We start from the raw sequence: 72,089 nt of genomic DNA, 5'->3' as shown, positions 1-72,089 counted from the left end.
CCAGGAAACCAGGAGGGAGCAGAGATAATGAAGTCCAGAAAGAGTATCATGTGTTCCCAGGAATGCAGTCTCCTTGAAAAATATGAGCATAAAAGACATTCCCCGCCAAATAAAAAAATACTTTTTGATTTTATGTCACTTGGGTTCTATGCCAGTGTTCCCATTCATTTAATAACAATAATCAAGAACATTCTCAGTAATAAGACTCTTGTTTAGTAACAACACTACTGAATTATTTCAAGCATTCTTGAAATTTAATAATTATGTCATAGAAAGAAGACAACTTTCAGGGAACATTTTCAGAGCTTCCACTCTGAAAACACACTGTAGCCAGAGTGTCAACACCGCTCCCTAATGAGATGTTTACCTTCTTTCTGCCACTGTTGCTGCCATCACCACCTCATTCTTGGTTCACTGGAGAGTTTACTCACAGCACCTACGAGAATTTTCAGGTGTTTGCATGGATGTCTTACCAGATAAGGTCTTACTTCATGGGGAAACCAAATCTTATAAAATTGCATCTGTCCTTTCTTAGGCTTAAAGTTATATTCACACAGACTTGCATGGGCAATAAAACTGCCCGAATGGTGCATTTATATTTAGTTATGGGAATAATCTAAGTGGAAGGAGGGAGACAGTATTGAAACTGATATGTATAGTCTTAACCTTATCTCTGCAAACATCTCTGATTTGCTCTTTTAAAATACCTGTCACCACACCACTTGGAAAGTGCTCACAAATATTAACTGAAAACTTATAATTGGTGCTTTCATATTTTTTTGTGGAATAACACAACTTGGTCCCATATCTCTTCTAACCTTTGTGGAGGAATGAAGACAGGTCAGTGTGAACACAGGCAATTCTGGTGCCTATTACTCATTGGTTTGGCCAAAAAAAACTCAAGTAAGTGCCCACTACAATCTTAGGGACCAGGGATCTATGGGAATCCAGAGAAATCCTGCTAGTGCTTTCATAGAGCTTACGTACTAATGGAGGGAGACAGGGCATAGGCTGTGTAACAGGACGTCGAATGCTGCTAAGTGCCTTGAAGCCGATAAACAGAGTGGCAGTCTGTGGGCTATATTAAAATTATTTAATTTAGATTTAATTTAGAGGTGTGGCTGAATGATGACACCGAGAGGCAATGCCATTGAAAGAATATTTTTGTTACCTATTTTTCTCGAGAGGAAGGGGCATGTCACGACACACAGGGCCACATAGACTCAGGATTGGTTGGTTTCCATATAAAAGATGTGCTCCCAGCAGAGCCCTTTGCTGTCTCTAAGAATTGGCTACCCTGGGCCAGCAAGATTTTTAAGATGTCAAAAATCATAAAAGACAGAAAATAAAAAGCATGATTAATATAGGGGCTGAGAGGCTCCTTTAGATGGGGTTGTCATTGCAGAGTTTTCAGAGGGATCAACGTTTGAGCTGAGGCCCAAATGGACGAGAAGAAGCCAATCACGAGAAGTTCCGTGGCAGCTAGTGCAAAGACTTAGGGCTGGAAGGAAAAACGTTGGCACATTCCAGAAACACATGGTCAGTATGGCTGGAGCAGAGGGAGAAAAGAGGAAGAAAGTTCAAATGAGGCCATGGAGGAAGCTGGACTCTACTCAAAGTTCAGTGGGAAGCCATGAGAGGTTCAGACCAGAGTGCTGTGAATCTGGAAAAGTCACTCTGGTTGCTGTGTAGAGACCTGATTGTAGGAAGGCAGGAGCGGAAGCAGGGAGGCCCTTGCAGGAACCTACAGGAGAGATGGTGGAGGGGTGGCCTGGCTGTGAAGACTCCTACTCACTCTTCTGTGGGAAGTCCTTCCAGAACACCCCCTCCATAGCACCTCGGTCCATAGCCTCACTCTATGTGATAATTGCCTATTTCCCATCTATCTCGTGATTTGGCCAACTGTGAGCTCTTGATACCAGGGGCTATTTCTATCATCTCTGAATCCATATCACCTAGCCCAGGACCAGACTCAGAGCTGAATGAACAAATGATGTGACTCAGGCTTCTACCAAAACAATTCGAAGCTGCACCTAAGGCCTAAAAGGAATTTAAATAGTCATTGAAACTTCTAAGTGCCAAAATAAACCTGGATCACTCCACACTGTCCCATACTTAGTATAATAAACATCCAAAAGGCATCTATTAAAATGAGTACAAGAGAACCAGATCATCAATTTGGGGGAGAAATTACACAACAGTTTTCCTGAGATAATTTAGGCAAAAATTTCACCCATAATCTGTACTTTAACAAGAAACCATTCTATAGTAATGTGGCCAAACCGCAAAGAATGATGAGTGTCCTGGTCGTGTCATAAAGCGGTGATCCTCAACTCTGTTCAGCGTGTGTCCCCTTTGGGATCCACATGAAAGCAGCAGGCCAGCCCCACCAGAAGTCCCGAGATGCACGCCCTTCCCCACTCCCAGCTGAGAATTATTATGACGAAAGGTTGCCTGTAAAGCTTTTGGCAGGTTTTGCCCTGCATAGGGTCCCCAGCCCACACTCACTCCCCAAGCTTAGTGTCCAAGAGAGAGGCATCTTTTTCTAATTTGTACAAAGTTACAGGACGGGTATAGCAGTGCTGGTCTATGTAATTAAAATACCAAAATATTTCACAAGACTGATAAGTAGCCACTGCCCAGAGGCCCCCGACTGCCCTCAACTGTGGTCCGAGGCCTTCCTCCATGCCCCCCTCCCCACCACCCAGTAACTAAACACGTGAGGGCCTCCAGGACCCCACTCCAGACTTGCCAGCTGCTGGTGCTTGTTCTGATTCATCAGTGCCCACGCCACATGATTATTAAATATTTTGACTATCATACTTGGTTTTATCCATTTTCCTTTGTTTTTTCTTTTTGTGTTTTCTTGCCCACATCCTTAGAAAACCCTTAAGGAACCATTTATAGGCTCTGGAATGGTCTGGTGTAGCACTATATTCCACAATTCCAGATGGTCAGTTTCCAGGGCACGAGAAAGTGACCAGAGCAGAAACCTTGTGACAATTCTGACTGGGTCCTAGCCTCAGCTGACAGGTCAGGGCACTAGGGTTAAAACCTTCTCTTCTAATTTATCTCATTAATAAATCAAACTAGGAGAGAAAAACATATTCTCTAACTTACTTGTTAGAGAAGGCAGCATAGAGGAGTGGTTAAGAGATCTGGCCCTAAACTGCCTGAATTCAAAATAATTTCTACTTCTTTCTAGCTGTGTGTTCTTGGGCAAGTTATCTAACTGTTCTGTCCCTCAATTTCTTTACCTGTACAATGGGATAACAATGATAATACCTACTTCATAAGGTTGTTGTGAGGATTAAATATCCAATCTAGGTACTTTGAAAAGTGCCTGGTTCATAGTAAGCCCTCAATAAATATAGCTAGTATGATGAAGAAATAAAAATGTAAAAATTAAGTCCATGGTATCAGAAAACTTTAAAGACATAGGAGGGCTTAGAGATCATTGAGTCCATGCCAAGTTTCCCCATGGGGGACTGAGGCCCCAGGGGGATGAAGTTGTTAATTCAGAGCCATCCCTGCTACTGAGAAGGAGAGATAAAATCTTATCAATCCTTTTAAAGATGAATAATAATGCTTTATTCCTGCTTTACCATAAGGCTCAGGCAAAGAACTGAATAAATCAGCCAACCAAAACAAAAGCATTCAGGAGGAAAAAATGACCTAATTCTAATGAATGTGTTGCCAAAATGGCAAGTCTACAAACAAAACAGAGAGCACAGCTCCTGATCCTGTCCTTTGTGATGTTTAGCCTGCAGGAATGCGGTGCCCAGGGTGGCCAAGATGTTCCTTCAGGCAGGAGGTAGGACCCGGCAAGGTGCTTAACATGCTTGAACTAAGTGTCTAAGGCAGGAAGTAGCTGAAAGCTTTCAGGAAAGGGAAGAGGAACATGACTGTCTTGGTTCAGCAGGGTCTTCTACCTACTGGTGTAAAAAGGGGGTATATTTATACACAGTACTGAAAGAACATGGCTATAATTTTTTAATTATCTAGGGGATTTTGTAACTCTGAAATATAACTGAAAGTATATAGGTGTCAGTGAAGTCTTCTTAACATTTATACACTAATTTAATTTTTCTATTTCTTCCAGCCTCACCTATAAAACTATATACAGAACCTCCAGTGACTAGCCTTTTCCACCCTAATTTAATGCTCTGCACCAGGCCACTGATACTCTCAAGTCTCACAATGCTACGACTTGGAAGTTGTCGTCTGAAAGTGAGAAAGGAAACACCCCTCCCTCTCTTCTCTGGGGTCTGTTCTGTAGAGGTGTGTTGGGGGGCCCTAAGGCCATCCTCAGGTTTGATGATTTGCCAGGACTCACAGAATTCAGAAAAGCTGTTATACTCACGGCTATGGTTTATTACAGTGAATGATACAGATTAAAATCAGCAAAGGCAAAGGGTGCATAAGACCGAGCACAGGAGAGACCAGGCATAGACTTCCGGTCCTTTTGCAATGGGATCATACAAAATAGCACCTATTTCTCCCAGAAATGATGTGTGACAACACTTATGTATTACTGTCAACAAGGGAAGCTCACCCTAACCTTGGTGTCCAGGGTTTTCATTGGAGGTCAGTGATGTAGGCATGGAGCGTCCATGTGACTCACCTTAGTTACTCAGTCTCCAGCCCCTTCAGGGGCCAAACTGATACAGTGTAGCCCAAGGACCTCCCCCCCCCCCTTAAATCACACTGTTAGCATAAACTACCTGCATCAACAAAGACACTCTTATCAGGCAGGATAGTCCAAGGCCTAGGAGTTATCTCCCAGGAGCCAGGTTAAGGGCCAGACTTTTCTTCAGAAAGTGCAGGGTCTACACATCCCACCCCTGCTGAGTTAACCCTTCACTGCACAAGGGATCTCACAGCAGGGCCCTGAGATGGTACAGAGTTCCGCTTCAGCACATTTGTCCTCTACAACTCCCACCCTTGAACTGCCAGGATGGATGCGCGCTCCACGCTCAAGACCTCCACACCCCTTGGATGTCAAGGCTCTGTAGTCAAGTGTCGCTCATGGTGGAGTCCATCTTCCTTTAAAGTGGGCTCTCTCTTAGAGTCCTTCTTTAATATTTAGCATCTGTAAGGTGCCTGCATATCTGTGTAATGCATGTATCCAAAACCTAATCATGGAGGAGACTCAAGATCCTTTCACAGGAGGCCCCTCAGCCCCTACATAAAACAGAAGATAAAAACAATTACCCCTGGGCGTACCTATTCTCCACTCAGGATCAGAGAGATTTAACAGTGTCTGGAAGCTTTCACTATATAGGAGGGATAGATTTGTGTGCCCGTGAAGAATAACTGAATGAAGACAAGCTCAGGAAAAATTTACATTCCTTGAAACCGTTTTCCAGGTAATCAAAGCAAAAGTGGGAAATTCAACCAATACAAATAGACGTGTTTCAGACATACCAAAAACAGTATTTTTTAACCTATTGCTGCAATTAAGCTTCCAGGTCTGGAAATGCAAGAAGAAAGAAACACAAATAGGTTCTCCCTTAAGTCTGACGTAAAAATTCATCTTCCAGACATAAAACTCACTCCTCACTTCCTCCGCACCTTCCATATGGATTTTTCTTTAAGACTGGAGACAGAACTCAAGAAAACAAATGCTGGCATCACAATTAATTGAATGTGATTATACTTTATGTTTATAGATCACTTTAGAATTTTGATATACAGATACATAACAAAATTTGATCTTCACAAACCCTAGAAGATAAGAAGTATGATGACCATTTCCAGATCAGCATCCAGACCCAGAGATGTGACCTGTCTTGTCCTCAGTCTCTAAGCAATTAAGTGTCAGGACAGGACCCAGACTCAGGTCTCCCAATCGCCAGTCCAGTGACCTTCCCACCCAACACACTACCCCAGGAATTTGGCAAGGATTTCAAAAAACTCGATCCCTTCAAACTCGCTCCACAAAAAGTGATTTTATATAAAATGTTTTTAAAACATGAGAAGACATAGAAACTAATGATATAAACTTCTTTTCTTCAACATGGCCCTAAAATGTTTAATTTTATGCCACTGATCAATGCCAAACGAACAGAAAGTAAATCATATTCACTTCAATAAGGAGAATTCACTAAAACAAAGACTGAACGCTTCTAGGTCAACGAAACAAGTGTGATTGTCAGAGGGTCATAGGAAAATTGGTAGATTTCATGGGAAGTTTTGCTTAATTGTAACTTTCACCAAATTTGTTTCACATGGAGCATCTGAAAGCAAAGTTGGTGGAATTAAGGTAAATGATTAGAAAATATTACTCATTAAAAAAGATTAAAATTTTAATTCTAAGAAACTGTTTTACCACACCTATCTCTCTCTCTCTCTCTCTCTCTCACACACACACACACACACACACACACACACAAAGCTTCTTTCTTTCCCAAATAAACAAAATATTACAAAATATAAAATATCCAATGATAATTTTTAAACTTCTCCAAAGGGACAGAATTTAAGAGGGAAATACTGAATTTCGTGTGTAAGGGATCCTAAAAACTAGAAGATTCATGTTCTTTACTCATAAATTTCACCTCTTCAGGTGTGACACCTTTCAGCCTAGGACCTCTTCAAGGTAAATGGGTGGTCAGGGCACCTTCTCGGAGACTCAGTGAGGGTGACAACCGTGAAGAGAGTGTGTGAGCAGTGAACTTTGATGTCATGAAATGAGTCTTGGGCGGAGTCAAGAGATCCAGGTTCTGACCCTTGTTCTTGCACAATGAGCTGTATTACATAAAGGAAAACATAACTTTTGAGCTTCAGTTTCCTTCTCTGTAAAATTTCCTGACTGCCTCTCACAACTTTAATAGTTATTTAATTATGCCGATATGTACAGTGTGGTTGAAAACCGCAAAAGTGACATTGAAATGCAAGCATGAGTAGCAGAGGAGATTAGACAAGAAAATGATGGAGCAAAAAGTCTTGATTCTGATGAATCATTAGAACAAACTTTTGAAAAATGACACGATGCAAATTAGGGATAGTGGTGTAGGTGTAAGTATAGGTTTCCATGGTGATAAACACTCCTACAGTTAAAGCAGTGTCATGACGTAAAGACTGGGATCTACAACTGTGGGCTTTTCCCAAGAGAAAAGCATACCATCCGGCACCTCTTTTACCAGGATACAGTATAAACAAGCTGCTGATTTTAAAATCAAAATCAAAAAGAGATTTGGTCCAGCCAGAGATTATAGCAAATATTATCCAGTAGTTGAAGAATTGGAGTCAAGCAGGAAACTACACTCCTCAATCTCCTTCTTATAGGTAATAGTTTTGTGGGGTTTTTAAAATAGAAAATAATGTATTGCAACATATACATAGTCTTGCTTTCTATTTTTTAGGTGACTACTGCTAGTGATTAGAATCCCAGAACTATTTTTAAATAGACAAGGATGTAATGGTTATTCATTACATCAATTTGTCGTTAAAAACAAAAGCAGTCTTCAGTTCAAAAGGGGGTTGTGTTCCAAGAGTTGTTTATAAATTTTTCTACTTAACTAACACATTTCACATTTGCTGTATGCCAAGTATTGTTCCTGGTCCTTCACAAACACAACTTTAATCCTCATGATAACCCTCTGAAGTAGGAACTAGAGTTGTCATTTGACAGACGAAGAAACCAAGGTACAGAGACGTTAGGCAACTTTCTCAACATCACTCAGCTGGTAAATAGCCAGATAGTAAGTGCAGAACTGGAAATGCAAAAATGTGGCTCCAGGATTCTTTAGGCACCATATCATGCTGACCTTTTGGAACTGGAATATATTTTCCTACAGAAACAATGTGATAAATAGTTATAAAGTTCCACAATCACCTATTTAACCACATGTAGCTGGCTGAGATTTTATAGATCTATCGACATGCTATCCCTGGTTCCCAGCACAGTATCTGTCACAAAGTAAGTGTTCAATAAATGTTTGTGGAATTGAATATAGAACGGACACCCACTTATGACATTGGCACTCTAGAATGACCTGGAGCATCCAACAACAGGAACGTAGATGTTCTCCTCTCCAGCACCTCCTACCTTGGTCCCAACAGCTTGGTGGTGGAAAGGAATTGGGGCGATTGGGCCTTACACAGGTGGCACAAGTCTTTGGCAGCAGATGATAGATGGGGTCTTGGTTTTGGCAGCACGGCAGCAGCACAAAACTTCAGCAGCAAAACTGGGGAGAGAATCTGAGTTTCTGTTGCTAGGTAGTAGGATACGGTTGCAAGTCTGTGACAGAAGGTGTGTGAAGTACATAGTGGGATGGCAAGGTGAGCTTCTAGGACCAACCTACATGGAAACTGGGTCTCTAACTAGGGCAGCTGTTTGTAAGCAAAGGGAGATGATAAATCAGCCATCTGCAACCCCGAGTTTACATCTAGGTCAACCATTGGGACGGCAAATGATCTCTCTCTATGGTTTCTCGGTAGGAAAACAACGTAAGTTATTTTTCTGACACTTTCTTCATAGTGTGAGAAGTACATAAGAGAAGACTTGCTATGATCATATAAAATACCACATAAATTATACACTAAGTTCTCTAAGATCAGGGACTGTGACTTGTCAATTTTATTCCCAAGATCTAGCAGAAAGTTTTTCACAAGATGTTCAATTAATTATTGATAAAAGTTGAGTGATTACTGGTATGTAAAATATAAACGAAATAAGTAACCAAATAATAAGATAAATAATATGATGATAAATTACATAATCACAAATAGAAAATAAGTAATAGAATAAATAAATAGAATAGTTGATAAATGAATATAATAATAAATTGAATAATAAAAAATAGAATGAAAAGTGAATGGAATCATAAGTAACCAGAGTAATAGGTGCATGGTAAATGAATGAAGCAATAATACCAACTATTAACTACTATATTCATCATAAACAGCATAATTAATTTGAAATAATCATATTATTTTGTTATGCAATGTGTAATGCAACAATAAAGAAAATTGACATTAAATCTATCCTTTCCCAAAATAAATTACTCTGAGGCTATCAAAATTCCCATCTCTAATTTTGAAAATCTTATGAAATTGCAGGAAGATGTGATTCCAGTTTATTCAAACAGATATTTTGATCCAACTTCCTCTTTGGACACAACACCAAAATCTATAAAGCAATGTAAGCGAGAATATTCTTTATCTGGTCAGTAAGTAAAGCAATAAAAATACAGGTGTCTTATAATCATCAAACTTGCTAAGAGACTAGATCTTAATTATTCCCACCACAAAAAAGAAATAATAATTATGTGACGTGACAGAGGTGCTATTGCTACAATGGCAATCATATGATACTATATTTACACAATATTATATGTCAAATATACTTCAATAAAAAATAAAATAAACAAAAAGAAAAAAATACAGGCATCTTGGGTCTTAATTCAAGCAACACCATTAACTAATTTGAGAGGTTTTTCTTTTTTTTTCTTTTAAAAAAATTTTTTTTTATTGAGGTAACATTGGTTCATAATGTTATATAAATTTCACGTGTACATCATTATATTTTGACTTCTGTATAGACTGCATCGTGTTCACCACCAAAAGTCTAGTTGCCATCTGTCACCGTACACATGTGCCCCGTTACCCCTTTAACCTTTCCCCCAACCCCCTTCCCCTCTGGTAACCACCAATCTGTTCTCCTTATCTATGTGTGTGTGTGTTTGTTTATCTTCCACATATGAGTGAAATCATATGGTAATTGGCTTTTTTTGTGTGACTTATTTCGCTTAGCATAATACCCTCAAGGTCTATCCATGATGTCACAAATGGCAAGATTTCATCTTTTTTATGGCTGAGTAGTATTCTATTGTGTATATATACCACATCTTCTTTATCCCTTCATCTGTTGATGGACACTTAGGTTGCTTCCATGTTTTGGCTATTGAGATCTTAAAGAAATTATCACTCTGGGTCTTAAATTTTTAATTTTAAAAGAAACAAATCAGTTTAAATTATTGTACATTCTTAATTCCTTTCTAAGTGGTAGACAATTTACCTCGATAGATTTATTCAACATTTGCCTGAAGATTTTGGACTAGATAGCAGAAAAAATACATATAATTTCATAGAAAATATTATGCAAATATTCTTATTTGCACTAATTTTTAACTACTTTCCAAAAGTTCTGGTATCAAAACAGGGTTTATCTGCAATATGAAACAGAGATCAACTGCACAGTTGATACCTTGAAAACTTTGACAACTGTTGAAAACGAAAACCAAATTGATGAAAGCAACATCCCAAAAAAGAATCATGCCTCAATGCTTTTCTACTTTGCCTCAAAAATAATCATTTTCTTCAGGTTCCACTTTAACAAAAAGAATTAGAGAATATAGAAGCATAGGTTTTTCTGTTTTAATTTAGTTTAATTATTTTCTGTTTCTTTTAATTAGGCAATGAGATGGAGGAATATTCTAGCAGTAGCGTCATTACTGGAGGGAATGTTGCCCCAGCTGCAGACCTGTCTCAACATTCGAATGTTGATACACATAAAAGTATCGTCAAGTAAAACTATAAGGAAGATAAAGAATGCTTCAATTAATACAATGGCTTGTCAAAAAATATATATTAGTAAATAAGAGTCTATTTCGGAGCTCTGTTCCACCATGATGCTACAGACCAGAGTGAGTCATGGCCAGCTCAATTCACTGAAGCAGCTGACCAAGCCAGAGATGAGATCATGAAACTAAACACATTCTTCACAATCATGACATTGAACTACAATTCTTAATAGCTAAGGTTTGTGAGAGCACCTAATTGTAGCCTTAAACTTAAATCCAAAAGAATCCATCGATAAGGTCATCGTAAGTCTTTGTAAATAATTGTAAACAAAACTTTCAAAAATAAAATCCCTTAGAAAAGGTACCAAAGACATCAGATGTACATAGAAAAATGGTGACGACTATAAAGCACTTGAATCAGATGAAATTAGGCTGATTTCCCAATTTAGTGCCAGGTGGGCTTACGGAATAAACAATAAAATACAAATGCAAAAAAGTGAAAATGATCAAGCTGTATGTTTGAATATAGAATTACAATTTACAAAGCACTTGTATATCCCCACATTTGACATTATAATCCTGTGCACCAGGTACGGCAGGAATTATTATCCCTAATTTTACAGGCGAGAAATCTATGGCTCAAAAAATCTAAGTTTCTAGCTTAAATGAAGTAACTAATGGAGTTAGAACTCTTTGGCAGGCCCTTTGACACCAAATCCAAGCTGGATTCTGTAAATGGCACGAGCGTGTAATGCACAGACCCGAGTTGGAGTCTCAGTTCCAACACTTCCCAGATACATGTCCTTGGGGAAATCACTTCATGTCTTTGAGCTTTGTTGCAGGTTGATTCTTCAGGAAGTAGATGCTGAGAGAGAGTTTGAAGGTCAAAAGGTGTCTTGGGGAGCCACAGCTATGAAAAGAAAAAGGAGAGAGCAGGACTGGGCAGAGGCAGCTGGCAGACTGGGATGCAGACCAAAGTCTTTGCCAGCTCAACAGGAGCTCTGGAGAAAAGATTGCCTGTTAGCACCCAGTATACCAAAAAAAGAATAGCCATTACCATTTGTCAACTGGATCTAATGGACTCATTTTTATTGTTTTATAATTTTAAGTGATTTTTCACAAATAATATACAGAAGTAAGATTAAAGGGATAGTGAAAAGCAGATTTACTAGAAATTTTAATATAAACTTAAACATAGAAAACCCAAGTTTTTATTCCATAGTTGCTGGTTTTGAAGGCATATATACCCAAAATGGGCAACATCCTTTGAATGCATGTCATGCATGAACCTGGGACATTTCCATTCTGTAAATATGGAGTCCAGATTTCAAACGCAGCTGTAATAGGTTCCAGCTCATCAACACTTCTGGTTCTTTCATTTGCATCAACAAAACTAAGTACATTTGAGAACTTTGATGGATCTGAAGTTTTTTGAAGAAAGGAGCCATCCTCGTCGCTTCATAATTATGAAACGTCATTTTTAGATTTATAAACACTAGTTGAATAATCAATTCAATTTTTTTTTATTTCTACATTACCTATCGCCTCCCAGTCACCTTCAAATACACATCTGCCTTCCCCATCTGTGCACTCGCAGATCGTACCAAGTAAACTTTGGTCACAAACATCATACAAGATGAAAGACTACTGCCCGCCTCCTTCCAGCAGAGGTTCTGTTCTTGATACTGAAGATTCAGCAGTAAACAAAACAGACAAAAAAAATGTCCTTAGAGCTTACATTCTAGTGGGGGGGGAACAATGGACAAGATAAACAAATGAAACATGGTGTGTTAGAAAGTGATAAATGCCAAGGAGAAAGACTCAAGTATGAATGGGGAATATAAAATATCAGGGGAATATAAACTATCCGAGGGCTGGCTTAGAAATTTTATAAAACTCCGCAAATTTGATGCTCTCATCACAGGGCTGTTGAGGCGTCTCCTTTGTAAGATCAGTGACGTCACCACATCTTCACCTACTTGTGTGAGAAGAGCTATGGAAAAAGTGCAGACTCACAGAATATATTTTCAAGGTAAATCTGCAAAATTTAAGAACGAGCATCTTACAGATTTACCTTCTCAGAGCAGAATAAAATATCATGGACATATCTGTAATTAATGCACAAAGTGGGCTTTGATCTTTGAGTTGTTTTTAATGCAAACTTTGGTTACAAAGAAAAAGAATGCTAAGATCGGGATAATTTTTTTAAATATTTAGGGATAGACCGAAACTAATGGGTTTAAGGAAGGGGAAAAAACTCTTTTGGCTGTTGAATCAGTGGGCTGAAAAGAAGCATTATTATTGCTCAGAAATCTTTCATAGAATGATTCAATGACAATTTAGTGACTAACAACTCCCACTTTATCAACAGTGCTTGCTTTCAATGATATTCCACATAAATGAGCAAAGGCAGGCTTCTCTCTGAGAGAATGGTTACAATGCTCAACTTGTTCCCAAAAATTTAAAAGGGAATGTGAAGCTACTCATCATTATCATTGGATTAAAACAAGAAAGAAAAGTTTCCTGACAAATCACTACTGAGAAAAACTTGCATTTGAATTGTGACTAATGCTGAAACCTGGTTTAACAATCCTCCTGCAATGGCATTGGAAACATGTATGAGTTTAACAGACCTAGAGACAAAGAAATGTATAATTTGCCAACTACAGATTTCTATGAAGGTGAAAAAATGATTGGCAGGAAATTATAGATTGCAGAGCACTCAAGAATTCTAAGGAAATAATAACTCTAATTTTTCCAGTATTAATTGGCCCAATAAGGTAAGGTTAAGTCAAAATAAATTTTTTTATTTATATTTATATCTCTTTACTAAACTTTAGGGCAGTATGAAATTGTTCTATTATTGTTTGCTCAATTATTCCTTGCAAAATTTTCAGACAAATTTTTGGTAAAAAAAAAAACAACAACAAAAAAAACTTTTGTTGGTGTCACTAGATTTTTTTAGGATGTAATCCACAGTGGATATTAGTTCCTAAAAAATTTCTCTGAGACTATTTCCTGACAACTAAATGTGAATCAGTAATTATACGAAGTCCGTTAAAATGTTCATTAACTTTTTTTCATTTTTAAATCTCCTAGATCACTGCAGCCACTCTTAATAATGCCAACATATTTCTTCACCTGCTAGACTTGCAGCTGAGGACTTCAAAATGAAATGAGTTTGCCTGAAAATATCATCTTTCATCATAGCATAAAACAAGACTTATTTTTTTACTTTTTACATAAGATGTATATCAAGGAATTAATCCAGGCAATTAGGTCCAAGTATCAGCCAAATCTAATATACTAATATAAAATATCTAGAAAAAGCTAAACAATTCAGAGTTTTAAAAATTGATTTGATAATCTTTGTTTAAATATTTCGAAAGAAGAATTTCAAGTTGAGCTGGATGGTGATGGACAAATACTATTTAAATTAAAGTTTCTCAAAGTAATTAATCTGATTCATAAATCATATTGCAAAAATCTCTTAAGGTACAAATATGAGCTCCGTGTACACCAACCAGTAGAAGCTAATATAAATGGTCAAAAAAAAAGTGCTCAACGAGCTGAATCGGACCACATCGGGCCTCAAAGCGCAGCCTGAAGCCTGACGGAAGAACTGGCTGCCTCAGGGAGAACCACGAGGAAGTGGGAGCAATAAACCCAGGAACGGGCTTCCTCAGGGCTGTTCCAAAAGGTTCCTGACCCCCAAGGGTTTTCGCTACTGTGACTTTTGCGTTCTACTCTGCCAGGAAATGAGCGCTTTGAAAAGACAGCCCAATGGGGACGTGACAGTAGAAATGAACGTCGCCCCAGGGACAGATCTGACCAGCTGCGGACCAGCATGAGGGAGCAATACCAGGAGTCGGCCCAGCACAATCGACGCGCGGCCGAGGAGCAGTTCCGCAAGCGGCTCACGGCTGCAAAGCGCGAGAACACAAAATGCCAGGCCCAGCGACCGGAGCTTTGATTTCATTGTGCTTTGTTGATTTCATTCTCGCTGAGTGCGTCCTTGCAGATGCAGTTCTCCACCGATGCAGGAGCGGCTGGCTCAGCCGTGAACCAGGTAATGGAACTGAGAAGAGTCCTCCAGATTGAACTGCAGTCTGTCCTGGCCACGGTAGGTGAGAAGCGGGCACTCACTCGACTTACACTTCCAAAGCTTTAAAAAATTGTTTTGCAGGGCCTGCCAGTGGCTTAGCGGTTAAGTGCGCGCCCTCCGCTACTGGCGGCCAGGGGTTGGGTCCCGGCGCTCACAAAACGCACCGCTTGTCGGGCCATGCTGAGGCGGCGTCCCACATACAGCAACTAGAAGGATGTGCAACTATGACATACAACTATCTAGTGGGGCTTTGGGGGGGGGGGGGAGGGAGGAGGATTGGCAATAGATGTTAGCTCAGAGCCAGTCTTCCTCAGCAAAAAGAGGAGGATTTGCATGGATGTTAGCTCAGGGCTGATCTTCCTCACACACACACAAAAAAATTTGTTTTGCAGACATCGTTTTGAAGCATGTTGGCAAAATGTTGGCATCTGTAAAATGGGAATAATAGTACCTACCTCGTAAGGTTGTTATGAGAATTAAGTGAGTTAGTAGAACAGTGCCTAGTGCATAGGGAATGCTATACTATATTATATATTACTATATACTATATTACTGTATACTAATATACAGTAATGATTGTATACTAAGTGTATATTATATAAGTATATAAGTATACTAATAATAAGTAGTAATATACTATTATAATATACTCTGATTAGTATTGATTATTATTACTATTATTGGTTTTTAATTATTAAAGCTAAATCTCCATTAAGTGTTTCAATTGAAGACACCCTCATCACAGAAACATAAGTTTCAGTATTCATACTCTGAATAGAGGGCAGTTTTATTCTGACTGTGTCTCCATTTCAATTTGCTTGTTCATGTGTAGCAAAGTTCCCTGGAAGGGACCCTGGCAGACACAGAAGCTGACTACCTAGCTCAGCTGTCGGAAATCCAGATGAAGGTCAGCAGCCTGGAGGAGCAGATCTGCCAGATCCGGGGCGAGACCGAATGCCAGAACGCAGAGTATGAACAACTGCTGGACATCAAGACCCGCCTGGAGATGGAGATCGAGACCTACCGCCGCCTGCTCGATGGAGAGGAAGGGCAAGCCATCAATACCTTGATTTTTATGTTTTCTAAAAAATGAAGAAATTATTTTTAATTCACACCTAAAAAAATTTCAGAAAGTTTCAAATAAAGTATCCCTTGGGAGAAAGATGCTACATTGGAAAGAAAAGATGTCTGTTTCTTTACAGTTCTTTGGCTAAAGAGAAGTAAGTGAGGATAATCATTTCTTTCACTTTTTATTTCTTAGTAGTTCTGGAGGAAAAGGAGCTGGATACAGAAGGTCGTTCTCTGTGGACTCGAGAGGAGGACCCAGCATGGCTCAACCAAGGAGTAAAGTTGCTTTTTAAAAATAATATTTTCTGCTTACTTAATGAGCATCTATCATTAGTAAAGGGCATGTTTTTTTTTTTGAGGAAGATTGGCCCTGAGCTAACATCTGTTGCCAATCTTCCTCTTTTTCTTTTTTTCCCCCCAAATCCCCAGACGTAGTTGTATATCCTAGTTATAGGTCCTCCTAGTTCTTCTATGTGGGACACCCCCTCAGCATGGCTTGATGAGCAGCGCGTAGGTCCACACCCAGGATCCAAAACGGTGAACCCCAGACGGCCGAAGCAGAACGCGAAAACTTAACTGCTACGCCACCGGGCTGGCCCCAATGGACTTTTTTTATCTCCAAAAATCTAGGCTAGAGTAATTCATTTTAAAACATGACTTGTGATAATCATTTCACGATATGTACGTATACCATATATACATATGTTGTACACCTTAAATTCAATGTTATATGTCAACTATATCTCAATAAAACTGGAAAATAAAATAAAATAAAACATGACTTGTGAACCAACCTTTATATTTTCAGTTCTAAAATTCTCTTTTTTTTTTTTTTAGATTCAAATAAAAGCAGAGGAACCAGGGCAGTGTCAGTTCATGGCCAAATGATTCCATCAAAAGTCAACAAGGTTTCTGATGCAAAATTCAAATAAGAGTAAGAGGCACTCTACCCCAGAAAAGTAAATGATGAATTCGAACAAATAAGGGAATAATCCAACAAGCCTGAGGAGACAAACCTTCGACTGCTACTGTAGTCGTTTCTGATATTCTCTTGTCTTTATTGGTTGGGTTTTGTCTTTGAAATGCAAAATGTGTTTTCCTTCTTAATCATTCTACGTCAATAAACTTTCCACTTGTTGCAAATCAACTACATCAGTCTTTGTCATGTGGTAATGCACTGACTTTTTACAACAGCTTTATTGAGCTATAATTCACCCATTTAAAGAGTACAAGTCAATGATTCTTAGTATATTCATAGAGTTGTACAACTATCACCACAATCAATTTTAGAGCATTTTTGTCACCTCAAACAGAGACCTTATACCCATTAGCAGTCACTCCCCATTTCCCCCCACAAACCCCCACCCTCAAGCCCTAAGCCTTCGCTAATCTACTTATTGTCCTATAAATTTTCCTATTCTGGACTTTTCATATAAATGGAATCACATGATATATGGTCTTCCATGTCTGGCTTCTTTCACTTAGCATAATGTTTTTGACATTCATCCATGTTGTAGCATGTCAGTACTTCATCCCTTTTTGTTGCTGAACAATATTCTATTGCATCAGTATACCACATTTTATTCGTCCATTCATCAAATGATGAACATTTGGCTTATTTACACTGTTTTGCTACTATGAATAATGTTGCTATGAACACTTATGTGCAAGTTTTTTGTGGACATATGCTTTCATTTCTCTTGGGTGTATTCCTAGGAGTGGAATTGCTGGGTCATATGTTAACTCTATGTTTAACCCTTTGAGAAACTGCCAGACTGTTTTTCATAGCAGCTGCACCATTTTACATTCCTGTCAGCAGTGTATGAGGGTTCCAACTTCTTCACATCCTCGCCAACACTTGTTATTGTCTTTTTTTTATTATTATTATAGCAATCCTAGTAGGTATTAAGTGGTGTCTCATTGTAGTTCCACACCGACTCTTTAAATTTGTTGTTTTACATTAGTCCAAAACCATGCCAAAAAAATGATTATGAAATATCTGATGAAGCTGCAGTTTTCCAGCTTTCTTATAGGGTCAAAAGTGCATACATGTTAGTTAAGATGACACCTGCTCTTTAGGAACCTGCTCTCTACCTGAAGACCACACTAATAGAAATGAAAATAAGGGAACCAAGTGTTTTTAAAAAGAGGAATTATGAAGAATGATTTGAACTTCCAGATATCAAAACATTGGGATAGTGGATACGCCCCAGGGCTGATGCACCCAGCCCCTGGCTGCTGGAGTATGGGCTGCTGACAGCTCACAGCTGTGCTCGCATTGGGCATTGTCCTTGGCAGCAGGGAGCAAGCTTGCCCACGATTATCCCCTTCCAAGAGAATGCCCATGGGGCAGTAACTGGCTGGTGGGAAGGATACAAAGGCTCAGTTCCTTTGCCTCAAATTGGACAACTCTGAAGGGCCAGCCCAGCTCCAGAGCTTCCCAAAAGATCAGCTGAAGCCTCTGTTAAAACAGCTCTGCAGTGGGCTTCTGCCTCTGCCCTGTCCTACCTTCCTCACTTCCTTACAGGTATATCTCCCAAGAGAAAGTCCTTGATATACCTCTGCACCCTTTTCTCCATCTCGAAGTCTGTTTCCAGGAATGTGATTTAAGAAAATAGTATAAAGTTACAACAATTAAAACAATATGTCACTGACACAGAAATCAACACCCCAGAAAAAGACCCACCTACATATAAGAATGATATTTTCAAATCAGTTGTGAAAAGTAGATTATTCAATAGAGGCTGCTGGAATAACTAGTTAACCAAGGGGCAGGGGTGGGAGTGGGGTGGGTGTTAAATATTTACCTCATATCACACACCAAAATAAATCCCATACAGATTACAGAAATATAAGAAAGCAAACCTTCGAAGACTTAAAAATTTTTTTAAAAGAAAGAATATTTATATATTTGGGGGACAGTGCAGGCTTTTTAAATCAAAAAACCAAAAGCAAAAAGCATGAAGGGAGAGGAGAGATCTGTATCAAGAAAATACCATGCAGTAAGAAGTAAAACAAAATTAAAAGAAAACTTTTTTTTTTTTTTGGTGATTGGAAGATTGGCCCTGAGCTAACATCTGTGCCCATCTTCCTCTATTTTGTATGTGGGTTGCCACCACAGCATGGCTTGATGAGCGGTGTGTAGGTCCATGCCTGGGATCTGAATCTGCGAGCTCCAGCCTGCCAAAGCGGAGCACACAAACTTAACCACTATGCCACCAAGCCAGCCCCAACATTTTAAACTTTAATAAAATATGGTAAAAATCCATCCCAAAGCCAAAGGGAATCTATGCAGCTCCCCAGCCAGTGGACTCCAGATTTGGGCTGCATAAATTAAATCTCTGTCCTATCTGCAGTTTGGCGCCACCTGCTGGCAGCTATCTTCACTGTCTAAAATCAAGAGGATTCTGGGGCCAGCTGACTTCTAAGAAAGCAGCCCTTCCAGCAATCCGCAGCCTGTTCACTTGGCCTAACTCATGCTCAGCCTCCCCATCCCCCAAACTCCCAATCCTTAACCACCACACCCAACCGTGCCTGTCCACCGTCATATCTGCCCTCCTCACCCTAGAAGATATTAACTTCAGCTCACCCTCTTGGGGGCTGGATGCAGAAGGTGAGCCAAGAGCCAATCACTTTATGTCTAAATGTTCAGCAATGCTGCATGGTACCAGGCGGTTACACTGTACTTGTCATATATGGCTGTCCAATATAGGGCTGGTGTCCCCAATATATAAACTCATGAACTGATCTACAAGTAAGAGATAACCATATCAATAAGTGGATACATGATACATATAAGCAATTCATAAAATATGAATGGCCAACAATATTAAAAAGTGCCCGATGCCCAACATCTCTAGTAATCAAAGAAAGGCGTCAAAACAGGTCCAGTTTGCTTAACGATAATACCTATTTTCACAAGGGCATAGGGAAAAAGCACTAACACATTGCTGGATGGAGTGTAAATGGGGAAAACCTTCAAGAGAATGACTTAGCAACGGGAATCAAAAGCCCTAAGAAAAGAGTATATCCTTAGGACCAGTAGTTCCAGTTCTAGGAATTTATCCTTAAGTAATTGGTTATTTAGTATATGCCCATTCCCCCCAGAGTGTTTTATCATAGTGAAAAATTAGACATAATAAAATGTCCAACAATGAAGAATCAATAGACTATTACAAAACACCCATCAATAGTCCATCAAAGGAATATCATGCAGTCATTAAGAATGTTCAGGGCCTGTCCCGTGGCTTAGCGGTTAAGTTCGTGCACTCTGCTACTGGTGGCCCAGGTTCGGATCCCGGGCACGCACCGACACACCGCTTCTCCGGCCATGCTGAGGCCGTGTCCCACATATAGCAACTAGAAGGATGTACAACTATGACGTACAAGGGCTTTGGGGGGAAAAAAAAAAGGAGGAGGATTGGCAATAGATGTTAGCTCAGAGCCAGTCTACCGCAGCAAAAAGAGGAGGATTAGCACAGATGTCAGCTCAGGGCTGATCTTCCCCACCAAAAAAAAAAAAAAAAAGAATGTTCAAGTTCGGCTGGCCCCGTGGCATAGTGGTTAAGTTCTCACACTCCACTTTGGTGGCCCAGGGTTTGCAGGCTCAGATCCCGGGCTTGGACTGATGCCCCAGTTATCAAGCCATGCTGTGCTGGCCTTCCATACAAAGTAGAGGAAGATGGGCACGATGTTAGCCCAGGGCCAATCTTCCTCAGCTAAAAAGAGGAAGATTGGCAACAGATATTAGCTCAGGGCTGATCTTCCTCACAAAAAAAACAAGAGAGAGAATGTTCAAGTTCATGTATTGACCTGAAAAGATGTCAGTCACCTATGGAGAAATGAAAAGTAGAGTTTCAAGACAATAAATACAGTATCATTTAGTTTTGTAAGCAAATAATTGTACACAAGTTACATACATTCTTATTAAAATTCTGGAATGAGGCCCGCCAGGTGCCATAGTGGTTAAGTTCACGCCCTCTGCTTCGGCGGCCCGGGGTTCACCGGTTCAGATCCTGGGCACGACTACACACGACTCATCAAGCCATGCTGAGACAGCATCCCACATAGAAGAACTAGAAGGACCTACAACTAGGATATACAACTATGTACTGGGGGCTTGGGGGGAAAAAAAAAGAGGAAGATTGGCAACAGATGTTAGCTCAGGGCCAATCTTCCTAAAAAAAAAAAAAAAAGGAATCTGCTTCTTAGGACCACTCCCGACTTCTACTGCTGGAAAACAAAAAAAAAGAATCTGGAACAACATCAAACATCAAAATGTTAACAGTGGCTATTTATGGGTACTGGAAATATGGATGATGTTTATTTTCTGCTACAGGTTTATATGTGTTTCCGATTTTTTTAAATACACATGTACTACTTGTAAAATTTTTAAATCTTTAAAGAAAAAAATATCTGTATGTTTACATGTTTTTACAATGAATATACTCTTTTTTTTTAATTTTTATGGAAAAATAAAAGAATAGCCAGGTGGTAAGTAATGTGTGGACACCATAAGAACAATGAGAAAGAAGTACTTGGGGAGAAGGGAAAGCTGGCTCAGGCAGACGGCCCAACGGCACTGGCCTGGGGCGTGCTGGGAGGGAAGAGGCACAGGGCTTACCCCAGGAGGACAGGGCTTCTGGGAAACTGTGGCAGAGCTGTGGCCTCAGCTGGGAAGGGTTCACAGGACAAGATGAGTCTGAGTACAGAGGTTGTAGATCCCAGCCAGGCTTGGTGGGGTTGACTGGGGATGAGCCCTCACAGGACCAGTCTATGGACACAAAGATCACTTATGGGGCAACAACAATTTAATTAAGTGCTAGAAAGGTCTCCAAGTGTGCTGCCATTGACTTGTACATGGTATTGTCTTAAAATTATTTTAATCTTTTCTGCACCCACAGTTATGTCTCCTTTCCCATTTCTTTTTTTTTTTTTTTTTTTTTTTGTGAGGAGGATCAGCCCTCGAGCTAACATCCGTGCTAATCCTCCTCTTTTTGGTGAGGAAGACCGGCTCTGAGCTAACATCTATTGCCAATCCTCCTTCTTTTTTTTTTTTTTTTTTCCCTCCCCAAAGCCCCAGTAGATAGTTGTAAGTCATAGTTGCACATCCTTCTAGTTGCTGTATGTGGGCCGCGGCCTCAGCATGGCCGGAGAAGCAGTGTGTCGGTGCGCGCCCAGGATCCAAACCCGGACTGGAGCGTGCGCACTTAACCACTAAGCCACCTGGCCGGCCCTCCTTTCCCATTTGTAATCCCGTATATTTTGAGTCTATCTCTTTTCCTTAACCAGGCTCATAAAGAGGTTATCTAATTTAGTGGTCTCTTTAAAGAACCAGTTTTTTAGTGTATTTATGTATTTGTTATTTTCTATCTCAATAGTTTCACTCATCTTTTTCATCTATTTTGTTTTGTTGTTCTTTTAAAAAAATTTTATGTACTAAGTTTCTTCATCGTTAGTCTCTCTTTAATAATGCAGCCATTTGAGGCTAAATACTTCCCTCAGCACAGTTTTAGCTACAACTCGAAAGTCCAGGGACAAAGTTTTCTTCTTTTGCTTACTTTCTGGATGGTTTGTAATATCGGTTTTGATTTCCTTTGGTCCAAGAGTTATTTAGGAGAATGTACCTTAATTTACAAATTAAGGTTGTTTTGGTTGTCTTTTTGTTATTTAATTCTGATTGTATCAAATAAAAACAAATCCTGACTTAGAGAAGGAGAGGCTTTCATCAGAAAGACTACTGTAATAGGGAGATCCTTCTGATCTCAGAAATCTGCAAGCATCTCAAAATCACACAAAAAAGTGTTTTTTAGTAGGGTAAAAGAGGAGGCAGGCAGAGAGAAGCAGAATCTTCGGAGGAGAAGGTGGGCAAACAAGGAAAAATGACCAGTGGGGTCTGACAGGAAAAGGGTCTCGCTGTGGTCCCTGATTCCCAGGAGAAGATGATAAGGGGGCACGTTCCCCTTTTTTTGGTGCTTGCTCAAGCTTGAGGGCAAGCAGAGTTGAGGGGCCCGTAGAAAAGAGAAAAGCCTGACTAGTTTGGTCAGGACTAAGCAGAGAATAAGAAATGGGCATTTGTGAACACTTGGTCAACTGTGACAGAGATGGAGCTCATTGCCTTGAAAGAATTCCCAGGCAAGCGTACTCTTCCTCAGTCAGCTACCTTCATCAGGCCTTCCCTCGGGGTGGATGCTTACAGGCCAGTTAATGAGAACCTCTAATTTCTAACCTCTCCTTTGGCATGATTTCCACCAAATAAGCAGTACTCTCTACCCAGCTCTCAAGTACACACACTGAACTTTTGCAGCTTACACACCGGCAAAGAAAATCCCTCCAATTGTAATATAAAACACTTCGTAAATCTGACCGAGAAGTAATGCACTTGATAACCAAAATGCTAAATATTAGAGCTTTATGGGAAGTTGAAAATTATATAGTTCAATATAATAACGTTACAGATCAGGAAACTGTGGCCTCATCTAGAGACATCCAAAGTATCGGAACTTGAGAACAATTTTTATAAAGTTGTGTTACAGTCCTAGTGGAAAGAGGACAGAGGACACAAACAGGGGAAGGTTTCCCCTGCGCCTGTGAGATCAGACATCTTCCCATTCCTTTCCTATGACACTATTATTTTACCACTAGGATTCCTTGCCCAAAGATTTGCAGCTTCTCTTAGATCAGAAGACCAAAGAAGGGTCCAGCTCAGAGAGACAGAGGGGAGAATGTCCAGTGGATTGAATGCCCACGAGACGCGGGAGGCTGGATCTTGCCGCTTACATTACAATCTGGCTTATATATGTTTGTGGTTCTCTGAATAGGAGGCTGTTGTCTGTCTGGTATGAAAAAAAGGTCCAAAAAACTTTTCAAGCAAAAATAATCAATAAACTCTGAGCCCATCTGTGTTGACTCTGGACCCTGGAGGACAGAAGCACCTCACCTTACAAAGCCGCTTACCCATGTGCTTAACTCTGCATAACTGACTAAATGATCTTCAGGAAAATTAGAAAATTGTGCTGTTTAAAGAGATTCTAGGGCCGGCCCCATGGCTTAGCAGTTAAGTGCCCGCACTCTGCTACTGGCAGCCCGGGTTCGGATCCCGGGCACGCACCGACACACCGCTTCTCCGGCCATGCTGAGGCCGCGTCCCACATACAGCAACTAGAAGGATGTGCAACTATGACATACAACTATCTACTGGGGCTTTGGGGTGGGGGAGGAAAGGAGGAGGATTGGTAATAGATGTTAGCTCAGAGCCGGTCTTCCTCAGCAAAAAGAGGAGGATTAGCACGGATGTTAGCTCAGGGCTGATCTTCCTCACAAAAAAAAAAAAGAGAGAGATTCTAGAGCATTCAAACACAACAAGTACAAAGCTAAGTCATTTTCTCCCAGAACAAAATTTGGCAAAATGGTGTGACTGAACAGATGCTGGTGGAGAAGAGGAAACTTGCAAAGGGATATGCTTAATTGAAACAAGAGAAAGAATGAAGAATGGACAAGGGTGATGGGGAAGGAAGACAGGAAAAGAGAGGAAGGAGCGAAGGAAGAGAAACTGTCACAGAACTGGTGATTTCTGCTCTATTCTTGTAGGTGGTTTATAATTTCTTTGGTGTCTGACAAGAGCACAGGGCTGAAATTGACTTTTGGGTGGTGCCAGATCCACTGGGAGTGGCCTCTCAGGACACTTATTATCGCAAAATCTTTTTTTTTCTCCAAGTAGTTGAGCCTGGTGGGGCTCACAGTGGCCGTCACCAGGACACTGGCCTAAACAATGATTCTCTACAGGGGAGGTACTGGACGATTCTGACACGACATTCTCTGACCCCTCCCCAAACAATACCTCCTCTCAGCCTCAAGCCCATCAATACACATACACACACACGCACACACACTGAGAATCACACACCCAAAAGGTGGAGAATGAAGGTTTAGAAGACAGTACACACCGTAAAGGACAAAAGATCAGTGACCCAAGTTGTGCATGAAGCAAGTCAGGCCCTGGTGTTTTCTATTCAGTCAGGGAACATTTGTTGTCTATCTACAGTACGTTAGGTATCACAAAGAGGCTGCACACACATCGCACTGGAGCTTTTCCTTTTTCTGTGCTGTCTGCCACAAAAAGTTCTGCCAACACTCAGCAAATGCTCTATGCCCAGTTAGTTCCCTTAGCTCTTCTCACCCCATGCTTTTATTTGAAAACCAAACAACAGAATATTCTCTAGAATGAACAGAAGATAGAAGACTTGAGTTCACTCTATTCTAACTCTAAAGACTCATCAGGGGCAATATGCCATATCTTTCAATATTTGGTTTTCCTCCTAATCTAAAAACAAGGAATACATTAATCTGAAAATTTTTAAAATACTAATAATCTATCTCACAAAACTGTTGGTGGTTAATTTGCAAATCATTTGCACTTATTACAAAAGTCATATTCTATAATGAAGTGTAGTTTATATGGTTCTTTACAGGTAAAAATAAACTGCTCATAAACTATTCAAGACAACTTATAGCTGAGGGCAGAGCATTGAACCGGGAACCCGGATGTCTGGGGCTCAGTCCGCTGCTTTTAAACTACCATATATTGAACAACAACGGGATTCCAGGCCCTGAAGCCGACATTTCTGAACATTTTGTTTCACTGGAACCTCATCAGATTCCTGAGGCTTTCATTTTACCGAAGAAAAAAATGACAAGAACGAATCTGTGACCTTTGACAAGTGATTATTTCATGTAAAGACAGTGAGTATTAAATTTGGGGATGTCTCAAAACAATGGGGACTAATGTTTACTAAAAAATTCTAACACTTCAGGCAAGAACAGAATTGTATTTATATATGGGATTAAAATCCTTTAATCTACCAAACACCAATGTTCTAGACAGTTTGCAAGTCACAGAATCAAGATGAGTCTGTTTGATAAATGACCATTTAAAACAAAAGGCACATAGATCCACAGAAAGGAAGCGTGAAAATGCATTTAAGGAAATACGACAAATAGAAGAAAATCCTGTGGATTTACCTCGACATTTACTTATACACTGCCTTATTAGGCAAAGAATTTGGGGCAGTAATGGCTGTTTTAGTCATTAAATGCCCTTCCCAGTAGTCATATCTGAAGTATAGAACATCAGAGAAGCATCTCAAAAGAACTTAATTTTGAAGCTGAATTTAAAAAACAAAGAAGAAATAGATGTCAGCATTAAAAATTGTATCAGGAAGAAAGCTAAAAAATAAGAAACAAGAGAGAATACCTCAGTTATCACGAGCTTCCTCAATTGAGACTCAAGTGTCCAAATATCCCAAAACATAGGGTAAGTAAAGCTGCTAAAATGAAAAACTAAAACTCAGATGACAACTAAAGAAAAAGTCCACAAACCCCAGGCAAAATTCAGAGGCCATGATACTGCTAAATTTTCTCTTTTTCTTTCCACCTAGGCTCTGAAATTTCTAAGTTTCATCAGATTTCTTTCACTTAGCTATTTTTCCTTTCTTTAAGCCTTCTTTTAGCCAAATGCCAGCCTCTGTGAAAATGGAAAGATTATATTTCATAATTTTAAAAGGGAGGAAAAGCCCAATGATTGTTCCTCCCATCTCAGTGTTTGCATGCCATTTAATCATTAGCGCTTAAACTTCTCTGGTTTCACAGCTCTGGGGAAGGGTGAGGCAGTAACCAACATACTGTAATGGTTGCTGCATTTTTTACCTTCTTTTGAAGGATGTCATGAGAAATACTCTCAGCTTAATGAGTTAAAGTTTATAAAACACCTTGTACCCCTTGGAGAGATGGCACCCTAGTTATGAGAACAGTTAACACCCCACTATAGTGAAAACAATGCAGGTAGAACATAAAAGCCAATAACATAAGGAGCTACAAAATAAAGTTAATTATCATCTATTTAATTATGTGTCCCAATCAAAGGCAGTCTAAGGCAAAATTAAAAGGCAGAATGTTGGATAACAAATAACTGAATGTAAAGATTAAAGCAAGCACATAGTTTAACAGAGAACACCGTGATTAAAAAAGAAAGTTGGAAATCGACAAAAGTCAGCTTCTTGAGTATAACAATAAGGAAGCCAAGAAAAATTTTTCAAGGCATCTATACTTTTTAAAAAATACACTTTTTAAAAAAATTTTGGTAAAATAAACATAACATAAAAGTTACCATCTTAACCATTTTTAAGTGTACAGTTCAGTAGTAAGTACATTCACATTATTGTGCAACCAATCTCCAAAACTCTTTTCATCTTACAAAACTGAAACTCTCTACTCATTAAACTCCCATTTCCCCTCTCCCCACCCCTGGCAACCACTATTCTATTTTCTGTCTCTGAATTTGACTACACCAGGTACCTCATATAAGTGGAATCGTACAGCATTCGTCTCTTTAAAAAACCACACTTTTAAACCAGAGAAACTATTAGCAGAAGCGAATGGAAATAATCTAAAGTACAAAGGGACAGAAAAACAGGAAGCAGAAAGTGAACTGGGGAGGATTCTAGACTTCAGTATCTATAAAATGGCCCCAATCATAACATTAGTTATCGGAAGTGGATACAGATCCTCTTTTCTAAATGTCTTTTAAACAAAAACAGAAAAATATGAGCACTGAGTAGGCTGGGGAAACTCCAGGTTTCGATATCTGCAAGACGACTCCGGCATATCTTTGGTTATCAGAAGCGGATTCAGAACCTCTTCGCCAAACAAAGACAGATGAAATCAACATCATCTCTTAATTTCTTAAGATTTGATTCTAAAGAAGGAAATTGGTATCATTCTATCAGTCTCAAGTTCAACAACACAATGAAAGCAGATTTGTAGCATCACACCAGCCACAATGAACTCTGATCTGATGCTAAGACTATCAGCCTAAAAACTTTTCCAATCTTAGACATTCTCTGCTCAAATAAGTGTGTTGCTGAGATCGTGTCGGAATCGTCCGGGTACCTCCCCTGTAGAGAATCATTGTTTAGGCCAGTGTCCTGGTGACGGCCACTGTGAGCCCCACCAGGCTCAACTGCTTAGAGAAAAAAAAAACATTTTGCAATAATAAGTGTCCTGAGAGGCCACTCCCAGTGGATCTGGCACCACCCAAAAGTCAATTTCAGCCCTGTGCTCTTGTCAGACACCAAAGAAATTATAAACCACCTACAAGAATAGAGCAGAAATCACCAGTTCTGTGGCAGTTTCTCTTCCTTCGCTCCTTCCTCTCCTTTCCTGTCTTCCTTCCCCATCACCCTTGTCCATTCTTTCTCTTGTTTCAATTAAGCATATCCCTTTGCAAGTTTCCTCTTCTCCACCAGCATCTGTTCAGTCACACCATTTTGCCAAATTTTGTTCTGGGAGAAAATGACTTAGCTTTGTACTTGTTGTGTTTGAACATGGAAGACTACTAGTAAGTTTTTCATATTAAGAGTGAAAATATCTAATTTGATCTCAAAATACAAAGAAAACAATAACCTAAAATCACACACTTCAACAAACTTAGAAATATGCTGATTGAAATAATCATAGAGAAGGACAATTAAGTAAATCTGAAACTAACTTGATGCTAAAGCTAATTTCAACTTTAAGAGAACAATACGAACAAAAAGTTACAAGTGTGATGGGAAATTTCCATTCTCATCATATTAAGTATTTTAATTACACTTGTTAATCTGGGGAAGTGCTCTGCAATGGGGAAATCATGAAGCAAATTTAATAGAATTACTCTTTCAGGAAAGAATTATCAGTCATCAAAACCTCTGAAAGATTAAAACTGTAATTCTGAAAAAATTGTTTTGCTTTGCTCCACCATATTTTTTTTTCTTGAGATAGTAAATGCCCAGAGGCTCTGACCCAGCTTCAGAGAAAGAGCCAGTAGAGTGGGTTCACAAAAAAGAAATTATCAAATTGCAGATTAGCAAAACTGTAACAGGGATTAAGAAGTGACACAGAAAAGGAACACCCTAAAAATGTGTATATAAGGGCCAAAAAGTCAGCCTGCAAATACTCGTCACTGTCACCTCTATTCGCCTGGACAAGTTAAACGTTTGCAGGATCATCATGTCTTGCTCATCTCGCATTTCCTCCTCCAGGGCTGGAGGCGGCAGCTCCGTCAAGGTGTCTGCTGGTGGCAGCAGCTTCAGCAGTGGAAGCAGATGTGGTCTAGGGGGTGGCTCTGCACAAGGCTTCCAAGGAGGAACCAGCCGCTATGGCCTGGGTGGGGGATCTGGCTTTGGACAGGGTTTTGGTAGCTGTTCAGTAGGGGGCGGGTTTGGAGGAGCTTCAGGCTCTGGAGCTGTCTTTGGTGGGGGTTCTGGATTTGGTGGAGGTTCTGGATTTGGTGGGGGTTCTGGATTTGGTGGGGGTTCTGGATTTGGTGGTGCTAGTGGAGGCTTCTACAGCTATGGTGGTGGTATGGGTGGTGGTTTTGGCGATTGGGGGCTTTTCTCTGGGGGTGAAAAGCAAACCATGCAGAACCTCAATGACCGCCTGGCCAGTTACCTAGACAAGGTCAGAGCCCTGGAGGAGGCCAACACTGATCTGGAGAACAAAATCAAGGAGTGGTATGACAGATTTGGGTCTGGGTCTGGAGATGGTGGAAGAGATTATAGCAAATACTATCCAATAATTGAAGATCTCAGGAATCAGGTGAGACACTATCCATTGCTGAGTTTCTATTATTTCTGTATCTTTTGCTTTCCTTCTGATCATGGACTGCAGTGAAGAATTTAAGTCAAGGAATTATTTGAAAACATATTTGCTTGCTGTATATGCAAAATGGAACTTGGTATTTTTTAACTATGACAGTACTGTATATGACATTCAACCACATTAAGTAACCATTAACTATTAATTTTCTGTTTGCATCTCAATTTGAGTATTTCTACATGAGAATAAAATTTATACAATGTTTGGCAGCTAATTAACATGTATGTATAAGAGTGATGGCAATGAGTCAACACTAGCTTAATCTAATTATTTCATGATTAATTCTGGCAGGTTGACATATTTTAGCATCTTGCCAGATTTAAAACGTCTTTATGACATTTTTCTTCCTAGAAAATCTGGTGCAAATATTGTATGAGAATGTGGTTGAATCTAAAATGTTCAGGCACTGTTGCATAGGAAATATATTTTTAAAAGCTTTTTTCGAAGTGAAATTCGTGTTTCGCACTATTTTCTGAAAGAGCTTATAGAATAACTAATCTTCCAAAGCAGCAGAAATACGCAGAGGACTGAATTCTATAAAACAATGCCTCATGCCTATTCCAGTAAACGTGCAAACTGTTAATTTTTGCAGAAAAATGTAGTCCAAATACTCCAGGATTATCAATACAGGTGTCATTACTAAGCAAGTTTTCAAAGCAATTCACCTTTAAAAGCTAACTCAGGGGACAGCTACCCTCAAGAGTGGGCTTGCAGACACAAGGTAAAAAGCATCCCTGATTTATTCCCTATTATTACCTTTTCCAGATCATTACTGCCACCATTGAAAATGCTGGGGTCGTCTTGCAGATTGACAATGCCAGATTGGCTGCTGATGACTTCAGACTGAAGTAAGAAAAGTAAAGACTTGAAAACGAATGTTGTAGGAATGATAAAATTCAATCCATTTGCTTAATCTTTCTGAATTAAAAAAAAAATCTTTTAGGGGATCAAGACCTAAATTCACAAACATTCCAACAGTAAACTTTAAAAACCATCATTCCACCAACAAGAAAAGAGAGAGGTAAATTAAAGATGAAATTTTTGTTATACAAAATATTGACCATTGATAGAATTAACGTTAGGCTCATATTTTTCTTTATAGGGGAAAAACTCCTAAGAGAAAACTTAGTAGCCTTTATTTATCAAATAGCGCAGAGAAGAAAACTTTTTCTCGAACATGTAAGAAGGCATGGTACTCTTTGAAATGTACTGCACTGTCTTACTGCTGCCCCTTCCAGGTATGAGAACGAGCTGTATCTCCGGCAGTCCGTAGAGGCCGACATCCACGGCCTGCGCAAAGTCCTGGATGACCTGACCATGACTCGCTCCGACCTGGAGATGCAGATCGAGAGCCTCAAGGAGGAGCTGGCCTACCTGAGGAAGAACCACGAGGAGGTAGGAATACATTCCACGTGATTCAACGACTCTGGCCTACGTATTTTCCCCCAAGTCCATTCTATAAAAATAAAATAAAATAAATTGTATTGAATTTCCAAGTCTTATGACAAGGAAAAAAAGTAATAATGAGAAGTTATATCTGAATTTGGTGATGGGAGGGTTCCCTTCAGTGTCCTACTTTCAACTTTTTGTTGGCTATGCACATTTTAGGAAGTCATTGCTGTTTTGTTTTCATCACGATGGTCTTTTTTTTGCTTCGTGCTAGGAAATGAAGAGCACACAAGGAGCCTCCGGAGGAGATGTGACTGTAGAAATGAATGCCGCCCCAGGAACCGACCTGACCAAGTTACTGAATGACATGAGGGCGCAGTATGAGGAGCTGGCTGAGCAAAATCGCCAGGACGCCGAGGAGCAGTTCAACAAGCAGGTAGATTATCACCACTGAACGGCCGAGCCCGCCGCCACGCACAGCCCCTTCCGCTCATTTCATCAGCCCACAGTGACTGCATTTTACTTTTCTTTAGAGTGCAGCGCTGCAAGCACAGATCTCTACTGATGCTGGGGCAGCCAGCTCTGCCAAGAGTGAGATAACAGAACTGAAACGTACTCTGCAAGCCCTGGAGATTGAGCTTCAGTCCCAACTGGCCATGGTAGGTGCAAAGAGCTTTGCAAAATCTCCAACAGGGAGTTAAGCAATTCAGTTTTCTTTCTTTGCCAAGATATTCTACTTGGCACGTAATAAAAGCCATATTAACGAGGACTGTGTTGTGGTTGAAGAGAGCACAGAATATTCCAGTTAAAGATAATATACCCTATCCATAAAAGATTTAATTTCAAAACAGTAATGCCAACAAAAATTAAGGAAGCAGTGATATAACAATATAGGTTGTAACTTGGTAAAGGTGTCCTTCTCCTAGTACCTTATAAAATTTTGTATTTTTAAAAAACTCATCTAATGACTTATTTTCATGATGAATTTTTTATTTGCTTTTTCTCATAGAAAAGCTCCCTGGAAGGGACCCTGGCCGACACAGAAACTGGCTACATGGCTCAGCTGTCGGAAATCCAGATGAAGGTCAGCAGCCTGGAGGAGCAGATCTGCCAGATCCGGGGCGAGACCGAATGCCAGAACGCAGAGTATGAACAACTGCTGGACATCAAGACCCGCCTGGAGATGGAGATCGAGACCTACCGCCGCCTGCTCGATGGAGAGGGAGGGTAAGTGAAAGTCATGAGCATGCTAACTTGCACAGTTTGGGGTATTTATGTTATGAAACCATAAAGGAAGTTGGGGACTGGATTTGTATTTATAAAGAACCAATGACACAATCCGATCAAAAGACATCTACCGTCACCATGGAGAGCCCCCTGCATGGAGGGTTTCTCCTGCCTTTGCAAACTACAAAGGAAAACAATTCTTTTTTTCTCCAGTGGTTCTGGTTTTGGAGCATGTGATTTTAGAAACTTGGGATCCAGGGATTTGATATCCAGTGACTCAAGATCTGCGAGCTCTTCTGGCCAAGGAAGAGGTAGACATGTTTTTAATGTTCATGATAATTTTATACTTTAAAAGTAAAGGCATGCTTTGCTTGTCATATAAAAAGTGTATACTATTGTCTACACCATTTTACCCAAAGAGAGCACACTTGATGAATGCACTTGAATTTCTCTTGGTCTGTGTTTCTGTGAGAGTTTCCAGACTGACGCTGTGATTCTACAATTTTCAGATCCAAATAAGACCAGAGTGACTAAGACCATCGTAGAGGAGGTGGTGGATGGCAAAGTCGTCTCATCTCAAGTCAGCAGTGTTTCTGAGGTGAAAGTTAAATAAGCAATTTCCAAATTGACAAGAGTGTCTTTCAGAGAAAAAATGTAAAGGACACAAAGGAAGAAATCGCATCAATCTAGTCATCTTTCTGAATAACTTTAGGGAACAGTTTCCGTTCAGAAATAGACAACTAACCAATTTTTCTGCATCCTCTTCTTTTCTTGTTAGAATGCTCTGGAAAAAGTTGAAATGATGACTTGGCTCTACTTGTTTCTATGCTTCAATAAATTTACTTTTGCAAGTTAACTACATTATTCCCGAAATTTTTTAAGAAATTCAATATTTTAACTAGAAATGAAAAAGCTATCTATTATAATCTAGCTGCATTATTATGTTACTAATATTAATTCATTATTTATATAGTACTTTCTTCATGAAAATCAAGATGATAGCCATTTTGTACGTGGACATGTTTAACATCACATTAGAACTCAGTGATAGCTGAAATTAGACCTCAGTGTCCCTAAAACTATAGCCAACGGCTTAGCCTACAAAGGATGAGACTATTTGAATAATCAGTCTATAGCTAACTGGTGCCTAGTTTTTTATGTCCATCACTGAACTGGGTATTTCGTAAGATAGACACATAAGATATGCCTCCTACTTCAAGAAGCTTACATTTTAGATAGACAAGAAAGCTGAACACAGAGAAGACAGCGAACAATAAAGGGCATTAATGCGGAAGGGCTCGATGCCACGATATTCACCACAAGTGCCACAAGGATCTGACACGGCGTGTTTGCTGGACATTTAGGAGACTGGCCAAAATAACAAGTCTGGGGAAGTAAGATTGGATATGTGATATGGTGCCAGATTTCTGGAAACCTTGAAAGCCCCAAAAGAGAAGAGATGCTCAGATACTTGTTCCCTTGCCAAATCTAGCCACACCTCTAGCCAAAAATTGTCACTTAGCCGAGCTGGTGTTTCCTTTCTCCACTCTCCATTCCTGAGGTCTTTTACCCTGTGAGTGGTCCACATGGCTGTCTTGTCTTGCTTGGGACAATGAAGCCTGTTAAAGTAAGGTAGGAGGTGGTACAGGGTGGGTCCCAGGAAGAATCAGACATAGGACAAAGCCAGGCTGAGTAAAGACTTTCCCACTCAAGGAATTTAATATGACCAGATCACAAATTAGAGAATTAACCCCACAAGCCAGTCCTCAAGAAAAGAATATAGGACTTCGCATAAAAAGCCAAATTTAAAATTACAAAAGGATAAACCTGAACGTAATTCATGTAAACTGTACCTTCAGATATAAAACCACTAAGCTGTATGAGCTATCAAATCTTAATAATCAAAACAACCAAAAATGTAATTTTTCATCTTCTAGGCACATTGAATAAAGCAGAATGAACCTACAGGCACACTGTGACTTCTGCTTAAATAGCTAACCACAGAATAAAATTAATACCTAAGCATGAAACCACTACTCAAAGAAAAAGAGCTACGTTGTCTTAAGTCAAACATGTGTTTCCCATCAAACCATTACAGTAAATTAAACCTTGGATGTTTCTCCTCTGCTGAAAAGTTAAGAAATATGAACCAGCTGATCCAGCCTGGATTAATGGTGGAAGGACAGAAATGGAAACCAGCTGTGTGCACCCTCCAGCCCCACCCCACCCCGCCCCACTTCAGGCCATCATGGCCACATTGGGAAAGCCTCTCTCCTTGGGTCTTCCTAGATCAAGCCTTCTCGTCCTGTACTACCTGGGACCTAAGTTTATGGCTATGGTCATGTTGAGGCAACAGTATGAGACTACTCTGAAAATCATCTTACAGTGAAAATCCTCATTCTGTGTTTCCTCGGCATGTGTTCAGATGCAGCATTTGTACTAAATGATTGTTAACAGATGTGGAAAAGACCAGATCATAGGTGCCAACATACTGAGATGCAGTAGAATGTGTTAAGAGTATGTTCAATTTTTAAAACTGAAACTATTGAACTATTTTGGATCATGAAATTTATTTAGAGTGCTGAATAAAACGTTAAGGACAGGGTGTTCACTCATTATTACCTGCCCTAAAATTATTTTAAAACCACACAAGCACATGTCTTATTTTGAAACTCTAAAGTTCAACTCTCCTTTAACTTTTAAATGAGAGGAATGCATTTCTTTATCCTGAGAGTAGACTTACCCATAAGAAGGAAGAGCCGGTCCCTACTTGCATATGGATTGTCGTCTGTTGACTTTTGATCCAGAGGTTCATAAAGTTGTTCCTGTCTTTCTGACCTCAAGGGACAAAGGACAAGAATGGTGAGGATGCTGGAAATGGCATCTGTCCTCACAGAGATTAGAAAAAAGAAACAAAATTTATAGTGGGCAGAAAAGAGGAAACAGCCAAAGAATTTGAGGCTCTATGGAAAGTAGCCTAAACTTGCTAATGACTTCATGGAATTAGTGTTCAAAAGACCTACAAGAAGAAACAAAGTGATGAATTACCCAAAATGCAGCTCAAGTAATATTTTCCAAACAACTGCCTCAAGTAACAAAATACTGCAAGTAATAAATCACTTAAAAATTATCAGTGGCTCAAATGTGATACTTGAAGAAAAGGAAATATTGGTCAAGCCCTTTTAAAAACAATTTATTCATTTGTAATGTGTCAACATGTCAACGTGTTGTACATGTCAACATGAAATGATAAGGTAGAAAGAACAAATACTGAGGTAACACTTCAACCACCTTTTTTTAAGGTTAGTATTTACATGACATGTAAAGGACAACCCCAGAGTGTACGACAGATCTATCATGTATAAAATGCAGATTCCTGGAGAACGGGAGTGATAAGGTGTTTACTTTGCTGACCCAACCACAAGGAACAGAAGAGCGTATGGGAGCTCGTTACAAAACTACAATAGGATGTGCACCACATGGTTCCAGCTTTCTTCTTTTTTTTGTTTTTTTGCTGAGAAAGATTTGCCCTGAGCTAACATCTGTTGCCAATCTTCCTCTTTTTCTATGTGAGCCACTGCCACAGCATGGCCACTGACAGGTAAGTGATGTACGTCCGCACCCAGGAACCAAACCTGGGCCGCCAAAGCAGAGCACACCAAACTTAACCACTAGGCCACTGGGGCTGGCCCATCCAGCTTTCCTCTTAATGACACCATAGATCTGGGTAGTGTTCAAAAGGTCTACAGAGTAGCAAAACAAATTACAAGTATAAAAGTCTTATTGCCATAGCTATCTTTTAAAAAGAAAAAGAAAAGATTGCAAAAAACATTGTTATAATATCCTACAAATGTACATCTATAAATTACAATAGAAAAATTTACATTGACTTCCACATAAACTTGCCAGAAAGTCACTCACAACTCTGAGGAGAATTTCATTCTCTCTCTCAAAATGGACGCAGGAGCCACCCAGAGGTGGGAGAGCAGGGAAGATATCAAAGCTCAATCCAGAAACACTGACTGGCTATCAGCTGGGAGGGACACCGACATTTCAAAGACAAGGACTGTCTTCCAACCTACCTGCCACAAACTTGTCCAAAGTTCTGGAAACTGTTTTCAAGAAACTGCAACAGCCAAAGACAACACGTTATAATATGGAATATTCTAAATCATTACCAGAACAAGGTCACTTTGGGAAGCTATAAATATCATGATCATGGGGAGAGGAATTATCTGTGACCAATCATTTCTCATAATGGGACAACAACTAAGACCTGTCAGATTCCTTAATACCCTTAGATCCAGAGGTTTGGTATGTGCAAGGGGGTTTGTTGCAGTGTTTTCTAAAAGAACGAAAGTACAGAAACAGCTTGACTGTCTATCAGTAAAGAAGTGATTGATGGGGCCGGCCCTGTGGCTTAGCAGTTTAGTGCGCGCACTCTGCTATGGCCCGCCCAGGTTCCGATCCCAGGCACACACCGACGCACTGCTTCTCCGGCCATGCTGAGGCGGCATCCCACATACAGCAATTAAAGGGATGTCCAACTATCACATACAACTATCTACTGGGGCTTTGGGGAGAAAAAGGGGAAAAAAAGAAAGGAGGAGGATTGGCAATAGATGTTAGCTCAGGGCTGATCTTCCTCACAAAAAAAAAAAAAAGAAAGAAATGATTGAATAAACTATGTGCATCCAGACAATGGAATACGATGTAGCCATTAAAAAGAACGCATTAAATCTTCATATATTAACCTGGGAATATATCTATGACATTTTTTTAACTGAAAAAAGCAAAATGCATATAATATAATACTTTTGTATAAACAAAAATTCTAAAGGGAGAGAGGAGAAAACCCATATATATTTGTATGAGCATAGAAAAACGTACCCACATCGAAAGGTTAGCAGCTATTACCTGGTGGGAGCTGGTAAGGAACTGGTAGGCAGGGGAAGAAGAATGAGCACTTGTTCTTAATACATCTGTCAATTGCTTGACTTGGTCTATAAGTAGGTGTTGCTTTTGCATTTAAAAATTATTTAGAAAAAGTATACCTGAATGTGGTCCACTTGTGATGTAAAAGCATTAGAATAAATTAATAAGTCTATAATTAGTCTAAATTGAGGTTTTTATAAGCCAAAAAATGGGGGAGGAGACGAATTAGGAGGAGAAGAGAAATTTACATTTCATAAGCACTTATTATGTGTATAAATACCTTGTATCTATAGGCTTTATTTCACTTAATTCTCAAACTCTATGATGTAGATATTACTGTTTTTGTTTTACGGATGAAGAAAACGAAGCTTGGAGAGGTCAAATCACTTATGCAAAGTCACAGGGCAAATAAGGGAAAGAATTAGAACTCAAAGCCCTGTCTTCCTAATCCCAAGAGCTGGGTACTTTCCACTCTAGCAACGTAAACCAAGTGCTACAGTCTCATATATTAGACTCACAAAGGAGTCTCATTCTATAAAAGGTACCCAGAGAAGTGCTATGTATATTTCCATTTTTCCACAACTGCTTCTTCTCCACCTGAAAGAAACAAGCAAGCTTTAAAATTTCCAGAACAGTTTTCTGTCTACATAGAGAGGAGGAAGTGGTTGAAGTTGGAGACCAGAAGAGCTAAGGAAGATGCCCCTTGGCCTGAGCTCAGAATAGAAAGCAGGATACCAATGCCTCTTTGGCCATTAAAATTGAAGCTGGATTTCGAGTAGAGGGCAAAACCAGGGGAAGACCAGCTTTCTATGTGGGACAGGAGCTGTGTTCTGGCAAAGTCAAGTGCGGCACCCTGGAATGAGCTTCATAATCTCGAAGTGGCAGCAAAGTTGGGAGGTAAGACAGGCGAGGCAAATAGTTCATTGAAAAGGAAATTTTTATGCACAAAAAGTACATATGATATGCCATCTAAGCAAGAGCCGTTCTAAAATTTTTATAGTAAGATGGTGAGATCTTCTGCAAAGGACTTTGTAAAAAAACCGATACATGGATTTTGAGAAATGCAATTGGTTTCAAAGCATCCTCTCTTATTCTTGAAAAACCTCTATTGGTGCAGTTCAAAACTGAGATTATTAATGCCTGGAATTTATTGACCTTGTGGAAAGAGATTTTCATACCATCACAACATCTGTCAATTAATTCCTACACCCTAATCATTAGAAACACACATTGCTTTAGCAATACTCATTGCCTTCAGCTGTCTGTAAAATAAATTACTTCAAATGATTTTTTATTGGTTTGCCTAAGACCAAGAAGTCAGATTTTTAAATCTCCATGACAGTTTTTATGCAAACACGGGCTTCATTGCACCACTTCAAGATGAGGTAATTTTGCTTTCCCCACTGGGTGGTCCACACCCGAAAGTTTCCGTGAAGATCCAATATTAGTGCTTGTGATTTCCATCACAATCATAGCAACATAAAAATCACAGAATTTTAAAGAGTTGGGTGGTGATTTTTATTCCAACCTCCTACCCAGAAAAGAAATTCTTCCTGAAAGACTATTCTAGGCTTCCAGCCTCTGGTTGAAAGTGCCCAGATGTTGAAAAGTTCACGACTTGGTAAAACAACCCATTCCATTTAAGAACAAGTGAAATGTTAGAAATGTTTTCCTTGCATTGAGCCAAATCTGTTTCCTTGTGTAACTTCCAGCACTGTGATCCTAGTTTAGGCCTTTGGAGCTATTTTTAAATGGCCGTTGTCTTCTCTTTTCTGAACAAAAATCCCAATCTCTTTAGTCATGCCTCATCTGACATTGTTTCCATACTCTTCATTATCTGGACCATATGTTTTGGATATAATGGACATATTTGCAATTAAACAGTGCTCCTAAAATATGGCACCCAGAATTAAACACAAGGGTCAAGAACAGTGGGAGGATGGCCCCTGGGCTTTGTAAATCTTTTAATATAGTCTAACTTTAGCAGCCACAGCATATTCACAACTCTGTTGAGCGGGAACTTTCGCAGAGAAACTTTATCCTTCACCTGATGTTTTGTTCTCTTTTGTGTTTTTACCTCGTAGTACTTCATTTTTTTAATTCTACTTATTTTACAAAATCTTACTTATTTAGGGTCATCATTTCAGCCTGGAATTTTTTTTAATATATTTTCAATTCTCTTATTCAACATATTAAATATGTTTTGTGTCATTTAGAAAAAAAGTAACAACAAAAATCTAATATGAAAGTAGAATCACACCAATAACCCCACACTTGCCAATAACAAATATCAGCTTGACATGTATGTTTCCTAAGTGCGCTGGGTCAGTATTTTATTCCATGTTAAATTGTTTCCATTTTAAGAAATGTTTATTTAAGTAGGGTGTTTGAAGACACTGGAACAGGCTCAGACCCCCCTTAAATGAAATGAAGCAAAGGCCATGCAGAGAAAGAAGATCAAGTGACACCAAGTTTATTTACCAAAAAAATATTGTCTTTCTAGCGCGACAGCTTTGTTAAAGATAGATAGATAGATAGATAGATAGATAGATAGATAGATAGATAGATAGATGATAGATCGATCCTCCATCAACCTGTGGGTTTATTTCACTGCCTCAGACAACACACATTATGAAGAAAAATACATTTGGTACTATGGAAATAATGAGGGGAAAGGGCTGCCCCATGATAATAAGGAATTTGGGGGAGGGAAAGTGCAGCATGCAATGGTTGTTATCTCCAAGTTTAGGATTTCTGCTAGAATTCGGGATCTGGATCTGTTGATTTAACTGCAAAAGGAGCAAGGAAGGGGCCGCCACTGCAAAGGTTTACAAAAACCGGGAGAAACTGACAAGTTTGCTGTTTAAGACTAACTCAAAACTACATTGTATCAGTTCTTCCATTTCTTTTTAACTTTTTGGGGGTCTTATACTTTCATGAAATATGCATATAAAATTAGATACTATTTATTAGTCACTTTGAAAGTCCAAGCCAGGCTTTGAAGAAATTTAAAACTTAAAATTTTATTTTCTTACAATTGACAAAATTCAGGAAAAAAATAACAGAAGAATATTAAAATGAATCTGATCATTTTCTCTTCCTACATTTTATTATTTAATGTACAGGATACATAAGCTAAGGATCTGCCACTTTCTGTTACTTCACCAGAAATCCCTAAAAATGATTTCAAATAGCTTCATCTGAAAAGATAGCATATTTATCATATAATTCCAAAGGAAAAAAAAGTGTTTAAGCATAGTGATAAAAACCTCGTGAGGGGGCCGGTCCTGTGGCTTAGCGGTTAAGTGAGCATGCTCCGCTGCTGGCGGCCCGGGTTCAGATCCCGGGCGTGCACCAAGGCACTGCTTGTGCCGCCATGCTGAGGCCACGTCCCACATACAGCAACTAGAAGGATGTGCAGCTATGACCTACAACTATCTACTGGGGCTTTGGGGGAAAAAACAGAGGAGGATTGGCAGTAGATGTTAGCTCAGAGCCGGTCTTCCTCAGCAAAAAGAGGAGGATTAGCACGGATGTTAGCTCAGGGCTGATTTTCCTCACAAAAAAAAAAAAACGCGTGACGGCAGAAATTCTGTAAGGGAAAATACAAGTTTAACTAGGCTGATATCATATAAATATTATCTGCTTCATTTCTCCAATGTGAGATAATAAATACCTGAAGGCATTTTCTGTGCCTTTAAATAAATAAGACATTCTATGGAGTTTAACAAATAATTAACAAAATGATAATTTAGTATTACAGATGTCATTAAAAATCCTTAAGGAGATTCTATCAGAGATGAAACACCCACTTTATCAGCTATAAAAGGAGTTACTAATTGATAACTCTTAACACTCTCCTGGAGGTGTTGGGCTTAGCAGGGTCGAATGCCTTTCATCATGTCACACTTTGCTCAAAAATCAAGTCTATGGCAATTAGATTCTGGTCATGGGACAGGAAGAATTGATGGGAGAAAATATGGCTTAAGAGGCTGCTCAGGGGGAGATTTTTCCACCAACTTTGGGAGTGCCAACTTGGGAGGAGGTAAGAACCGCCTGCTCTCTGGTAACGAGAAGGATACGATGCAAAACCTGAATGACCGTCTCGCAGATAAGGTGGGCACTCTGGAGCAGGCAAACAGCGCACTTGAATATAAAATCAAAGCCTGGTATGAGAAATTTGGACCTGGAGCTAATGATCAAGGAGAAAAACAGGACCACAAGAAGTATTACCAGATAATTGAGGAACTTAAAAACCAGGTAAGAAATTTTGCTACTGATGGACAAAAGAACTACACTAAAAATGACAAAATATTAAAAGATTGGGAACATCTTACACTTATACCTGTACTTTTCTCAATTTAACCAGATTAAGATATTCAATAGGCAACAGAATATACCTCATAGCTATGTTAAATTTTTTCTAATTTGCTTACTTTTATATAGTTCATTTGATGGACAGAATTATAAAAATGTTTCCAAAATATTTAAATAAAATTAAACCAAATAAATTGCGTGTGCTTATTTTATTCTCAAAAAATATATAAATGCTATAAAGAAATATTTAGATAATTATTTAATGTATTTGTCATTAAAGAACCATATACATATAAAATTTCTTTGAAGACCCTGAAATTGGCATTGCTGAATATCAGTGTATAGAAGTTCAGAATGTGAGTGTAACAAACAACCTTTTGTGTCCTGCTTTTCCAGTTATCGGAGGCAACCACTAAAAACACCAGCCTCATGCTACAGACTGACAACATGAAGCTAGCTAATACACTATAGAAGGCCATTATTTACAAGGACGTTATAGTGATTCTGTGTTCAAATGAAGAATCACCACCTAATTTATGTTTCCTAAGTAAGAACTTTTATGTATTAGGTGTGTTTTAAATGAGGTTACTAAAAAGTGCCATTATATGTTTCTGAAGATTCTTTAATTTAACTCCCTCCTTAATGTGTGTGTACAAGGCCTTCAACAAGCAAGAGGGAAATAAGATGTGTCAACTGAGTCCTAAGAAATAAAAATGCTGGGAGGGTTCTTCCCCAAAGCTTTCAGCATTTTATATGCAGTGCCATGGTACCAAAAAAAAATGTGAAATGTTAATAGCAAATTATACTTACAGCAAATATTGAACTGAAGCTTAGCATTTCTGGATTGTTTAGAGTATAAACATAAACCTAATGACCACTGAACACATTTGAAACTTTTTCCAGGTATGAGGCTGAACTGGCCCCGTGACAGAGTGTCGAGGCTGACATCAATGGCCTGCACAAAGTCCTGGGTGGCCTGACTTTGTCCAACACCGATCTGGAAATGCAGATTGAAACTCTGGCAGAGGAGTTAGTTTATCTCAAGAAGAACCATGAAGATGTGCGTGCCCATAGACTGAAGCGTAACTTGCCTCTTTCTTCCTTAATTCTTGTCTTCAATTCCCCTTTAATGATGAGGTTAAGGAAAACTAATAAATGAAGTGACTTCTACTGCCAGTATGGTTGAATTTTTTTATGGTTGTTTCCAATTCAGGAAATGAAAGGCCAGCCAGCTGTTGCAGCCTCTGACGGGCACGCAGAGAGGGACGGTGCACCTGGAGCTGATCTACCTGAGCTTCTCAATGACGCGAGAGCTCACTATGAAGCCATGACCCAGCAGAATCGCCAGGACGCTGAAATTAGGTTCAACAACAAGGTAAACTAAAAACACAGTCAAGGTCAGGAAATGAGGACGACTTCCCTTCACTGATAAATGACTTTTGTTACCGTATTTCAGAGCAGAGCGCTACTACAGCAGATTGCCGCCGCTGCTGATGCATCCGATTCTGCTAAGACTGAGAAGAATGAACTGAAGTGGACTTTTCAGGCTCTGGAGATTGAACTACAGTCTGCAGGAGCCCTGGTATGTAAAAATCTCCCCCTGGGTGGATATGCCAAAAACCAATTTGTCCACACAGATAATTTCATGATTTCACCTCCACAACATGTTTCCAAAATACAGTATTATATTCTCTAATGAGGTTTATTTTTAAAGGCTCTTAAGAAAAATCCAAGATCTTGGACTTCTCCAATTAGTAACTCAGACAGGAACATTTCCATTTAATGTAGGCAAAACATCTGGAAGCAAAATTATTAATTGCACATATCAGACCCTATTCTGCAAATACTACAGCTCCTGAATTAGCTGAGACACTACAAATGTCAACCTGAGATGGCTGTTAGGGAAACGCTGGGCCGGCTCATTCAGAATGAGGTCACTTGTTTCCATCTCCACGTAGGTGGTAAGGCAGGGTTCCTGTCTGAATGCTTGAGAGAGTTCATCTAGATAAAATGCCTTCGTTTAGATCAGCTAGGATTAGATTCAATACCAAGGAGTATTTATGTTGTGTTTTAATTAAGACTTAATACTCTTAAACTTGAATAACAATGTTTTGCTTTTTAAACAAATTTTCACTTCTACTTCAAAAGACAAAATTGTTCATGATAAGCACTTATTAAGTGTCCAATGTTTCAGGAAAAGTGAGATAGGAACCAGGATAGCGGTGGCATTTCTGTCTTCTGGGAAGTACACTTTCACCATAGGGAAGCTTTTATGAAACTAATAATGCATTGGCAAGTTTCTATGTTTTCATTGACCTGGTAGACCTGGACCCCAGTCCCAGGCTGTTTCCAAACTCAGTGTGTAACCTTAGATAAGTCATTCTTCTAAAAGTATCCATCTCTAGGCCTCCTTTTTCCTTTATCTGTAAAACAAGGGAGTTGGCGATCCTTAAGGTAACTTCTGGTTGTAAAATCTATGACTTTACGCAACTAAATCTTTTTAAAAATCAGAAAATTGTCAAGGTGGCAAAATAAATGTTATTGTGAATTAAAATGAGATCTAGATTTACCCTAATTCAAGGAGTTTTCTGAAACTTTTGTAATGCCTTGCATCCGATGGCAGGTTCTAAGGTAGGGTGATCGGCCTTGGCACTGTAGACAGAGGGGCTGGATAATTCTTCGGGGAGGGTGGGTGGCTGTCTTGTGGGTTGTAGGATGTTTAGCAGCATCCATGGTCTTTATCCACTAGACGCCAGTAGCATCCCCCCACCAGTTGTGACAACCAAAACTTCTCCAAACATTGCCATATGCGGGAGGGCAAATTACCCCTGTACCACAGGAAAACAGCATCTTCCTACTCCATGAGAGCACATGCTCACCATGGGACAAAATGCTCCGCTTGGTCCAAAAGACACAGGGTGAGGTTCCCTCCTTCCCATGAAATCTCAAACCTCTCCCCCTTAGAACATGGTGTCCAAGTGGAAAAGATTATCTGTCTTGAAAGAGAGGGATTAGAAGAGAGAAAATGTCCGTGTACTGTCTCCTTTCTTGCAAAGTGAATAGGAACACTTTCTGATACTAATTTACCTAAATAACTCTTTGTTTCACCTTTTCTCTTGGGCAAACTTCACACTTCACTACACCCACAGAAAACATCCCTGGAAGCCAAGCTGACAGAATCAGAGGCCGACTACAAGACTCAGCTTGTAGACCCAGCTCCTCCAAGTCCGCAGTGAGACAGAGAGCCGGAGCACAGGCTACCAGCAGCTCCTGGACATCAAGACATGCCTGGAGAATGAAATTGAGACCTACCATGGCCTGCTCGAGGGGCAGTGCTGGTACGTGAGAAGCTGCGAGTTGGGTGAAGAAGGGAGCAGGTGGGGCTGGGGGCAAGTACAGGTATCAGGTTGCTCCTATTTACATTCCCAACTAAACGCAAGGAGGTTAAACTACAAGGGTTGGACAAACCTTCACAAGACCCATCGTGGAAGTACAGTTTCCAACCACCCCCTTACCAGCTCCATGAAGGTGATGACCGAGGCCTCGATTTATGAACCCAGCCCCCTAGTCCCATGCATTACCACCCTACAGAAGGCACGCCACAAGTGTTTGCTCAACTGAACTGAAATTCAGGGCGGCGCTGTGGCTCTACTGAGCCTCCCTCCTCAGAGCACAAGCCCATCATAGCCAACATGTTACGTGCTTAATAGTCATTTGGGGTGGTGTAATTCAAAAACAGAATGAATGAAAAGTACAAAAAGCTAAAGTTCAATGACTCCAACTTGGAGCTTTTCAAAACGGTCCTGGATGTTATAATTTTTATGACTACCCAAAACAATCAAAACAAGAGTATAAGATGTTCTATTTTTCTTTTCGGTCATGAGTTTGAAACTGGGTCAAAAAGAGGAAATAAAATCAAGGGTAAGTTCTACAAGAAAGATTTTCCGTTATTCTATTTCATTTTCTTCAGAGGAACGGTATATTCGAGGTCCAAAAGAGTTGTGTTTTTATATAACTTTATCACTTTTATTAAGCAAAGTCATATCAAACCAAGGCTCTAATTGTAGAATAGTTTCACTGAGACATTTATTAAAATAGTACTGTAATTTTTTCTGTGAAATGTATGTACACCTATATAAATAATAAATGTCTTAGAAGTTTTTGCTACATCACATTTAAGTGGTTTCCTTCTAACATTGTTCAACTCAAAACATGGGAAGACATTTTTATGTATGTTTACTTTGAAAGGTCAACGGAAGTAAAGAAGGAAAGGAGATAGACTAAATAAATAAAGTAAGATGCTTAATGGAAGACAAAAACGTGATGAAACCAGATTTAAACTTGTAGATTAGTTTAAGATTGTTTTTCAAACTGTGGCTGTAACCTATTAGTAAATCTTTAGAAATATTGGGTCACAATTGCATTTTTAAATGGAATGGAATAGGAAATACCAAAGTACATTTTATCTACAAATAGTAAATATTATTTTACAAAAGTTTTGTTTTAATTATAAATGTGTGCTTGTTGTGTACTGAAGTAATGGTATAAAATATATTTCTTCTTGTGAGTTGGAGTGAGAAAAGTTGGAAAGCTACTATGTTTTGTTTTTTGGGTTTTGGTTTTGCAGGTTTTTTAGCAACCTGTCTCTACCTCCATCAGTCAGCCTACCACACTGATGCCAGAACCATCGTCTAAATTTGGATCACATCATTCTAATGTTTTACAAACACATGCTCTGCTCACTCCCCATTGCCTACACATGCTTCACCATGGCCCTCAATACCCTTCGCTATCTGATTCCAACCTACTAATTCTCCATTCCTCTTTCCTACTAACCACCACCAGGGGCTGCCCTGCACATGTACCCTGAACTCCAGCCATACTGAACTTCCCTCTATTCTCTAAACCTGCCAAGCCTTTTCACCTCTCTGTAGAATATACACTATTGAGCATTAACTATGTGCCAGGCTTTGTGCTAAGCATTTTACATGTATCAACTAATTCAATACTCACTATGACCCTATACAGTACACTATTATCCCCATTTTACAGCTGAGGAAACTAAGACACAGAGCAAATTAAATAACTTGTCCAAGGCAGCTGGTAAATGACTTTTCCAAGTTTTTGACATAGGTAGTCTAGCTCTAGAGCCTATGTTTTTGATGCTATGGTAATTTTTTCTTTTCATTAAGATTTTTTTATCCCCTTTTCTCTGCCTTCTCTACCTGGAAAACTCCTCTTCATTCCTCAAGACCCAACTCAAAAGTTGCGTTATCTACAAAAACTTTGTCAGCTGCACCAGACAGATGTAGTTGTTCCATCCTCTGTGCCTGTTATGTATTTATTGCTATTTATGTAGCAATATGACAGGCATCATGCTCAGCACTGGAGGATCAAAGATGAGAGAGACATAATTTCTACCCCCAAAGCCCCTGCAGTGTGGCAGAGGAGACAGACACTTAGATCATTACAATACACAATAGTAAGTGCAAGGATAGAGGTTATAAACATGGAGTGCCCGGACATCACGGAGAAGGGAGCTCTAACATATCCTGAGCTGGGAAGAGAAGGTGAGGAGGTAAAGATCTCCTAAAGGGCTCCTAAAGGGGTGGGGGAGGTGGGGGAGCTGAGCCAGGTCTGAGCTGAGTATTTATCCACAGGTGTTGTCCTTCTCTGTCACACATCTGCTTCTCCTGCCACCTGGCCGGTCCTCAAGGATCTGGTCCATCCATGTTTCCCCAGGGCTCTAACATCGTGCCTGGCTCACAGGAGGCACTTTTCTATGAGTGTATGAGCATACTTGTGGAGTGTTGGGCTGGTACATGGTTGAGGGGTTGGGATTTCTATTTGAGCAACAGACAAAAGTTCCCTAGACTTGAAGAATAATTGTGAAAGAATCACTGATACTATTTCTTCAGCACATTCTCTTATGACTTCACTTCTCTGTTGTGGATTAATTTGCCCTTCATAATTGGCTACTCTCTTTTAGTTGGTCTTCTCTTGCTTGAGAACTTTGTGTTTTACTCCCCCAGCTTTGACATAGGCTTCCATCAGTCTTACAGGTCTGAGATCTGTCTCCTTTCCATCATCCCTTTCCTCCTCCCCTCTCATCACATTCCCCATTTTTCTTCCCACCCCTCATAGAGAGCTTTTGAGGAACTGATGCTTGTGTGTACGTGTGTATATACACGTGTGTGATGTGTGTATGTTGTGTACTCATAATGTAAAATGATGTATTTCTTCTTGTCACTGGAAGTGAAAAAAGTTATGACCTTTGTTATAGAGTTTCCTTTATTTTTCAGTTTTCACTTGAACACACTTGCATGAAATGGATTGTGAATCTGTTCGCTATTGCTCCTAATGTCACTTCCTTCTCTATCTCTGAGAATTCTCTGAGAATTCATTGGTACTCCTAGAGGGATTCAAGCTCTTCTTCATTTTTCAAGTTAATTTCTCTATGACTTAACCGTATACCATTTCCTTCCCTATATCATTGCAATGCCTCTCCTCTTAGGATGTCGCTATATTATAACAACAACAACAATAATAAAAGCAGCTACCGATTACTAAGCACCTAGTATGTAAATATATTATAATTCTCACAGCAGTCTGTAAATTGGTCACGATCCCCTTTGCCCAAATGAGGAAACCAAAGCCTAAGGAGACTTTCTCATGATCCTAAAGCTCATATGGAGTGGAATAAGCCAAAATCAAACTCTAACGTTTGAGTTCCAAAATTCCCATTTTTCATCCACCCAACAAACTTATGAGGTGGGTACTCATATTACCCCCAGTTTATAAGGATACTATAATTTTCCCAGGTCACACAGTAAGTAAAAGAGTTGAAATTCAAACTCAGGTGGTCTAGCTTCAGTTTCTGTGCTATAACCATTTGCTATACTGAGTTTACTCTTTGTTAGTGTTTCATTGCCATGTAATATACGTACCAAAACTGCATTTATCATAAATGAAACAACTTGATGAATTTTCACAAATTGAATGCACCTGTGTAAACTAACCTCCAGCTCAAGAAACAGAACATGATCAGCAACCCCAAAGCCCCCTTAAGGCTCCCACCCTGTCACTAACACCTCCGAGGGTAACTGCTCTCCTAAATTCTAGCGCCATAACTATAGTTTTCCCTATTCTTTAACTTAATACAAATGGAATCATACAGTACGTTCTCTTTTCTGTCTGGCTTCTTTCCCTCAACATGATGTTTGTGAGATCCATCTATGCCTTTGAGGTGATTGTAGATCATGTTCTGCCTTCAATAAGCACATATGTTAGGTGTTAGAAGCTCAAAGATGTGGTCCCTATCTGGACAAATTGACAGCGTAGAAAGAGGAAAAATATATGTAAACATATAAATAACAAAGTATTAACCATCATTCTGACTGGGCTTTATCAAAATCACTCCAAATTAGTGAAGCTTTAAAAAGTAAAGATTGAAATCAATGAGATTATGTGCTTATCTTTATGACTGTTCAGTAGGTAGAGAAGTTAACAGGTGCCCAATAGGAGAATTGTCTTAACTTTCGATTAAAGTGGAATGCTTTATCAATTTACTTTATTTCCATCAACATAAAATTGAAAGTTTTATTTTCTTTTCACAGAACCAACAAAAATATTTCGGTACAAGACAATTGTTGAAGAACTTGTTGATGGCATGGTTGTCTCATCACAAATAAAAGATGTTCACCAAAGACCAGCTTAAGGAGCATTACATAAATCAGCCCATGAAAACTAAGACAAGTCGAGAACCATTTCATCTTAGTCGTGCATATAGGATAAGCCACGCAATGTTTAGAGAGGCAAACTGAAAAAGATGTGAAGACCAGGGGATGTGTTTACACACTACTGATATTTTAACAATGGGAAAAACAAACATTAGCAAGATATTTGGGGAGTCTTTTGCTCATATGCAATAAAGTCATAGGAAGAGATACATCTGCATTTTGCAGTTTTTTTAATCTTTGTGAATTTACCAAAAATGAGTACACTTCTAATTCAGGAGGTCTAATTTTGAGGTTTTCAGTTCCGGCCCTGAAGCAATCAACTTGGGCTAAGTGCTTGGCTAAATACTCTAGACAGTAAACAATGACATAAGTACTCCCTTCTAGAAGCTACAATCTAGCTGGAGATGTGAGAGATACTCATGAAATAGTTCAGTGGCATCAGACTATCACACAGCACCAAAATTAGTAGTACAGATGATAATTGCCAAGGGATTTCACAAATGAAAGTTCAATATGGGCCAGAGAGGCCAGTGAAAAAACTCATAAAACTATAAATTAAAGCTGCAATAATATAACATTTCATACTCTTCAGTGAGCAAAAATTAAAAAGACAATATCCAGTGTTGACAAGGATGTGAAGCAACTGGAACTCACATCTGCTACTGAGGGGAGTATAAATCAATTCAACCACTTTGGAAAACAGCTGGCATTATCTACTATAGTTGAAGAAGATACACTATGAACCAGAAAGTCCTCTCATTTATTTATTCATTCAACAAATATTGAGCTCCTACTATATGCCATGAACTGTTCTTTTTTTTTTTTTTTTTTTGGTGAGGAGATCAGCCCTCACATCTAACCATGCTAACCACATGCTAACATCTGCCAATCCTCCTCTTTTTTTGCTGAGGAAGACTGGCCCTGGGCTAACATCCATGCCCATCTTCCTTCACTTTATATGGGACGCCGCCATAGCATGGCTTGCCAAGCAGTGCGTCAGTGCACGCCCGGGATCCGAACCTGTGAACCCTGGGCTGCCGCAGTGGAGGGTACACACTTAACCACTTGTGCCACCGGGCAGGCCCCCATGCCCTATTCTAAGCACAAGGTTCCAATCTAAGCTATCCTAGCTCTACACCTTAGCAAAATGTGTGCATATGTGCACCAGGAGTCATGCTCAGAAATTGTTCATAGAAGCACTGATTATAATGGCAAAAAAAAAAGAATGAAAACATCTCAAATGTCTATCGGCAGTACAATGGATAAGTAAATTGTGAATTCCTTCATAAGAACAGAATTCAATACACCAGAGAAAATTAATAGACTAAAACACACAACAACAGGGATGAATTTCAGGAACATATGTTAAAAAGCAAGTTGCAGAAGAATATATATAATATTATTCCATTTATATAAAGTTTAAAAACATGTACCGCTATAAAATAATGTATAGTTTAATGATGCAAACAAATGAGGTTAAACTAAAAAGAACAGCAAGTGAAATATAAGCACAAAATTCAGGGGGCAGGAAGAGGAGGGGTGTGTAGGGACACACAAGAGACTCAGTGGTACTAGTAACGATGATGTTTTATTTCTAAACTGGGTGTGGTTCATGGGCATTTCTTGCATTATTTTTCTTAATACTCTGTACATATTTTATAAATATTCTTTTGCATCTATTCAATAATGCTTTTAAGTTCAATAAAGTGAAAAGGCTTGAATTTTGAAGGAAGGATTTGAATAGGCAGACATGAAGCCAATATGACTGAAGGAAAAGTGATAGGATTGACCATGATATATGTGGAACCGTGAAGATGAATCTGACAGTGAAGAATTCACCTTGGAGGATGACAGGGATAAGATTAGATACATGGAGGGCCGGCCCGTGGCTTATCGGTTAAGTGCACGCGCTCCACTACTGGCGGCCCGGGTTTGGAACCCCGGGCGCGCACCGACGCATGGCTTCTCCGGCCATGCTGAGGCCACGTCCCACATACAGCAACTAGAAGGATGTGCAGCTATGACCTACAACTATCTACTGGGGCTTTGGGGGGAAAAAAGGAGGATTGGCAATAGATGTTAGCTCAGGGCTGGTCTTCCTCAGCGAAAAAAAAAAGAGGAGGATTAGCACAGGTGTTAGCTCATGGCTGATCTCCCTCACAAAAAAAAAAAAGGTTAGATACATGGAATAGGGTCAAATCATGGAGAGTCTTAAGAGCTTCTCTGAGGAGTACAGACTAATCTTAAGTTTCCCAGGGAACTCTTTATAGCTTTAGGATTAAGAGTAACCTGTCAAGGGTTGAATATGAAAATTAACATGACCTCTGTATGCAAGCTGGATTGAAGTAGTGGAAATAGAGACTAGAGATAAAGTAAGTAGGTTACTGCAGCAATTTAAGGATAAATTGACATTTTTCTGCACCAAGATAGTTCTGGGAGAAGTAAAGAATCTGAGAGACAGGATTTGGTTAATTATTAGACAATAAAGAGCTAATACAGGGTAAACAAAAATTCTAAAATTTCAAGGTGGAATAAAAATTGGAAAGTTGAGAGGGAGAGCAGAATCAGAAGGAAAGGTGATACAGCAAGTTGTTCATATATTGAGTTTGTTGTAACAATGGAACACTCAACTGGAAATATCCAATAGAAAACCAGAGATATAAATGGACAATTGCCTACAAATTGTGCTAAGATCAACATGTATAGCATGAAAAACACAATTGTCTTAATTGCTATGTAAAATTTATTATACACAGCAAAAATCCTAACCAACAGATAAACATTCAAACTTTCAGAGTTCATTTTTAAAATCACTTTACAACTAACAAAACTCTAGAAATTGAACTAAATATGATATTTTGAGGCATCAATTATCTCAACTCAAGAACAACAACAGAGAGGTCCTTTCCAGAAGTGAGTCACACACAAAAACACACATGCCACATTCAGAAAGAAATCATGCATAGTCTGTCTTGTAGGTATTCAACTCAACTTAAAAAACAATATTGATTGCTTATAATGTGCAAGTACAGTAATATGGTACTATAGCTAAACTATCAAAGGTGTCATATAGAATCATACAGTTGAAAAAAGATCAAAGGTAATCCTAAAAGATTAACACCTAGCATTTCTCAAAGAGAAGTGAAAATTTTCACTAACTTTCAAACAGAGCTGACTTCAATGACCATCTCTTTCAAAGTATGAGTCACTAGTTTTCTGGCTACTTGGAGAAGTTTCAAAGATAATGATTTTTGACAGTAACTGAGCTTGTGGTACCAGTATGTCAACATATCACCAAATTTCATTTCTGGAGTCAGCAAGGGAAGATGGACTGAGCCGCTGGTGTGATGAGACATTTGAAAAAAGCGATTAGGAAGGAGTTGAAGCTTAATGGTTTAGTATAATAAATTTTTCTGAAGTCAGCAGTGTGAAAACATTTGTAAAAGGTGTGGCAGAATGAGGGATCACTAAAGGGCAACTATTCTTGCCTTAACAGTTTTGTTTTTCATATAGGCCGGACTAGATTTCAGAAAGTTTATTAATTTCCAAATGTAATTGTTTGTAATTTAAACCAAAAGACATCTTAAAATGTAGTAAATTTTTTTTTAAGTTTTTACTGAATGGACCAGTGGTGTAAGAAGCCAAAGAGAAACAACAGTCAAATCGAGGGGCCAAAAAAATTAAAAGGAAATTAAAAATGTCCACAAATTTCAGAGCACTTTGTACCACAAATGAGCAAAGTATTGCACACTACAGTCTTCAGGAAATCAGCAACTGTGTTAAGCACTAAATCAGAAAATGAATCATGCACACTTTTGTCTTAATACCAGATTACTTTTCATAGATAGCTCAAAACTTGTTGATTGCTAACTATAAAAAGTTATAGTCAAAAGTAAAAAGGTAGTAGAGCTAAACTATCAAGGTATCATAGAAGTGAAAAAAAGGATGGGTTCTGTTTTACTCAATCTTTATGATTAACACTGAGAATTTATCAAAGAGAATAGAAAATGTTTCCCTAATTCTCAAACATTGCTGACTTCAATGAGCATCTCTACCAAGGCCTGAGTAGTTAGTCTCGTGGCTGGTTGGGGAAGTTTCAAAGATAATGATTTTTGAGAGTAAAAACTACAGACCCCAGCATGATCTCCAAATGCTCAAAATTATTCACGGAAGTAGAAGTATTATATTCATGTAAAATGATATGCTCTACAGATGTAATTAAGTTGCATTAAACTGAATAATTGCTGGCATGCCATATTAGTGTCTTTAATCTGAACACAGTCCCACCCCCAAAAGGAAGATTATCATTCTATCCTAAATATACACGGTAATCCCTAAGAGAGCAACTCCTCTCCTGGTTACACAATGAGGAAGTTAAAACAAACCTGAGCCTTGCAATGAACATTTCCAGAACTCAAAATATATTTTTAAGAGAAGTTTAGCAATAACCAATTCATTTTCAAGAGAAGGTATAAAGTCAATAAAAGATTGTCTACTCTGATATTTATTCATTTGTTAAAAAGCATTAATAAGCGTGAAGTCTAAGGGATTAGTGGGAAAACCCACCAAATTAGTGGGATTTGGGGCAAGTTCCAAAGAAACATAAGACATACACTCTTTGCCCGAGAAGTTCACAATCTAGTTAAGGAGAAAACAATTACAAAGCATTTTGAACCTCCCTCAAAGGTTGTAGAGAAATAGAATTTTTGTTAATCTATATATTTTAAATGCTGTTCATTTAATAATCAAGATAGGATGCTACTCCTCCAAGCTTGTGGGGAAATATATCTAAAAACAAAAAATTTCTTTTGTATAGCTAAAATTTCCTTTGTAAAATGTCTCTTTATAAAAAGCCAAAATGTACCATTTCTGGGACTCCAGTTTTTGTATATCAAGCTTACTTGGAAAGGGATCCACATATATATACAAATGCAAGGGTACTACCAGCTATGCACATGTGTCCTCCAAAGCTGTCCAACAGTGCTGAGCAGCTGGAAGGTGCTAAGATACTTGGAGACTGACTGGGAAATTGAAAGCAAGAGAAGACGAGAAGGATGAGGAGGCAGAAGCAGACGCATCTGATAGCAGCAGTCAGGGACCAGACTCCAGCCCAAAGAAAGTTGGAGGCCTCTGCCCTGGCAGTGGGAAACTAAGGAGGCCATGGGCATCAGGGAGAAGTAAGAAGGAAAACCAAAGCTGGGTCCTCATTCAAGGCATTTGAAACACATAGGTGCTCAATTCTGAGGACAAGACTATCGCTACTACAACAGCCGGGCAGGGCATATATCCAGGACAAGGAAGCGATCAGCCCTGCTGTCAGAGAAAGTTCATACTGAAACACAAGCTTGCTTAGGCAGGGTGGATGTTGATAGCCAAGCAGAGGAATTTCTGTAAACTCTTGCTTCCTCCATCATCAGCCATCCTCTGAGTTTTCTATTTACCACCTCTTCCACTTTACTACTTCTGTTTACCAGAAAACACTCCAGGTGAGGATCACACCATCTCTAATAAGGGTTCAAAATTTAGCATATAAGGTCTTTCCATGTGGGCTTAAATGTTCCCTCAAAAAAAATACTTTTTTTAACCTATTCTGGATATTTCATCTAAATAGAAATATATAATATGTGTCCTTTTCTGTCTGGCTTCTTTCATTTCGTGTAATGTTTTAAAAGCTCACCCATGTTGTAGCATGTATCAGTAATTCATTCCTTATTATGGCTGAGTAATATTCCATTGTATGGATATACCACAATTTGTCCTCTCGTCTGTTGACGGAAATTTGGGTTATTTCCACCTTTGGGGTATTACTATTAGTGCTGCTGTCCATAGAGACAGAAAGCAAATTGATGGTTACATGGGCTGGGGAAACAGGGAAATGGGAAGTGACTGCTTAATGGGTACAGGCTTTCTTTTGAGGTGATGGAAATGGTTTGGAACTAGATAGATGTGTTTGTGACACAACATTGGGAATGTACTAAATGCCAATGAACTGTACACTTTTAAATCGTTAATTTTATGCTATATAAATTCCACCTCCATTATTTTTTTTTTAATTTCAAGGCAAAGCCTCCACTGCCAGCTGCCTAAAACGTGGGTGAAATGACAAATAGGAAATGTTACATATTTTTAAATAGATTGCCTATACCATGTAGGCTATATTTCATAGGCAAGGTTGGACACTACCTCCTCTGTGAAGCCTGTTGGGGAAATATAATTAAAAACAAAATCTTCTCCCCATTCAGAAATTCTCTCCACAAAGGTGGTAGAGAAAGAAAACACTTTTATTATTGAATAAGCATTAAACCAGAATGTGATGCCCACAGGCAATCCACTGAGAGATTGCAAAGACAGAAAAGAATCTCACCCTTTTATATAGCCAAGCAGATAGAACCCGTTACACACGTGTTCTCAAGATAAACAATAATTAGTCTTCAAGTAAGAGGACTTGACAGCACCATTTGTCACTTGTAGTACATCCTAACTTTCCCTGGTGATTGGGGTCACCTTCTTTGTTAGCTAATAAGCTTTATACAAAGAAAAAACAAGTTCCTCATATCTTTATAACAGGAGGTAGTTTTGGAGAGAGAGGATCACCAAAGTTAGGCTCCTACTCTCCCACAGAAACTGGGAGATCTGGGTGTTATTTTCCTTGGATGTTGACCTTCCAAAGATATGGTTCCCAGGTCCTTGAGAAAGACATTCCTGGGTCATAAAGCTGGCAAAAGCCTTATTTAGCTTTTAAAAAGATTTACTTACCTTTCAAAGAGACAGAGAAAAACTTTACAATGATGAGTTTTCTAAAGTAAATGCTCTAAGAAAAGGGAGTGGAGGGATGTCTTTTTTCCTCATTTTCAACAGAGAGATTAAACCTCTTATTTTTAATTTGTATTTGCCGTTACAAGCCTTTTCTGATCCCCTCAGCAAAAAGTAACTACTCCCAGTCAGCATGATGGTGGAGCGAGCTGTTCTCTTTGTCTCTCCCCTCTTAAGTTACAGCTAAATGGACATTCAATAAACAACAGAGGATTCCCACATGGCACAACAGGATGCCTGAGAGATCCACGCAGCTATACATCTGAAGGTGGGTGGACTGGATCCCCAGGAAGCACTAGAACTAGGTGAGTGCACCCCTCACCCTCCCTGGCAGCAGCAACTCAGGTCATGGAGCCTCACACAGCAGCCAGGAGCAACTGTAAGAGGAGGCAGAGGAAGCCTGGCATGGTAGCCCAGCCCACAGGATCACCCACTGTTCCACGGTGGCCCAGGCCATGGGAACACTCCCCACCAAGTGGCAGCAGCTCAGCCCCCACGAAAGAGCCCTTCCCACCAAGCACAGCAGCCAGCGCAACTGTAAGAAGAGGCAGGGGCAGCCAGACACATGTATGAATGCCTTTGGAGGGGTAGCCCAGCCTGCAAGAGTGCCCACCACGCCACAGGGGCCCCACTTGTGAGAACTCTCGCCACTGAGTGGCAGCAGCTCAGCCCCTGTGAAGGAGCCTCACTCACTAAGCACAGAGGCCCAGCCAAACTGCTCGTGTGCACAGGGCTGGCCCACGCCTTTGCAACTGATCCCCTGAGCACAGATGCCCCAAGCAGCTATGGCCAGCCTGTGCAAATGCAAGGCAGCTGTACTCACACAACTTCCAGCAGATGGGGCAGGATCAGAAACACAGCTCCTGCTCCCCCTAGTGGTAGCAGGTGGAATCTGTGACTTGATATTACCACAAATGTGCCAGCAAAAGACCAGTTCATCAAACACCATGAAAAACTACAGCAACACTTCAGAGCAGAAGGAAAATGACAAGTCTCCAGAAACCAATCTCAAAGTCACATTATAAAATTTATAATCTAAATGACAGAGAATTTTAAATAGTGGTCATAAAGAAACTCAATGAATTACAAGAAAACTCAGAAAGACAGTTCAATGAGCTCAGGAATAAAATTAATGAGCAGAAGGAATACTTCACCAAAGAGATTGAAGTCCTTAAGAAAAACTATACAGGGGCAGGCCCTATGGCATAGTGGTTAAGTTCAGCACACTCCATATCAGCAGCCCAGGTTTGCAGGTTCAGATCCCGGGTGCGGCCCTACACCACTCTTCAGCCTTGCTGTGGTGGTGACCCGCATACAAAATAGAGGAAGACTGGCACAGATGTTAGCTCAGGGCTAATCTTCCTCAGGGAAAAAAAAATAACTACAGAAATTCTGGATATGAAGAACAATTAATGAGATAAAAAATAATCTAGAAACCATAAAAAATAGAGCTGATGTTATGGAGGACAGAATTAGTGAATCAGAGGACAGGACTCTAGAAATGCTTCAGGTGGATGAAGAGAGAGAACTAAGATTTTTAAAAAATGAAGAAATTCTTTGAGAAATATCTGACTCTATTAGGAAAAGCAACATAAGGATTATAGGTATTCTAGAGGGAGAAACAAGAAGAGAGCTTGTTTAAAAACATAAGAGCTGGGGCCAGCCCTGTGGCTTAGCGGTTAAGTGCATGCGCTCCACTACTGGCGGCCTGGGTTCAGATCCCAGGCGTGCACCGACACACTGCTGCTCTGGCCATGCTGAGGCCGCATCCCACATACAGCAACTAGAAGGATGTGCAACTATGACATAAACTATCTACTGGGGCTTTGGGGGAAAAAAGGAGGAGGATTGGCAGTGGATGTTAGCTCAGAGCCGGTCTTCCTCAGCAAAAAGGGGAGGATTAGCATGGATGTTAGCTCAGGGCTGATCTTCCTCACAAAAAAAAAGAACATAAGAGCTGTGGGGCTGGCCCTGTGGTGCAAGCAGTTAAGTGTGCACACTCTGCTGCAGCGGCCCAGGTTTCACCAGTTCGGATCCTGGGCACGCACTGACGCACCCCTTGTCAAGCCATGCTGTGGCGGCATCCCATATACAGTGGAGGAAGATGGGCACAGATTTTAGGTCAGAGCCAGTCTTCCTCAGCAAAGAGAAGGATTGGCAGATGTTAGCTCAGGGCTGATCTTCCTCACATAAAAAATAAAAACATAAGAGCTGAGAACTTCCCAAACCTGGGAAAGAATCTAGACTTACAAGTACGTGAAGCCAATAGAACTCCTAATTACATCAATGCAAAAAGAATTTCTTCAAGGCATATAATAGTAAAACTGGCAAAAGTCAATGATAAAGAAACAACATTAAGGGCAGCAAGGCAGAAGAAAACAACCTACAAAGGAACCCCTACCAGGCTTTCAGCAGATTTCTCAGCAGAAACCTTACAGGCTGGAATAGAACGATATATTCAAAATACTGAAAGACAAAAACTTTCAGCCAAGAATACTCTATCCAGTGAAACTATCCTTCAGATACCCTTCAGATACAATTGAGAAATAAAAGCTTTACCAGATAAACAAAACCTGAGGGAGTTCATTGCCACTAGACCTCCATTACAAGACATGATGAAGGAAGCCCTCCTACCTGAAACAAAAAGGCAAAGATTTACAAAGCTTTGAGCTATGAGATAAACAGATGAACAAAATCAGAAAATTTCAGCTCTTTATCAGAACAGGTTAGCAAACACTTAAATATAACATAAAAGGTAAAAGGAAGGAAAGCATCAAAAATAACTATAAAGGCTTCAATTTATTCACAAACTCACAACACAAAAAAGAATAATTTGTGACAACAATAACTAAGAAGCAGAAGAGGAAAGGGATAGAACATGCTTGGGCTAATGGAGATAAGGGGCTATCAGAAAATGGACTATCTCATCTATAAGATCTTTTATACAAACCTCATAGTAACCACTAAACAAAAAATCAGAACAGAGACACAAATCATAAAGAGAAAATTGAGAAAATCATCACAGAAAACCACCAAACTGAAATGGCAGTCAGAAATACAGGGAAAAGAAACAATGGAAATGTAGAACAACCAGAAAACAAGAGATAAAATGGCAGTATTAAGCCCTCATACATCAATAATCACTCTAAATGTAAATGAATTGAATTGTCCAATCAAAAGACACAGAGTTGCTTGGTGGATTAAAAAACAAGACCCAACAAAATGCTGCCTCCAGGAAACACATCTCAGCTCTAAAGACAAACATACGTGCAGAGTGAAGAGATGGAAGAAGATACTCCAAGCAAGTGGCAAGCAAAAGAAAGCAGGTGTTGCCATACTTACATCAAACAAAACAGACTTCAGGATAAAAAAAAAACAATGAGAGACAAAGAGGGGCAGTATATAACGATAAAAGGGACATTCCACCAAGAGGACTTAACACTTATGAATATATATGCACCTAACACAGGAGCAACAAAGTATATAAAGCAACTATTAACAGACCTAAAGGGAGAAATTGACAGCAACACAATAATAGTAGGGGACCTCAAGACCCCACTTACATCAATGGATAGATCATCCAGACAGAAAGTTAACAAGGAAATAGTGGATTTAAATGAAACACTAGACCAGGTGAACTTAATAGATATATATAGAACATTCCATCCAAAAACTGCAGAATACACATTCTTCTCAAATGCACATGAAACACTCTCAAAGATAGACCATATGTTGGGAAACAAGAAAGCCTCAATAAATTTAAGAAGATTGAAAACATATCAAGCATCTTTTCCAACCACAGTGCTGTGAAACTAGAAATCAACTACAAGAAAAAAGCTGTGAAAGTCACAAATATGTGGAGACTAAACAACATGCTACTGAACAACCATTGGATGAATGAATAAATCAAAGGAGAAATCAAAAACTACCTGACGACAAATGAAAATGAAAATACAACATACCAGCTCTTATGGGATGCAGCAAAAGTGGTTCTAAGAGGGAAATTTATAGCAATATGGGCCCACCTCAACAAAGAAAAATCTCAAATAAGTAATCTTAAACTACACCTAACAAAACTAGAAAAAGAAAAACAAACAAAGCCCAAAGTCAGCAGAATGAGAGAAATAATAAAAATTAGAGCAGAAATAAATAAAATAGAGACTAAAAAAAAGTAGAAAGGATCAATGAAACTAACAGCTGGTTCTCTGAGAAGATAAGTGAAATTGACAAACCCCTAGCCAGACTCACTAAGAAAAAAAGAGAGAAACCTCAAATAAATAAAATTAAAAATTAAAGAGTAGAAATTACAATGGAAACCACAGAAATACAAAGGATTCTAAGAGAATACTATGAAAAACTGTATACCAACAAACTGGCTAACCCAGAAGAAATGGATAAATTCTTAGACTCATATAACCTCCCAAAACTGAATTGAGAAGAAATAGAGAATCTGAATAGACCAGTCACAAGAGATTGAAACAGTAATCAAAAACCTCCCAAAAAACAAAAGTCCAGGACCAGATGGCTTCTCTGGAGAATTCTAACAAGCATTCAAAGAAAATTTAATACCTATTCTTCTTAAACTATTCCAAAAAATTGAAGAAGACAGGATACATCCTAACTCATTCTATGAGGCCAACATTACCCTGAAACCAAAACTAGACAAAGACAACACAAAGAAGGAAAATTACAAGCCAATATTGCCAATAAACATAGATGCAAAACTCCTCAACAAAATATTGGCAAACAGATTACAACAATACATTAAAAGGACCACCATTATCAAGTGGGATTTATACCAGGGACATAGGGATGGTTCAATATCTGCAAATCAATCAATGTGATACACCACATCAATTAATGAGACTAAAAATCACATGATCATCTCAATAGATGCAGAGAAAGCATTTGACAAGATCCAACATCCATTTATGATTAAAAAAAAACTCTCAATAAAATGGGTATAGAATAAAAGTACCTCAACATAATAAAGCCATATATAACGAACCCACAGCCAACATCATACTTGATGGTGAAAAACTGAAAACCACCCCTCTGAGAACAGGAACAAGACAAGGATGCCCATGCTCACCACTCCTATTCAACATAGTGCTGGAGGTTTGGGCCAGAGCAATTAGGCAAGAAAAAGAAATAAAAATCGAAATTGGAAAGGAAGAAGTGAAACTCTCACTGTTTATGGACAACATGATTCTATATATAGAAAACTCTAAAGAATCCATCAGAAAACTATTAGGAATAATCAACATCTACAGCAAAGTTGCAGGGTACAAAATCAACTTACAAAAATCAGTTGCATTTCTATATGCTAATAACGAACTAGCAGAAAGAGAAGTCATGAATACAATCCCATTTACAATCACAACAAAAAGAATAAAATATCTAGGAATAAATTTAACCAAGGAGGTGAAAGACCTATACACTGAGAACTGTAAGACATTATTGAAAGAAATTGAAGAAGATATAAAGAAATGGAAAGATAGTCCATGCTTATAGATTGGAAGAATAAACGTAGTTAAAATGTCCATATTACCTAGAGCAATCTACAGATTCAAAGCAATCCCACTCAGAATCCCAATGACATTTTTACAGAAATAGAACAAAGAATCCTAAAATTTATATGGAACAACAAAAGACCCCAAATAGCCAAAGCAATCCTTTGAAAAAAGAACAAAGCTGGAGGCATCACAATCCTGGACTTCAAAATATACGACAAAGCAATAGTAATCAAAACAGCAAGGTACTGGCACAAAAACAGACACACAAATCAATGGAACAGAATTGAAAGCCCAGAAATCAAACCACACATCTATGGACAGCTAATCTTCAACAAAGGAGCCAAGAATGTACAATGGAGAAAGGAAAGTCTCTTCAATAAACGGTGCTGGGAAAATTGGACAACCACATGCAAAAGAATGAAAGTAGACCATTCTCTTACACCATACACAAAAATTAACTCAAAATGGATTAAAGACTTGAATGTAAGACCTGAAACCACAAAATTCCCAGAAGAAAATATAGGCAGTACACACTTTGACATCGGTCTTAGCAGCATCTTTTTGAATACCATGTCTACTCAGCCAAGGGTAACAAAAGAAAAAATAAACAAATGGGACTACATCAGCCTAGAAAGCTTCTGCAAGGCAAAGCAAACCAGGTACAAAATGAAAAGACAACCCACCAACTGGGAGAAAATATTTGCAAATTGTATATCCGGCAAGGGGTTAATCTCCAAAATATATAAAGAACTCATACAACTCAACAACAGAAACAAAACAACCTGATCAAAAAATGGGCAGAGGCTATGAACAGACATTTTTCCAAAGAAGATATACAGATGGCCAACAGGCATATGAAAAGAAGTTCAACATCACTAATTATTAGGGAACTTTAAATCAAAACTACAATGAGATATCACCTTACGCCTATCAGAATGGCTATAATTACCAAGACAAAAAAATAACAAATGTTGGAGAGGACGTGGAGAAAAGGAGACCCTCATACACTGCTGGTGGGAATGCAAACTGGTGCAGCCACTGGAAAACAGTATGGAGATTTCTCAAAACATTAAAAATAGACATACCATACAATCCAGCTATCCTACTACTGGGTATGTATCCAAAGAACTTGAAATCAACAATTCAAAGAGATTTATGCACCTCTATGTTCATTGCAACATTATTCACAATATCCAAGACGTGGAAGCAACCCAAGTACCCATCAACTGATGAATGGATAAAGAAGATGTGGTATATATATACAATGGAATACTACACAGCCATAAAAAAAAGACAAAATCATCCCATTTGCAACAACATGGACGGACCTTGAGGGTATTATGTTAAGCAAAATAAGCCAGACAGAGAAAGACAAACCCTGTATGATTTCACTCATATGTGAAATATAAACAAACTTATGGATAAAGAGAACAGATCAGTGGTTACCAGAGGCGGGGGTGGGCAAAAGGGGTAAATGGGCACATATGTATGGTGACAGATAAAAATTATACTATTGGTGATGAGCACTATGCAGTCTATACAGAAACTGATATATAATAATGTACGCCTGAAATTACACCATGTTATAAACCAATATGACCTCAATAAAATAATTGACGTTACCCCAATAAAAAAATAATAATAATAATAAATTATAATAATTTTTTCAAAAATAATTGAAAAATAAAAGTAATTACTGCCTTCTCAGAGGTGCCTCTCTGTGGCACTTCCCACTTACTACCTTGAATGGAGGCGGTTTCAATAGGATCAGTATCTGGTTCCTTTCCTCACCCCTCATGGTACTCAGCACACCACCCACAGCCAAAACTCAGAAAAATCCCTAGACAACAGGAGAGAACGTTATGGTGATGGAAATGTTCTGTATCTTGACTATATCAATGTCAACGTCCTGGTTGTAATATTGTCCTCTAGTTTTATAAGATGTTACCATTGGGAGAACACAGTGAAATGTATGTGGGATTTCTCTGTACTATTTCCTACAACTGAACCTACAATTATCTCAAAATAAAGTTTAATTAAAAATGAAAAAGGCCCTTCAATGAATAAACACATGCTTATTATTAACCACTGAACAATAGTGACAAAACACTATAAAGAGAAATATTGACCAAGCTGAAGAGAAGAAAATTCACGGCTGCATTCAGGGGAAGAGTTGAGCTGAATTAAGGGATGCCTTTAGGGAACTTTGAGGAATACCTGTCAGGATGCTAAAAAGTGCTGTGCAGGCAGAAAGCCTGTGAGAACAGTCTAAGTAAAAAATTTTTAAACAAAATAAAATGTTTTTGAAGAAGGAGGAAAAAAAAGACAACAAACACAAAAGCCAAGAAAGGATGAATACAAGGCAAGGGATTAAATTGTCTAGAATAAACTAAGACTAGACTATCCAGGACACTTAATAGAAGGCAGCAGGGCCAAGGTCATCAGTTAGAGACAGAAGATTTAGAAAAATCAGTATTTCAGAGATAGGAAGGGAAGCTAAGGGAACAGCTGCCAATCGTGAGGGAGATGTACTTAGGACCCAACAAAGACCTCTCTTCCTGGGATCAGAAAAGAAAGGCAAATACTGCAGGTCAACTGGGACTGGTGGATGGGGGCACAGTTTTAGCCTAAGAACCATAATTTCAAAGGTTGGGACTTAATAAGGCAGCTCCAGATGAAAAAGGGGATGGAGAAAAGGAAATTGAATTGCTGAATAGTTTTGTTTAGTGCTTTGAGTCTGCAAAGCTAACAATATAACATGAATTGTATCTGTAATACACCAAAACTGTGTATAGTAATTGATCCTAAAATGGCCTCACCCTCTAGCGATGCTCATTTTTGAGCCTGGAACATCTGTGTGTGTCAGGCTGCTGTGAACAAAGTAGGAAGGGGAAGCGCTGTGGAAAATGCCAGAGAAAATAGGACCCAAAGGCAGAGTCCTTGATTAGAGAAATAACCCTGCCTTTTACTCTTGAGTTACAGCAGCAAGGAATGAATTCAGCATCTGCTGTGAACACGTGTGCCTGTGTGTGTACTATATCCTGCTTAATTACTCCACATGAAATGTGTGTACAAGACACCTGGAAACACATGCAAGCATTGCTCATGCTCCTTGGAACATGCTGAAAGATGCTGACAAACACATTCCAACACAAATCTCTGCCTAATTATGTGTTTACCTGATACACGAAACACAAGATTAAACAATATCATGTGCAGGCATGCTCCTATGAGTAGAAAAATCAACAATACAACTAAAAGGGGACAAACCAGGAAAGTAAAGGCCTGTCAACTTATAACAATTTTTTTAAAGTACAAAAAAATCCATCCTTATTTGCTGACTAATTATGCATCTATAATCCTATTAAAATGCATGATTGATTAAAAAAAGAGACTCTCAATATCCTAAGCTGCTAAAGAAATTACACTTAATAAAAAAAATAATACCCAAGCTGTATGAGATTATCCCCAAAATTAAAAGATCAATTGGACTGATATGTCTGTCTAAAGAAACAAGATTTATATTTCCAATTGCCTGGAGGAGAAATCCATTTAATATAAACTTGTGTTGCCAGGCATTCTATTTGATATGCTTTTCAGAATAAAACTTGATCACAATATTTATGTGTAGGACAGGAAAACATTAAATGGGTTAAGATTTGTGACCTCTGTATACAATAAAATTAGGAATTTTAAAAATTGCCCAAGCGCATTGCATAAAAAGTGCATACATGTGTGCCCAAGTGCATTACATTAACCCATTATTTTCCCTTCAATATTTTTTTCCTCCTCAAAGCAACAATCCAATCTTAAGTACAAACAGGTTAGAAAAGATACTATTTATCCCAAAGGTTAATGCCAAAGTTCCCAAAATCCACAAGATAGAGGATGTGTGCGTGCCTGACTTGCTTGGATTTATAAACACTAAAAACGTGGAGAGTGTGATGTTTTTGAACTACAGTACTTATCTGTCTTCTGGTAGTTCATCACCCCCCACCCCCACTTCCTTCAAGTAAATAGGTTACTGTGAGTTCATTGCCTCAGGGGAGAGTGAAACAAGAACCAAGTCCTTGGTCTCAGAATGAGGAGGACTGAGGGCCCAGATAAAACTTTCAGAAGAAACATCATTCCTTCTGGACATCTTTATTGTCTGCCATCTCTATGCCAGGCACAGAGCTAGAAAGTGGGGACAGAGCCATAAACAAGACAGACAGGTCTTGGGGCTTGCATTCTAGAATAGAGCCCTGAAGAATGGAAGAGCCTCCCTGGATGAAGGGAGAGGGCAGAAAGAAGTGATGAGACAGGGGTAGTGGTGGGTCTTCAAGAGAAGCCCCATGCTCTGCTTCTGAGTCAGAGCCCCTGCAAAGCAGCAAAACGGGAGGTTACTTTAGGGACCTGAGCGCTCAGGAGCGCTGCGCACTGGTTCTTGGATCGTGGCCCCAGGAAAGGGACAAGAGCCAAATAGGTTATGGTTGTGCAGTGTGTCTGGGCAGATGGGGCCACAAACAAGCTACCTGGTATTTCCAGGCCACCGGCACGCTGAAGCACTGAAGTGCTTCTCAAGCCCTCAAGCATGGAAAGAAGTGTGGAAGAGAGCACCTGGATGCTGTAAGGGCAAATATAAACTAAGAAAAAGAGGCTTCATTCTCCCTGTTGAAATAAGGGAAGAGACATCCCTCTCAGTCCCTTTTCTTAGAGCTTTTACTTTAGAAACCTCGTCATTGCAAATTCTTTCTCCGTCTCTTTGAAACGTAAGTAAATCTTTTTAAAAGCTAAATAAGCATTTGGCCAGTTTTGCAACCCAGGAATGTCTTTCTCAAGGACCTGGGAATCATATCTTTGGAATGTAAACATCCAAGGGAAGCAATACCCTGGTCTCCCAGTTTCTGTGGGAAGGTAGGAGCCCCTTTCCAAAACTACCTCCCGTTATAAAGAAGCGTGTTTTTCCTTCATATGAAGCCTATTAGCTAACACAGATGGTGACCCCAATTACCAGGGAAAGTTAGGATGAACCATGAGTGACAAATGGTGCTGTCAAGTCCTCTTACTTAAGGACTCATTATCATTTCTCTTGAGAACAGGGATGTAATGGGTTCTATCTGCTTGGCTATATAAAAGGGCGAGATTTCTTTTTGTCTTTGCAATCTCTTAGCAGATTGCCTGTGATGTACATCACATTCTGGTTCAATGTTTATTCAATTATAAAAGTGTTTTCTTTCTCTACTACCTTTGTGGAGAGGATTTCTGTGTTGGGAGATTTTGTTTTTGTTTCCCCAGCAATGAGAATGGGACAAGTGGGGAGAATAATAACTGACTTAGTGAACACAGACTTGGACAGATGACATCAAGGACGATACGGGCCCCCTAGCCACAACTACAGAAGTTCCCCAAAACTTGAATGCATTTTGGAGAAATTTTGGAGAAAAGGCAGGAAACCCAATTGATGAGATTTAATTACACATCCTCTACAGAATGGGAGCTTAAAATAAAGATTAATTCGTTACAGGGTGTGGACTTGCTGATGTTTAAATTTGGGAGTCTTACTTCACACTTAACAACCCATCTCCTCTGGGTGGAAGGAAACGACGTTTATAACAGTGGTTCTCAAATTTTGCTGCATATTAGTCTTACCCGGGGAGTTTTTAAAATTCTGATGCCCAGGCAATATCTGGAGCTAATTAAATCAGAATCTCTGGAAGGGGGATGCAAGCCATCATTAGTTTTTAAAGTTCTCTAAGTGATTTCAATATGCAAACAAGTTTGAGAACCAGTGATTTAAAGTGGTACTTCTCAAACTTGAGTGTGCACACAAATCACCTAGAGATCGTGCTAAAATGCAGATGCTGATCTAAAAGGTCCAGGATGGGGCCTGAGAGTCTGCATTTCTAACAAGTTCCCACTCTAAGTAGCAACGATTTAAGGACCTCTAGCATGTGCCAAGCGCTTTACCTCTGGTTACTAAGATGTTTCATAGTAGTTATCCTCTAAAGGGTGGGCTCTGGGGTCAGACTGCCTGGCTTTGAATCTTGGCTCTGCCCTTCGTTGTACTTCAGTATTTTTATCTATAAAATGAGAATGGTGATAATGGTACCTACCAATGACAGTGGGAGTAGTGGTATGAGGGGTGTATCATTAATTTCATTTTACAGATGAGGAAATTGAAGTTCAAAGAGCATCAGTACTTTACCATGCTCACTTTGCCGGTAATTGGTAGGCAGAGGCTTGAAGCCAGATCTTTTCCCACGACATCATGGTGCTTTAAGGGGCTGGATTTAATCTAATTATCCTCCTCTCTTCCCTGTTTCTGATCATGGAATCACTGACATTCTGGTTGCAGAGAGCGTAAATGAGTCATCTCTGACCTCTCCCTCCTTTCTCTTCATAACCAGTTGCCATTTGCAACTCACTGATTTCATGCGTGATCCCCCTACTCTGCTCCCATGGCATTAGTCAAATTCAGTTTCCCATGATCTCTCACTCTGAACTTCAAAAATAGCTTTATATTTCTTTTCATGAACAGTGGTTCTGTAATTGGTGTCCTTACTCTGAAATCTTTCACACTACTCCCAAGTTAACCTGAGCATGAGACTCCCCATGTCATAAACCAGCAATGACTCTCCATTACCTACTAAATAAAACTCAGTCTTCATAGCCTGCCTTTCCATGATCTGGCCCTGAGCCTCGGTTTTTGTTTTTTACTATTGCTTCTATAATGCCTCCTCCGTCTTTTCTTCCCACCAGATGCCCTAGGAGGTCACCTCTCCTCTTCAGAATTCCTCTAGCACTTTATCTGCACCTAGCACACTGCTGTGCAAACGGTAGCCCTCCAATAACCAAATGAATGAATGAGTGAATGGCCATCAGTCTTGAATTCTAATTCCCAAGGACCTAGGGGCTCACTCTCATGAATGTCTCTAGAGCTGGTATCCTCAGCCTCAGCATTTTGGGAGTTGTGAGGTGTGTTATAAAGAATTTGTTCCTATTAATAAAGTACATTTTCAAATGATCTCTTTTTCTAACAATTAGAGCAGATTCAAGATGATCCCTATAAGAATGACACCATTGCTTACTTGCATTATGATTTCTGAAGCTTTGGGAATGCCCAGCACAGACTGGGCTGGCCAGCAGTGAATTAATTCAGAAATTAAAAGAGCATGATGCACATTCAAAGGTCCTGTGAGTGCTAGAGCCAAAGATTGATTATTTCCTGAACTACACTCTAGATACAATTTCAGCCAAGCCACAAATAACAATAATGATAGATCTATTCTCAAAAATATTTCAGTCACGTCTAGCAACTAGCTGGCCAGATTAAACAAGGAATTTAGGTTTGGAGAGAGAGTATGCAGAAGCAGATGGGGCAATATATGAAATACAGCCAAGAAAGCAAAGTACCAGTCCAAGAATGCCATTACATCACCCTATGACCTTTGGCAAGACGCCTTAACCTCTCCTGCCTCAGGTTCGTCATTTTTACAGGTTACAAAATGATAGGGATTGCGAAGATTAGATGGAAGAATAGATGAAAAGGTGCTTTTTAAAGTTAGAAGAGCTGCACAAATGTTATATTTATAAGTACGAGTTCTCATTAACCGTAGTTTACTAATGAGGGAGCAACCCCACAATAAATCTCACCTCAGTGAATACACTCTGCACAGGGACCATCTGGTTATATTTCTTCAACCTTTTTAAAACGTTGGAAATGTTAACTCTCGGCTCTCATACTCTATTAGCACTTATCTCTACAGCTTCATCTGTAATATGCCTTCAGGAATTCACCTCAGTACATCAAGCCCTGCTGTCAGGCCAGCAGCCAGGCATGAGCCACACAGTATGCATTGGAGAAAAATACAGTCAATCAGTCCTGTGGCTAATGACAATTGTCAACTTCATTTGATGGTAGTTTTTCCCATAACTGTCAGAATATTCAAGATTTACAACATATTCTAACACCCTACCATAGCATTTCTGTTTAAATAATCCAAATGATGAGAAAAACCATAAAAGAAAAGTTAGCTATCATGTTCTGGGCCCAGATGTATTTCCATGCAATATCTTGGGAAAACAAAAATTAATTTTCTTTGTTATACCCCATTTCCTTTTTACAAGATAAATTAATTTTTCCCCAAAAAGTGCTCAGTTTTACAGAGAACCAACTTAGAAATATTGAGGGTGTTTTCACTTTCCTATTCCTTTATGGAGGTCTGACATTTCTACTATACTGACAACGATAGGAGAAAAGGGTTTACCAAATATTTGAATAATTGATTAGAAACAGGGGAATTTCCTTGGCTTTTGAAAAAGGAGCTCTGCATCTTTAAGGCTCCACAGGCTCTCTCTGCTGGCGACGCAGACAGAGCAGGCTCTGCCGCAGCGACTCATCCTATCGATAAGGTTCAGTTAGCCAAGGTGGAGGATGGGAACAGAATGGAGCTGTCCCAGCTACTCAATGAGATCAGGGCAAACTATGAAAAGCTCCTCACCAGAAATCAGATAGAGACCGTGCTCTCAACAAGGATCCAGGTAATGATTTCATACAGACAGGCACCTTCCAGGATAAGGAGACAATCCATGTCTAACCAATTCCTGTCCCGGCCTCTCTGAGGTACAGTATTTCCTTTTCAATGCAGCATATACTGGGGAAGGAATTTAGCTTTTACTGCAATGTGACTGGGGCTACAGGGGGAAATGCTGTGATTATACTGTTAAACTACCATCAGATAAATGTAGATTGATGCATTTGATTTTTATATAAATTACGAGGTGACTATCATTAACAAAACATGGGGTCAACATGCAATAAAATGGTTCACTCTAACCTCTTTCAGGAAGGAAGCATTTCAAATACACTTCAAAGATATTACGGAGTTATTTATAGAGATAATTTAAATAATATCTTTAATATGACAAGCTTTATAGTAATATTTATTGGCTTGCACACTTTGCAGAGATAAAGCTAAGTAAAATATTTCTAAAAGGTTCCCATCATCTTTTTAATGAGTTCAGTTTTATACCAGATTGTTATAAATAGAAATCATCTGAGTATGTGAACATGGCATTCAGGAACAATGTTATAAATGGAACAATCAAAATTCCCCAAATTGATAATGACTCTCCACTTAGATTATAGATTTTTCCTTTTCTACTATAAGATGAGATATGTTTATTTCCAATATTAAGCATGCAATATTTAAGTATTTAAAAAAAGAGAGCGCCCAGGTAAATAAGGGCTAATTCCTAATTTCATAGACTTATTTTGTTTTAACGTGAAAATCACCTTTAGCAATTAATTAAGGTCTCTAATCTTCAATCAAATGTACAAATAAATATTTTAGAAATGAAGATTCAGAAATTCAGGGGTTTGTGTGTGTGTGTGTTTTTTTTTTAGTTTACCTATCATATCTGAATTCAAATTCTATTCCAAGCACCCAAATAGAGCAGCGTTTACTTAAGAACATCACTAAAAGGGAAAAAATATTGCTAGGAAATCATAGGTCTTTATTCCATTAGCAATTCATCTTTAGTAACATTATAAATTTCACCTCTGGGTAACATTTTCAGTCTTCATAAAGAATGATCAGTATCCTAGATTAAGTAAAGTCACTGGGATATTTAAGTGTTGGAATAGGTCACTCACCTTTTACAAAGAGAAGAAAAAAATTAATAGATAATTTCTGAAAATTATAAATGAAATAAACATTTTATTTTGCAACAGTAAAAATACAAGTTATTTAGTTTACAAGTCACAATGCTGAAATGAATAAATTAAAGTGAAAAAGCAAGACTATAGTAAGTTTTCTTCAGTCTTTTTAACATAAATCTACTTTAGAGGATCTTCTTCAAAGAATTCAGAATGTCAGCTGGAATAAATTCAAGAAAGCCTGATTAATTATTATAAAATAAGGAAACACAAGCTATTTTAGTTACTTTTTGCTGTATAACAAACCACCCCAAAACTTAGTGGATTAAAACAGCTATTGTATTCCCTGGTATGATTCTGTGGGTTGACTGGGTTCAGTGGGGGTGATTCTTCTGCTGCACAGGACATTGGCTGGGACTTCAGTCATCTTGGGGCACAGCCTAGCTGGGACATCCAAAGTGGCTCACTCATGTGTCTGGCACCTTGGCAGGGGATTTCTGGAAGGCTGGCTCAGCTGAGACAACTGGGCCTGTTTCTCTCTCTCTCCATGTAGCCTCAAGGTCTCTCTCCATCTGGCCTCTCTACATGATCTCTCCAAGAGGGTATCCAGACTTCTTATATGTTGGATCAGGGCTCCCAAAAGCAAAGAAGTGGAAGTTGTCCAGGGCTTCCTAAGGTTTAGGTCTAAAACCAGTACTTCTGCCACACTCTACTAGCTAAAGCAAGACACAGTTCAGCCCAGAGTCAGCGTGGAAGGGGACCAAACGAGGACAGAAATTTGGGGAGGTGTGGTTCATCGGAGGCCATCTTTGGAATCCAGCTTCCACACAATCTAGCTGCCAGTTCCACACTCAAAATCCAAGAGACCAGTAGACACCAGCATTTTTATGCTCTCCTATTTCCTCAATTCCTGACGTTCTCTTTTGTCTTTGCTCTGATATTTGCTGCTGCTTGCCTTTACCAACTTAACACTAAGAACAAGTGATACAACAAGCCAAAAGAAGCATGAATTTTGTTCTCTAATTCCTTGCCCTAAACTTTATTCACAGACTTTCATTTACTCCAATGTTTCCTTTAAAAAAAAAAAACTATTGTACCATCAAATTAAATTTTTTTATT

At 39.2% G+C, this 72,089-nt stretch overlaps 4 protein-coding genes and 1 pseudogene across 4 annotated transcripts in view; all 5 read left to right on the top strand.

Annotated features, from left to right (window-relative positions):
- Window positions 1-14,332: 14,332 nt before the first annotated feature.
- LOC131417939 (keratin, type I cytoskeletal 24-like) lies at window positions 14,333-15,727 on the top strand. The gene is made up of 2 exons (XM_058562038.1): window positions 14,333-14,598; window positions 15,467-15,727. The coding sequence occupies exons 1-2, from the start codon at window positions 14,551-14,553 to the stop codon at window positions 15,725-15,727; spliced, it is 309 nt and encodes a 102-aa protein (XP_058418021.1). The 5' UTR covers window positions 14,333-14,550.
- Window positions 15,728-28,746: 13,019 nt separating this feature from the next.
- On the top strand, window positions 28,747-32,859 carry LOC131416718 (keratin, type I cytoskeletal 24-like). Its single transcript, XM_058559378.1, has 8 exons — window positions 28,747-29,334; window positions 30,160-30,242; window positions 30,633-30,789; window positions 31,058-31,219; window positions 31,317-31,442; window positions 31,793-32,010; window positions 32,224-32,321; window positions 32,520-32,859. The coding sequence occupies exons 1-8, from the start codon at window positions 28,747-28,749 to the stop codon at window positions 32,621-32,623; spliced, it is 1,536 nt and encodes a 511-aa protein (XP_058415361.1). The 3' UTR covers window positions 32,624-32,859.
- Window positions 32,860-35,597: 2,738 nt separating this feature from the next.
- On the top strand, window positions 35,598-41,733 carry LOC131417938 (keratin, type I cytoskeletal 24-like). Its single transcript, XM_058562037.1, has 3 exons — window positions 35,598-35,611; window positions 40,974-41,205; window positions 41,659-41,733. Exons 1-3 carry the CDS (start codon window positions 35,598-35,600, stop codon window positions 41,731-41,733), a joined length of 321 nt encoding a protein of 106 aa, XP_058418020.1.
- Window positions 41,734-41,904: 171 nt separating this feature from the next.
- LOC131417937 (keratin, type I cytoskeletal 27-like) lies at window positions 41,905-44,498 on the top strand (annotated as a pseudogene).
- Window positions 44,499-69,757: 25,259 nt separating this feature from the next.
- The window catches only part of KRT222 (keratin 222), a 7,026-nt gene continuing 4,694 nt past the window's right edge, over window positions 69,758-72,089 (top strand). The window contains exon 1 of the mRNA XM_058559377.1: window positions 69,758-69,853. Within this exon, the coding sequence (XP_058415360.1) occupies window positions 69,758-69,853 (96 nt within the window). The remainder of the gene's footprint in view (window positions 69,854-72,089) is intronic.

Source organism: Diceros bicornis, chromosome 18 (assembly GCF_020826845.1).
Source record: "Diceros bicornis minor isolate mBicDic1 chromosome 18, mDicBic1.mat.cur, whole genome shotgun sequence".
Classification (NCBI taxonomy): Eukaryota; Metazoa; Chordata; class Mammalia; order Perissodactyla; family Rhinocerotidae; genus Diceros; species Diceros bicornis.
This window is presented reverse-complemented; position numbering and strand designations above follow the sequence as displayed.

What these genes read in the sequence shown, in the direction of transcription:
- LOC131417938 (XM_058562037.1), top strand. An exon ending in TTGAGGAACTTAAAAACCAG is followed by an intron (nt 41,206 to 41,658) that starts GTAAGAAATTTT and finishes CTGCTTTTCCAG; the next exon opens with TTATCGGAGGCAACCACTAA.
- LOC131417939 (XM_058562038.1), top strand. Translation starts at nt 14,551, where the DNA reads ATGCAGTTCTCCACCGATGCAGGAGCGGCTGGCTCAGCCGTGAACCAG. An exon ending in CTGGCTCAGCCGTGAACCAG is followed by an intron (nt 14,599 to 15,466) that starts GTAATGGAACTG and finishes GTTCATGTGTAG; the next exon opens with CAAAGTTCCCTGGAAGGGAC.
- LOC131416718 (XM_058559378.1), top strand. Translation starts at nt 28,747, where the DNA reads ATGTCTTGCTCATCTCGCATTTCCTCCTCCAGGGCTGGAGGCGGCAGC. An exon ending in GCTGATGACTTCAGACTGAA is followed by an intron (nt 30,243 to 30,632) that starts GTAAGAAAAGTA and finishes TGCCCCTTCCAG; the next exon opens with GTATGAGAACGAGCTGTATC. An exon ending in AGGAGCAGTTCAACAAGCAG is followed by an intron (nt 31,220 to 31,316) that starts GTAGATTATCAC and finishes ACTTTTCTTTAG; the next exon opens with AGTGCAGCGCTGCAAGCACA.